At 40.6% G+C, this 69,597-nt stretch overlaps 2 protein-coding genes across 4 annotated transcripts; one reads left to right on the top strand and one right to left on the bottom strand.

Annotated features, from left to right (window-relative positions):
* Positions 1 to 9,049: 9,049 nt before the first annotated feature.
* Positions 9,050 to 19,039, top strand: LOC121865511 (probable glutamate receptor). Its single transcript, XM_042365027.1, has 5 exons — positions 9,050 to 10,704; positions 12,662 to 12,873; positions 13,272 to 13,489; positions 14,599 to 14,849; positions 15,670 to 19,039. The coding sequence occupies exons 1-5, from the start codon at positions 10,379 to 10,381 to the stop codon at positions 15,941 to 15,943; spliced, it is 1,281 nt and encodes a 426-aa protein (XP_042220961.1). The 5' UTR covers positions 9,050 to 10,378; the 3' UTR covers positions 15,944 to 19,039.
* A 3,733-nt stretch (positions 19,040 to 22,772) lies between these two features.
* On the bottom strand, positions 22,773 to 36,661 carry LOC121865510 (protein odr-4 homolog). Of its 3 annotated transcripts, XM_042365025.1 has the most exons (9): positions 36,539 to 36,640; positions 36,230 to 36,333; positions 31,649 to 31,825; positions 31,116 to 31,318; positions 30,692 to 30,869; positions 28,749 to 29,030; positions 28,193 to 28,349; positions 27,270 to 27,407; positions 22,773 to 26,833 (listed from the first exon to the last, which is right to left on the bottom strand). In XM_042365025.1, exons 2-9 carry the CDS (start codon positions 36,323 to 36,325, stop codon positions 26,652 to 26,654), a joined length of 1,413 nt encoding a protein of 470 aa, XP_042220959.1. In that variant the 5' UTR covers positions 36,326 to 36,333; positions 36,539 to 36,640; the 3' UTR covers positions 22,773 to 26,651. The 3 variants fall into 3 exon arrangements, with proteins under 3 accessions (XP_042220959.1, XP_042220958.1, XP_042220960.1); XM_042365024.1 differs by having other exon boundaries at positions 36,230 to 36,661; XM_042365026.1 differs by having other exon boundaries at positions 31,649 to 31,773; positions 36,230 to 36,653.
* Positions 36,662 to 69,597: the final 32,936 nt, after the last annotated feature.

Below are 69,597 nucleotides of genomic sequence, written 5' to 3'. Positions count from 1 at the left end.
GGTATTTACTGTGTTGGTTATTTGTGTTACTGTGTTGGTGTTACTGTGTTAGTGTTACTGTGTTGGTGTTTTGTTGGTGTTACTGTGTTGTGTGTTTACTGTGTGTGTTACTGTGTTGTGTTACTGTGTTGGTGTTACTGTGTTGGTGTTACTGTGTTGGTGTTACTGTGTTGTGTTACTGTGTTGGTGTTACTGTGTTGTGTTACTGTGTTGGTGTTACTGTGTTGGTGTTACTGTGTGTTGTGTTACTGTGTTGGTGTTACTGTGTTGTGTTACTGTGTTGGTGTTACTGTGTTGTGTTACTGTGTTGGTGTTACTGTGTTGTGTTACTGTGTTAGTGTTACTGTGTTGTGTTTACCGTGTTAGTGTTACTGTTGTGTGTTACTGTGTTGGGTGTTACTGCGTTGTGTTCATGTGTTGGTATTACTGTGCTGTGTTCGTGTTGGTGTTACTGTGTTTGTGTTACTGTGTTAGTGTTACTGTTGTGTTACTGTGTTGGTGTTACTGTTGTGTTACAGTGTTGGTGTTACTGCGTTGTGTGTTCATGTGTTGGTGTTTCTTAGTGCTGTGTTAGTGTGTTGGTGTTACTGTGTTAGTGTTACTGTGTTAGTGTTACTGTGTTGTGTTACTGTGTTAGTGTTGCAGTGTTGTGTTACTGTGTTAGTGTTACTGTTATGTTACTGTGTTAGTGTTACTGTGTGTTACTGTGTTTGTGTTACTGTGTTAGTGTTACTGTTAGTGTTGTGTGTTGGTGTTACTGTGTTGGTGTTACTGTGTTGGTGTTACTGTGTTAGTGTTACTGTTATTTACAGTGTTGGTGTTACTGTGTTGGTGTTACTGTGTTGAGTGTTACTGTGTTGTGTTACTGTGTTGGTGTTACTGTGTTGGTGTTACTGTGTTTGTGTTACTGTGTTAGTGTTACTGTGTTGGTGTTTTACTGTGTTGGTGTTACTGTGTTGTGTTACTGTGTTGGTGTTACAGTGTTAGTGTTACTGTGTTGGTGTTACTGTTGTGTTACAGTGTTGGTGTTACAGTGTTGGTGTTACTGTGTTAGTGTTACTGTGTTGTGTTACTGTGTTAGTTAGCATGTTAGTGTTACTGTTTGGTGTTACAGTGTTGGTGTTACTGTGTTGTTATTTACAGTGTTGGTATTTAGTGTTGGTGTTACTGTGTTAGTACTGTGTTAGTGTTACTGTGTTAGTGTTACTGTGTTAGTGTTACTGTGTTGGTGTTACAGTGTTGATCACTGTGTTAGTGTTACTGTGTTAGTGTTACTGTGTTAGGTGTTACAGTGGTGTTACTGTGTGGTGTTACTGTGTTAGTGTTACAGTGTTGGTGTTACTGTGTGTTAGTGTTGACTGTGTTGTGTTACTGTGTTAGTGTTACTGTGTTAGTGTTACTGTGTTAGTGTTACAGTGTTTGGTGTTACTGTGTTAGTGTTACTGTGTTAGTGTTACTGTGTTGAGTGTTACAGTGTTGGTGTTAGTCAGTACTTCTTTACTAGTTAGTGCTGTGTTGGTGTTACTGTGTTGTTAGTGTTACAGTGTTGGTGTTGTTACTGTGTTGGTGTTACTGTAGTGTTACAGTGTTGGTGTTACTGTGTTAGTGTTACTGTGTTAGTGTGTTACTGTGTTAGTGTTACTGTGTTAGTGTTACAGTGTTGGTATTTACTGTGTTGGTGTTACAGTGTTGGTGTTACTGTGTTGAGTGTTTACTGTGTTAGTGTTACAGTGTTGGTGTTACTGTGTTGGTGTTACTGTGTTAGTGTTACTGTGTTAGTGTTACTGTGTGTGTTGGTGTTACAGTGTTAGTGTTTACTGTGTTAGTGTTACTGTGTTAGTGTTACAGTGTTGATTATTGGTGTTAGTGTTACAGTGTTAGTGTTTCAGTGTTGGTGTTACTGTGTTGGTGTTACTGTGTTGGTGTTTACTGTTAGTGTTACTGTGTTGGTGTTACAGTGTTGATCTTACTGTGTTGAGTGTTACTGTGTTTGGTGTTACAGTGTTGGTGTTACAGTGTTAGTGTTACTGTGTTGAGTATTTTGTTGTTTTACAGTGTTGTGTTAGTGTTGATTATTTACTGTGTTGGTGTTACAGTGTTAGTGTTACTGTGTTGGTGTACAGTGTTGGTGTTACTGTGTTGGTGTTACAGTGTTAGTGTTACTGTGTTATTGTTACGTGTTTGTTTTACGTGTTGGTGTTACTGTGTTAGTGTTACTGTGTTGTTTTGTGTTGGTGTTACAGTGTTAGTGTTACAGTGTTGGTGTTACAGTGTTGAGTGTTACTGTGTTAGTGTTACAGTGTTGGTGTTACTGTGTTGGTGTTACAGTGTTGAGTGTTACAGTGTTGGTGTTACAGTGTGATGTTACTGTGTTAGTGTTACAGTGTTGGTGTTACTGTGTTGGTGTTACAGTGTTAGTGTTACTGTGTTGGTGTTACAGTGTTGGTGTTACAGTGTTGGTGTTACAGTGTTAGTGTTTGTGTTATTGTTACAGTGTTGGTGTTACTGTGTTGGTATTTACTGTGTTGGTGTTTACTGTGTTGGTGTTACAGTGTTGGTGTTACTGTGTTAGTGTTGAGTGTTAGTGTTACAGTGTTGGTGTACTGTTGAGTGTTACTGTGTTGCTTATTTACAGTGTTGGTGTTACTGTGTTAGTGTTACGTTGTTGAGTGTTACGGTAGTGTTAAGTGTTAGTGTTACTGTGTTGGTGTTACTGTGTTGGTGTTACAGTGTTAGTGTTTGCTGTGTTGGTGTTACAGTGTTGGTGTTACAGTGTTGGTGTTACTGTGTTAGTGTTACTGTGTTAGTGTTACTGTGTTGGTGTTACAGTGTTAGTGTTACAGTGTTAGTGTTACAGTGTTGGTGTTACTGTGTTGGTGTTGCAGTGTTAGTGTTACTTGTTGGTGTTACAGTGTTGGTGTTACAGTGTTGGTGTTGTGTTGGTGTTACTGTGTTAGTGTTTACTGTGTTGGTGTTACAGTGTTGGTGTTACTGTGTTAGTGTTACTGTGTTGGTGTTACAGTGTTGGTGTTGCAGTGTTAGTGTTACAGTGTTGGGTGTTACTGTGTTGGTGTTACAGTGTTAGTGTTACAGTGTTGGTGTTACTGTGTTGGTGTTACAGTGTTAGTGTTACTGTGTTAGTGTTACTGTGTTGGTGTTGCAGTGTTGGTGTTACAGTGTTAGTGTTACTAGTGTTGGTGTTACAGTGTTGGTGTTACTGTGTTGGTGTTACAGTGTTGAGTGTTACTGTGTTGGTGTTAGTGTTGGTGTTACAGTGTTAGTGTTACAGTAGTGTTACTGTGTTAGTGTTACTGTGTTGGTGTTACAGTGTTGGTCTTACTGTGTTGAGTGTTACTGTGTTGGTGTACAGTGTTGGTGTTACAGTGTTAGTGTTGCAGTGTTGGTGTTACAGTGTTATTGTTACAGTGTTGGTGTTACAGTGTTAGTGTTACAGTGTTAGTGTTACAGTGTTGGTGTTACTGTGTTGGTGTTACAGTGTTAGTGTTACTGTGTTGGTGTTACAGTGTTGGTGTTACAGTGTTAGTGTTACAGTGTTAGTGTTACTGTGTTAGTGTTACTGTGTTGGTGTTACAGTGTTGGTGTTACAGTGTTGGTCTTACTGTGTTAGTGTTACTGTGTTAGTGTTACTGTGTTAGTGTTACTGTGTTAGTGTTACAGTGTTAGTGTTACTGTGTTGGTGTTACTGTGTTGGTGTTACAGTGTTAGTGTTACTGTGTTAGTGTTACTGCGTTGTGTTACTGTGTTGGTGTTACAGTGTTAGTGTTACTGTGTTAGTGTTACTGTGTTGTTTTACTGTGTTAGTGTTACTGTGTTAGTGTTACTGTGTTGTGTTACTATATCCGATCACAAATACAAATCATTTACTTACTACACCCGTCATTGAGTAAGATACTGCACACTGTATTATTATAGCAGTCACTGTTTTAGGTAACTGTGGTATCTTCCGACGGAGTTCCAATAATATTCTGTTATGGGTTTGACTCATACCGAATGACAAACTAAACAAGAAATTATTTTTTTCTTATATTCATTTATTAACTTATTATTCTATTCGTTTATCTGGTCTTCCACCACATCAGGCGTCTCCTCACACCATCCTTGAGACCAAGATGGACGGGACGACCTCTATTGGCGGGGTCTTTGGCGGTGTTCTCTCCCACCTCCAAGAGATCACCAACTTCACGTACGTTCTTAATGTTGGTTCCTAACCTAACCTATTCCCTAACTTATGTATGTTAATGTATCTTTCCTATTTCACGTACTTTAATGCATCTTCACTGTTTCACGAACGCTAATGCCGCTTTTCTAGGCCATTTCATATTAATCTTTTTTTTCATCTCCAGGCATAAAAACATCAGAATGGAGGATTACTGTACCTGTTTTTTTTCTGGGATTAGCCCACCGGGGCACAGGTCACTGACCCACATCGGGGCCTGGAGGGCTTTTTTTTCAGTTTAACAAATTTATTGACAAAGCTTGGAGTACAGTTTGCCTATTAAGAACATAAGAAATAAGGAGTCTGCAATAGGCCGGTTGGCCTGTGCACGGCAGCTCCTGTCGAGAGTTACTACCACTCTCTCTCATCCATGAATCTATCTAGCCTCCTTTTAAAACTTTCCAGAGTTCCCGCACTTACTACAAAGTTGCTAAGCTTGTTCTACTCATCTACCACCCTATTTGTGAACCAGTTCCTTCCTATCTCCCTCCTAAACCTAAACTTATCCAACTTAAATCCGTTGCTACGAGTCCTATCCTGCTCGGATATTACAAGAACTTTATCTATATCTCCTTTATTGATTCCTTTCACCCACTTAAATACTTCTATTATATCTCCCCGCACTCTTCGTCTTTCTAGGGAATGCAAGTTTAGTTTCTTGAACCTATCTTGATATGGAAGGTTTCTAAGTCCCGGAATCAATTTCGTCATTCTTCGCTGCACCGACTCCAGTGAATTGATATCCATTCTATAATAAGGGCACCAGAACTGAACCGCATAATCGAGGTGCGGCCTGACTAGCGCAAGATATATTTGCAATAAGACCTCTGCACTCGTATTACTTACACTTCTCAATATAAAGCCTAATACTCTGTTTGCCTTATTTCGAACATTAACGCACTGTTTTCTAGGCCGTAGGTCCAGGCTTACAAGTACCCCTAAGTCTCTTTCACAAGCCGACTTCTCTAGGTTGATGTTGTTAAGGCTGTATACAGTGACAGTATTTGTTCTTCCAATATTAAGTACGCAGGACAGAGGTTCGTACACAAAGAAATACATCATATTCATTCATTAGCAGTAGAAAAAGGTCAGTCATGCGAGTGATGTTGTTTACTGCCATGCGGGACAGTGGTCCATTATACACATCGAGGCCTGGAGGGCGAAAATGTAATAATAATAATAATAATTCATAATAATAATAATAATTCATAATAAATAAAAATTTTAAAAATAAAATAATAATAAAAAATAATAATAATACTGTAAAGACAAAAAAAAAGATCAAGAGTGAGAAACAATATATGTATGTTGCGTTGTCAATAGTAAGAGGAACAATTGAGACCCTGCAATTGTGTGTAAATGAAGCAGAAAGTCATGTCAACAACCTGGGACTTGGTCACAATTTTTGTGATGCCATGTGTTTAATTTAATATGATTTTGAGACTCCTGCCAGATGCTTCTGGTAACAATGTACAGGGGTATCTAGTGACAGCACTAGGATCTCGTTTCCTATAATATGGAATAACTGTTGAAATTGAAATAGGTTGGAGTAAACTGCAGCGGGCCTATTGGCCCACACTCGGCAGCCCCGTTTACACCCAACTCATATCGTTCATATATCTGTCCAACTTTATGCACACTCCATTTCTTCATTTATTCACAATTCCTTTATTTCCCTATTTTATGTTCTATTCCTGAGGTTTCGATTTATTTATTGTGTTTTAAGTGAGTTGTACGATTGCGTGTGTTGAGTGCGTGGCGTGGAGTGTAGTATTGTAGGGGTAGGTGATATTGGTTCACTCTCAGGATGGGATGGAGAAAGGAAACTCACAATGTGCTCTCTGTATACATGTTGTATTGGATGTACAATGCAGCTTGGTGCTGGGAAGTGGCAGCGTGGTTACAAGCGTGATGTAGAGAGAGCTGGTTGGTGAGGATGCTCAGAGGAGGTCGCCATGCTCGCCGGCGGGAGCGAGGACCGCCAGGCAGCAGCGGAGGAGGTGGTGTTGCTGGCTGGTTGGTGTAGGTAGAAAGAGAGGTCACCACGAGGTCAGGTCTTAAATAGCGGAGGTAGGCGTGGCTTAGTAGTTGACCTCGGTCATGTAAGGCGGCGCTGGTTGACCTAGGCCACGAGGCATACACTGGGGAATTCGCGGGATCGGCTACTCAGCGACAAACAGCGTTTGTAGGGGAGAAATCCACTACAGTATGTTGTGTGACTTCCAGCCAGGGTAGATTATGTTGAATTTATTAATTAATAAATTGACATTCTTCTTTACTTTAATAGAATATTCATCCATGTACATTAACTTACTGTAAATAATAAGTAAATTGCGGTTTGTTTATGACTTTTACAATGTAGTGGTAGGGTAGTGTAATTCGACAATGATTCTCCCTCATAGCCCGTATTGACGGCCGTCTCTGACGTAGCTCGTGAACTATCATGTATTTTGACCATGCATAATATAGCCATCGATGTCGTCACGAAAACGGTGGTCCGTTCAGACGAGTTAAAATGTAAACAATCAAGGGTAAAGATTCGGAAAGGTCTTGCGACTAGCCAAGCAAAATTCAACTCTGAGCATGCGCAGGAGTATCACATAACGCGGGACATATAGTTACGGAGTGTAAACATCGTCTCCCACCAAAATGTAAACTCTCCCAAAAGAGTACCGGACCCCTTTCTTGTCGATACAATGTCACAAAGGACGAATATTTCCGATCACTAATTGTGAATCCTGCATTATGTTGGTAAGCCTGCCTTCCTAGTAGCTGTGAGATTGGCAGTTATTATTTCTGGCATTTGTTTTAATTATGGTGAATCACCGTGTTCCATCATTAGTCGAATAATATAATAATATTAATGTAGTGAAAATAAATCAACGGCAGTCAAATAGTGGATGCTTTCTGCTGGAAATCTATGACCAATACTAGTTCCCGAGACTCATTGGAAAACACAGCTTGCAACGACAGACTGGGAGAAATGTCATTTTCCGAATAACAATATAACTATAAATCAATGTTTGTTATCTATCTCCTTGTTGCTTATGCCTATGCCGTGAAGGGCGATGATACTGCCTCGTGTTGTCTGTGACGTCTCCATAGTGACTATCAATCCCATGGGACTCGCAGTGGCGGCTCGTGAAAAATAAAATGGAGGGACTGCAAGCCTCACACAACAGTAGGATACACAAATTTGACTTACCTCAGGTATGAGTTGTAGTTGATGTCCACGAATTCCCAGGGCATGGTAGTAGTGTTGGTGGTGATGGACCAGTATTAATTGAAAATTAAGTCGGCGTGTCTGCTCTTCGATGTAGCAAAATTGTTTATTACTATTTCATTAAAATCCTTTATTTCTGTTATCATTTTATTTTCAATGGATATCACTGCTAAAGCAGACAGTCTGTCATTCTGATAAACACTGATGTTAAACTGGCGTGTATATTCTTTGTTCCTGCTTGTACTGTTCTGTTGAATGGATAAAACTGGTGTAGGTCTTCCTCTTGCTTTGATTTCATTCTTTTCATTTAATGTCAGCTGGGAAAAGTTGATGTTTTGCAAATACTTCACTCGATTTTCCATCGTCAAAGGGTAATTAAAGAAAGCACGATTTAACCACACCGTCCACACGTTGTACGAGACTGAGCTGCTTCAAGTGCGGCGGCGGCGCCAATTAATAACAGACATGAATCGTACAGCATTGACAGCAACTATGAAAGTAACTTAAATGTTGGTCTGATTTTAATGAAAATTCACTTAGCAACGTATTGAAAATAATTAAATAACATATAAAATGATATATTTGTTGGTAGTGTATTATTCAGCTGTCTCTCTAGAGGAATCATACGCCTGGCAGTGAGTGTCTGGGAGGACTGCAGCTGCAGCCCTATGCACGAGCTGCCACTGCATGGGAGGACTTAACGACATCCTCTCGTAGTGTGTATCAGATAATGTTACCAGCATGAATCATGAGATGATATGTTATATTCATAATAATTGTTAATTCATCACTTGAGGTAGAAATAATGTCGAAATGCAGTAAATCAATGGATATGTAATCACAATACACCTATAATTACTATATTTGCAAATTAATGTAATATCGGATCATAGTGTTTCATATTTCGTTCGAAGAGACTCCATTGTAACCTCAGTTCAAGAAAACATATTAACCTTATATTCCTATTTGGCAACCTATCCCCTGGGACTGAAATAGTATCAAAGGTACATAAATCAGCGAGGTTATTCGTAACGTTATTGGTTTTCATGTGGTATCACAATTCACCATCCTATTTCATTACATTATGTTGAAAATACTGCAGATATCTTGGTGATTATCAGGTGAAAGAAGAAAGAACGAAAGGTGCAACTCACAATCAGAAACACCAAATACATCAGGCCCAGGGGGGGGGGTGGATACTTTTTGGGGAGTGTACTTAAGTACTTGTTTAAGTCAAATAAAAAACTCAAAATAAATCGAGAAAAATATAAATCTGCGACGAAAAGTAATAGAATTGCCAGCCACTAGAGGTGGTTACACCGAGGGAAGGAAAGAGTTCAGTGTCCTGTGTAGGACCCTCCATTGTTCATAGAAATGTCTAGGGTTATTACCCCAGTAGTGTTCTTGAGCTGGTAGATACAGACGCTTTATGACGTGGGAGAAACAGACTGAGCTGCTTCATCTTATTTATTTATATAGTTATTACCTTTTATTAACTTATTATTCATTAGGGTTAGGTTGGGTTGAAGCTCATTTCACATAAAATTAAATTTATCTTTGGAAAGGAGTAAAACAAACTCCAGAAAACATACCTTCTATACAGTTTGCCGTACCTTCAAAATATGTATAATATCAATGTATTGAATCTTTTCCTTTCCAATATGAATATTTATTATGCATACTTTAGTTAAGCTGAAATTCATTGTTATTTTACAAAATTTTTAACACTCACGATCCTGCAGTACGGCGGGAATAAGGATATTAATACTCAGTCACTCACCACTGGATACTGCAGCGAATATTGAGTTGCTTTGGAGGGGGAGGGGAGGAATTACACCCAATACTGTTGTGTTGAATGGTCTTGAGACGTTACCGCTTGTGGCCTCACTCATCTCACATAACAACCCTCACTATCACTATTACTGTGAGCTAAAGTAAACTCAGTTCCTCTCTTGTTTCTCAGCACTCGATAGGGACGATGAGGCATGATGGGTCAATGATAACGGGTTTATTAAAACATGTATTCACAATATTCACTACACAAGAAAATATCACCAAATATTCCCAACAATTATCCACAATAAGCAGTCAACAGTATTCACACACACACACGTAAGCCAGTGGATTTAAACGTCCGCGAGTTTATACCTTCACTCCGTCAAGGTCACAGAGACTGAATTTGAAAATGAAAAAATATCGCGCGGGAAAAATCCTCGAGGTGCCAGAGGTACGACACATTTATTATAGATCTTCATCCTATAACTTGTATTATATCCACATTTCATGCGTTCACAGTCGATATCTTTTTTAATACAAATCTGTATCTTGAGGACGTAATTGGGTGTAATAAAAGTATTTGAACTGTCAATTGGGTCCAAGACCATGAATGTTAATGTGAATCTTTAACTAACTTCAACAATATACAGACGGGCACCAGCGCTTCCCGTCTGGACGGGCAAAATAAATTTCTTTCCCGTGTCAACGAGCAGCCGACGTCCACCAAATGGGCCGGTATGACATCATCGATTGCTATATGACATCGGGCTAGTATGTACCTAGGATAAAATACTAGTATTTTAGTCCTTGAGTGTGAACTGGCTTTATTCTCTCCATTAATCTATCTATCTGTTTACCTGTACATATCCATTATTTATTTTGGTTTTGAGTGAAACTATATATAGTAGACTTACACCATTATTGAGTGCAGTTACTGACTCACATTCAAACTTTGTTTAACCTTTACGCTTGTAGGTAGGCCCTATTGTACTCACAATTATATCAAGATTGCAGTTACTCAAACCTAGACACAGGGGCGGATCTAGGAATATCAAAATGAGGGGGGAGGTGAAGTTGTGGGTGGGGTAACATGGCGAGCAGTGCGAGCTAATCCAGCTTTTTTTTTTAATCTTGCTAATATCATGGGCCTTTTGAAGCCATGTACACTTGATATTAGTATATGTTCTGAGGTCAATAGTAATTTTCTGATGAAAATGGTACCCCTGGATCCGACCCTGAGACTTTGTTTTGAGCAGAGCTTTAATTTATTAAATCTACTTGGTTTTGAGTTTAGATACTCATGTCGACCCTCGCGAGACGGACAGTGGGGCTCTGTGGAGGATGGAAGGTGGACGGGGATGATAAAAGATCTGGTGGATGACGTCGCTGACTTCGCTGTAGCGTCTCTCGATATTACACACGAGAGAAGCACCGCTATAGATTTTCTCCTGCCAGTCTCTCGTACACAGTGAGTTATCTTTTTTATTACTTGAATATTGTATCTGGTGTCTCAATTGTACTATCGTATCTCATATACAGTATATAGAGTACAGCACTGTACTGTACTGTACTCCCCTCTCTGGCAGTGAGCTATATCGAATGTACTGAATACATCGTATTTTATATATATATATATATATATATATATATATATATATATATATATATATATATATATATATATATATATATATATATATATATATATATATATATATATATATATATATATATAATTTATTTATTTATATATTTTTTTTATGGGGATTAGCCCACCCGGACACAGGTCACTGACCCACATCGGGGCCTGGGGGGCGAAATAATAATAATAATAATAATAATAATCATCATCATCATCATCATCATCATCATAATAATAATAATAATAATAAGTCATAATAATTCATAATAAATAAAATTTATGATAAAACAAAATAAAATAATAAAATAATGATGATAATAATACAGTAACTGTAATAATAATAATAATATTAATAATAAAGAACTATAAATAAAAAAATAAAAAAAAAGATCAAAAGTGAGAAGCGATATATGTATGTTGTGTTGTCAATGGTAAGAGAAACAATTGAGACCCTGCAATTGTGTGTAAGTGAAGCAGAAAGTCAGATCAGCAACCTGGGACTTGGTCACAATTTTCGTGATGCCATATGGCAGCAGGGTCTACCATTAGACAACACATTATGCTTCCAATATCTTCCCAGGCAGTAGTACCTCCCTGTTTGGTAGCTGCCTACTACCTACTACCTTCAATTATTCATATTTAGTGTCAATATATATATATATATATATATATATATATATATATATATATATATATATATATATATATATATATATATATATATATATATATATATATACGTATATATATATATATTGACACTAAATATGAACAATTGCCGATTACTGATAATTTCTATGTACGTATTTCATTTTCTTTAAACATCTGACTGTTTATAAACAATCAAGCAGATCATAAAATACATATAAATGATCACCTTCACACTAAACCTAACCTAACCCAGAAGAATCAAACAAAAACAAGGAACACAACAGCTAACGTTGTACAATGTTGGTGTACATGACAGCTGATGATGCACGTGTTGGGGTACACAACAGCTGATGATGTATAGTGTTAGTGTACATGCCAGCTGATGGTGTACACTACTGAAGGTGTACAATGTTGGTGTAGTATACAACTAATGGTGTACAATGTTGGTTTTGCACAACAGCTGACTGTGTAAAATTTTGGTGTACATGACAGCTGGCAGTGTACAATGTTGGTGTATACAACAGCTGATGGTGTACAGTGTTGGTGTACACAACAGCTGATGGTGTACAGTGTTGATCTTCATGACAGCTGATGGTTTAGTCTCGTTCAAGATTCTTCGAAACTGCAGCTAGCACAAAATGAAAATACGAAACAACAAAGCCCAACTATTAATTAACCAACGGGGAACTAAGTAATCAATCACGGATAAATTTTGAATTCATTCATAATTTTTACTACATACTATAGTAAACATACGGCCTTGAGTTGCCAGCTGTCATTAGCAGTGTTCGAAGAATCTTGAAAGAGTCTGTACATGTTAGGTGAAAAGTTAATATGGACTGGAGAGAAAGAAGGAAGAAAGAGGGGGAGAGAAACAAGAAAGAGAATATGATGGTAGGTTGGGGTTGGAGGTAAGGAGAAGAGAGCATTAAAAAATGTGATGGTATAAATAAAAAACATGTTAGATACAGCAAGAAATACAGTATGCAAATATTAGTCAGGGGATAGTACGGGTACCACTACACACTCCAGAGTGCAACACGTGAGAGTTGCAAGAGTTTTCATAGTCAGTCTTGTGCAGTACAGTATGTTTATGAGGAACAGAGGACGACTCCAGGCATTTCCTCAACAGGTACAGGATGGTGATGAAGAAACCCTCTACCAATGACCAGACATGGACGACCTTCACACAGGAGTTCCATTTACACGTGTGGGCGGTGCTGGTGGCTTCCATTGTAGTCTTCGCTATCATTTTGTACCTCATCTCCATCACTGAGAAGGGAAAAGAGAAATTCCGCATTTCCGACTCGGTCACTATTGTCCTCGGAGCATTGTGTGGTCAAGGTGAGGAAGATTTATATCCTGTACTCCCTCATTATAACCATGAGGATCGTCTGCATCCAAGGCAAGGAGTTCCTCTGCCATCTTTCTTTGGGTTGCCACAGTGGAGGTGTTGCATGTAAACTTTTCATGTGGTGTATTTATTTATTTCTGTGTTTGTTGTCATTGTTTTATTATATAAATTTCACAACATGCTTAGCAAGTCAACACGTTAATTAGGGTCTGAGTTTGTTATTCACTATGGAAAAAGTGCTGTGGTACACAACCTACACCACCTCCAACCCCTTCTCCTCGTTGGAGACTCAAGCTCACAACTGAGCCATCACCAGAAAAAGCCAGGGTTCCTTTAGTCAACCAGATGCTTCTGATTACAGTCAAAATAAAGATTTTTTCCTGTATAGGAACTGAAGTCGAGTACCGAAGATTGTCGTCCCGCCTGGTGCTGCTGATATTGATGCTGCTGCATGTGGTGCTGCTGGCTCACTACACCAGTAATTTAGTCTCTGCCCTGGCTGTGGGACCTGCCCTCCCTGCTATATCCTCTATCAGCGACGTCGTTAGAAGCTCCTCACTCTCCCTGGGCACTGTCAGGGACACTGCACCTCTAGAATATCTTAAGGTGCTTCATTATTCATATAGTTAGGTTTGTTAAGTTTGTCTTAAAAGAATTACAGTATTGACATTCATGTGAGAAGTACAGTATACACGTATGTATGTACAGTAATGCAGTACTGTACCAGGGGCGGATCCAGGGGGGGTTCAGGGGGTCCGGACCATCCTCCTTTTCATCAGAAAATTCCAATACTTTTTATTTGGTGCAGTACAACATACATAATATACATACAGTACTCAGGCATTTTTGTAGAGTAAAAATTAATTACTATTGACCTCAGAATATCTCCTAGTATCAAGTGCACATGGCTTCAAAATGGCCTAAATGTTGTGCTTGCCATGTTCTTCTACCCACAAAGTTCTTCATGGAACACCCCCCCCCCTTTGATATTCCTGGATCCGCCACTGTGTACTATATAAGATATCGTGTTTTGTTAAACTTTACCGTATTCTTTACAAAGTTATTATTCATTCCTTAATTTGCACAGCACCCGTGAGTTTAAATCAGTAAGCTTAACATTTTTGGTATTCTTATAAAGTACAGTAACAGTAATATGCTTTCCTACTGAAGATCTCAAAAAGTATACAAAATATATTTCATTTTAAGCTCAGTCATATCTAAGGTTGATACAGTTTTATGAAATTTTCTACATTAAATAAATAATTATATATATTTTTTATCTTGGCATTGTCAACTACAGTAAATATAGTATGTTATTTTCATACATATATTATATCAGTTTTGACACCTGACAGTTCACATGCTATTCAAAAGTAACTAACTCACATGAAATAATGTATATAATGAAAATAAAATAAATACAGTAGGTAGTACTGTACTATACAGTCCCCTTCACTAGTGAGTTTACAGGGGATAGTCAGGTTTTGTGCACTGTGGCAGTCCTGTGTTTATGGTACATCCGACAGAAGGAAGCTAGTACAGGTGTAATAGTAAACATACTATGGAATCAAATTAAACAATATTAAAATAAGTATCTCAAAGATAATGATTTGTGTAATACTGTATTTATATAACGAGCCCCCTGTAAACACACTAGTGAAGAGGACTATACCTGTGCCCTTGTATTCTTATGTTACAAATCTTGCCCATAACAGGTTTCCCCTAACCCAGACTACCAGTTGGCATATAAGAACATGATGGCAAAAAAAGATCATGTCCTTGTTGGGGACACACTGGAGGGAATGCAGAAGACACTGAAGGAGAATTACATCTATTTTGATACAGGAATTTATGTGCTGAATGCAGCCGATTGTCGCCACTTAATCCTGCCCAACGCTGTCTTTACCGCCATCACCTCCTTCGCCCTCCAGAAAGGATCCCCTCTTGTTCCTGTATTTAATCAAATGTATGAATAATTGGTGTACTGGTGTCACGTGCTGAGATTATATTGTGCTGAAAATATTCTAGGCATGTGAAGTTCGATCAGAACCTAACCTAACTTGGCTTAACTCAATTAACCTGACATTTTATTCCAAGGGGTAATCTCAGCACACCTCAAGCCTTCAATGATATTTTGATTGAAATGTGCAAGCCTAGAATATTTTCAGCATGGTATAATTTCGGCACACCACATCCGGTAGAATGGTCTGTTTATTGAAATGTGTTTGTGTCAGAGCAATGGGTGATTAGCTTGTGTGTGTGTATGTGTGTGTGTGTGTGTGTGTAAATGTGTGTGATTCTTTAAAACAAGTTTACTTTCACTTACTCAACCATTTTGGTGTGTGTGATCATAGTTACTCCTAATCCTTCTTTTTTCTGAAACATGAAAAGTACACAAAACTTGTATTATTTTAATGAATGCCATTGTTTCCTCTTCCCATATACTGTGCCATGCATGATGCTCATGTGCTAACTTAAACATAATTTTTAGACTTTTAGAAGCATAATGGTCAGATTGCATTGGCTCTTAAAGTTACTATAGTCAGCTGTATAATGGCAAACAAAATATTCCAAGCTCGATTTTATGTGCTATAACTTGTCTAGATGAGTTTGTGGTAATATCAAAGGGGTGTAAAATTCTTCCCCAGACGCTACTCAGTAATCTAATACCGTATTGTGATATCTTAATAGTTTTGAGTTTCTGGTCAATGTACTGTATAAATATAAGCACTGACAAAATGTAAATGTGCAATACAAATTAGAATTAAATCCTTCTCTGCAAACAGAATCCTGAAGATGAAGATGACAGGGATACTGCATAAGTTGGAGCAGCATTTTGGTCCACCTTACCACAACTGTGATCAGACCCAATCTGAGGCCACGGAGCTGGCTGCCGTTTTAACACCCTTCCTTCTCCTGATTTTCGTGATCGGACTGTCAATTTGTTGTTGTCTTGCTGAGCATCTGCATCAAGAGGTAACCTCAACTTTATCCCTCAAAAAACCAGGGATATCTCCCAAATACCCCAAAAATGCCTGTCACACAACCAAAGGCACTTAAAAAAGATCAAGTGTTTTATATCAAGCACAGGTAGTCACAGGATCATCAGCTCAATGATTGAGTGACGGTAAACACCCTGGGCTATGGATGTGGTGTCTTTAGGAACCTACTGTAGACCTAGCAGCATTTGAGACAACTGATAAATACACATCACAAATTGTTTAGTTTTACCCTGTTATCAAGAAAGTTTTTGGAATATTAAATAAAGCATATACTGTACAGTACAGTATAGCAGACACAATAAGATGTATAATGTACTGTTACAGAGCTCTGTGTATTTGTGGTACAAGTACAATTTCTGTAGCCATTTGCTTTTTATAGAGGAATAATGAAGATTTGGACACACATGCACATAACCTTTGTCTACATGAATATAATCAAATATAGTAATCTCCCCATTAGCTGGATTAATTGGTTTCCAGATTTGAGAGATTTCTAAGTACGGCATTGAGAAAAATTTTCTTATCCCGAAAATAATGCACATCTATGGAATTTTTTCCGGGCACTGGTGAATGATTCCATGTCTAAACTACGCTGCTATGAAGGCTTAACTTCAGTCAGACAGACACAGAGCTGTATTTATTTATGCAAACACTGCTGTACACATAAAATAAATTTTAATTAAACAAAATATACTGTACTACTGTACTGTACTATACACTAAACTGTACTCACCAGCAGATGCTGTTGCCTTGAGCTTGTGATGCAGGCAGGCCATATGGTGATATGATGATACAGGATTGCTTGCCGTTCTCCTGTAGCAGGTGTTGCTAACTACCACTCTTCTCTCCCTCCATGAAGGAGGGGATGTACAGACACTGTAAACTGTCCTTTCACCCTCTACACAATAGCCTAGAGTATGCATACACTGTCCACTGCTACATACAGTACTGTACATATGGTACTGTCACACTTACTGAATATAGAGCACAGCAAACATAACTGTAGTCACTTTTTACATCTTGACACTGAATTAACAATATTCTTGGCTGATTATATCCTGGTACAGTAATGTACAATACTGCACAACACAGATCGTATGCGCCAACAGCAGCGAGGGAGCAAACAAGCTTGTACAATGGCAGCAGACAATAAACTAAGAGTGTCATGACACTAGAATTTGAAAAGATAAGCTGTGAGATACATCAATCAATCATAGGCATCCCATGCAGTCACATGATAGTACAGTAGTAGTCAATTGTACCTCATAGCCTCGGTATTTGTAACCCTGTTTATCCGCAATCAATTTATTGTTACCCATTTCCACTATTCGCAATGGTTGCCCCGTTTATTCGCAAATTCTTACGAGCAAAAATTTTGAACCGAGCGCCTCAACCATAGAGTAGGACAGCACGTGTACGTATTCCTCCGCCATACACTCCTTCTCTCAAGCCCGCCATAAGCTCCCGCTCGTCTCAGTCTCACACGTGCTGGCTTGTGTTTTGTGTGATCTCGCAATGCCTAAGCGACCAGCTATTAAATCTCCCAGCAATGTTGCTAAGAGATCACGTGTGGCAGTTACGTTGGACGTGAAATTGGATATCTTAAAAAGACATGAACACGGAGAAGGAAAGACTGTGATTGGAAGAAAATGCCTTCACGGACCTACATATCTAAGGAGGAAAAGACCACACTGGGATTCAAAGTTGCCAAGGACTGCCTCACTCTATTGATTGGTGGAAATGCTGAGGGTGACCTGAAGTTAAAACCTCTCCTTGTGGACCGGTCTGAAACACCCTATGTTTTGAGGGGGGTTGTGAAGAGACAACTTCCTGTCATCTGGCGCGGTGTGACAGGGTCTGTGATGCACGATTGCATGTTCAACTATGTGTCCGGTCGCATTAGTCGCTATAATAAGGGAATTAATTTTGATGATAAAGCTCTGATGGTGATCCACAATGCACCAGGTCATCCACCAGCTAGGTTGACTGGTGTAAGAACATTAAAGTTGTGTTTTTGCCTCCCATCACCATGGCTTTGCTGCAACCCATGGAACAGGGCGTCATATCTACAGTGTATCATGGAGCAGCTGATTGAGAGGATCGATGGAAAAGGAAACCTACAATCTGGGAGTTGTGGAAAAAACACTACAATATCAGGAAAGCCATAAAAAAATATCAGTGATTCATGGGAGGCAATAACACAACAGAACATGAACGGTGTGTGGCGTAAGCTGTGGCCCGAGTGTGTGCACAACTTCGTTGGTTTCCCTTCAGTGCCTGCAATAAGGAAGACTATTGTGACTTGCAAAGAAGGCTGAATTCAATGAAGTGGATGACGCTGATGTAGAAGACCTCCTCGACTCTCACAATGCAGTACTTACCAATGAAGACCTGACAAAACCGGAGAGGCTTCAGCAGGAAGAAATGCCACTTGCAATGGGAGAAGATGCAGATGAAACTCCAACATAACTCCTCACTGTACAAAACCTAAGGAAGCTTATTTCTTGATTTGAGATGGCGACGGATATGGCATTAGAAATGAACCCTAATGTTGACCGAAGTTGCACTATCATCCGCAATGTCAAGAAAGACATACGAGCATACTATGAGGTGCTTGAGGAGAAGGGTGAAGAATGTGCAACAAATGACTCATGATGCATTTATTGCGGCCAAACCTTCAACCCCAAGTGCACCAACCACCCCACCTAAATCCGAACAGAACACAGCTTTTAAGCAGCTGTTCAAGACCAGTGTAAAACCACAGCCTTCAACCAGTGGAGGACAACAGTTTTCAGTGCAAATTGACAGCTATAATGAGAGTGAGGTGGTTGACGACCCTGGCAGTGATAATGAGAGTGAGGTGGCTGACGACCCTGGCAGTCAGGAGAGTGAGTTGGCTGACTATGCTGGCAGTAAGAAGGAGAGTGAGGTGGCTGACAACCCCAGCCTCCTTTTACCCCCAGTAAACCTTCACCCTCTCCCCTAATGCCAACTTCAGCATGCAAGCAACACAGCACATCAGAGGTAAATTAACAGTACTGTATGTTTAAAACTTACCTCACACACCTACGCACATAAACATTCAAACACTCAAATATGTAAAGTATACTGTACTTGTAAACGTATATGCCTAATAAACTCAAAGTGTTTGTTATTGATGTTTATTTGATATTATGCCCTTATTTCTTTATTTATTTTATGTTCTATATGTATTGAGTAAAACAAGTGTTAAAATCTGACGGCCGTGACCACCGCGAGGTGAAACATGGCGGAGATGCCTGTATCCCCCCTATTTACATTATTTTCTTATGGTAGAAATTGCTCCACTATTCGCAATTTCGATATTTGCAACAAGTTTCATGCCCGTAACCATTGCGATAAGTGAGGCAGCCCTGTAATCTGAGCCTACCCTCCTATACCTTCGGCCTGTGCTGGCACATGCTGCAATCTCTCAGAAATTTTTTGAATGCCCGGAACAGAGATTTTTCTCAAAATGCTACAATTTTTTTTTTACGGGTATTGGAAAGTTCTGGGGATTGAAGATTCCGGCTAATGGGGAGATTAATAAATAAATTAATGTATTCCTCTCACTAGGTAATTCAAACAGCTTAAAATATCATGTTATCAGAAGAAAAAGAAAACTAACATTTTAACAAGTCACCTTTATATCATTCCTTTATACATAAATATTTTAGTAAAAAACTAAATATAAAATTTCTCAGCTTCATGAATTCTAAATCAGAAACGGATACATTCCAGATCCACCGTCATAATAACTTGTGTGTTTTTATATTTTACGGAGCTCCTGTTTACCATAAGCACCAATCCTCAAAGATGTTTCCTGTTGTTAAGTATAGAATGATAAAATAAATGATGTCTACGGTAATTCTTCTAGTGGTATACTGTACAGTCGCCCGTTCTCTCTCCTGCTGTTCTACAGACTCCGAGATTCAGACTCATGAACCTGAAGCAGTAGGCACTGATACGTTATTCTGTCCAAATATGCTTCAGATTCACGAGTCTGAATCTCGAGATTCGTGGTTCAGGAGAAGAGGCAGCAGGATTTTTGCGGGTGACTGTACAGTAAACTTAAGGAATATTCCATCTGGTTTCTTTTAAGAAAATTCTAAAGACAATGTGGGAAGTGAACCATTCAAGAGGCAATTCTTTTCTATTTAGCTACATCATATTATAATTTATTCAGTTCTATATACAGTCAACCCTCACTTTACGTGGTCCCACATTCCGCGTTTCCACGGTACCCTGCCGGAACCCAGGATGCTCACATTCCGCGGTGCGTGTACCCCTTTACGCGGAGAGTGTCCGGCTCGACGCTATTTTTAGATTCGCCCCACCTGCCTCCGCAAGCCGCGCGGTAAGGTTGCGCAGTGCATGTCTCTGTTGCATTATCAGTGACGTCATATGACATATCGGACTATGATTGGCCATGCATCCCTACCTCCCTCCGCTGCTAGCTGTAATTGGTTTAAAGTAATATGACGTGTCCACCCAGGGGAGGGAGGAAAGACGACGCATGACCTAGCCACGGCAGTTTCACCCCTCCAGGCCACACAGTGTAATCGTGCATCCATTGTTCTGTAAAATGGCTTCCGCCGCACCACCGCCCCCAGAGAGAAACCTTTCCTTACCTGGACCCAACCGCCCTAAGCCCAAGAAGACACGACGTTCCTTAAGCTACGAGGTGAAGTACAAGATCATCCAAGAGTTAGAGAAAGGAACAAGACAGGTTGGTTTGGCGCGCGAGCATGGTGTGAACGAATCTACGATCCGGACGATAAAGAAGGATGCAGCCAAGATGAAGGAGCACATGAAGATGACAAAGTCTACAGGTGCTTCTATGATCAAGTATTTCCACAACCAGGTGCTTCTCAAGACGGAAAAATTACTTGTGAGCTACTTGGTGCGTCAGGCACGACGGAACATGGCGGTCGACATGCGCTCTGTTAAGGAGTACGCACGTGAACTGTATGCTGCAGTGTCACGAAAGATGGGAATTACAGAGCCCAAACCCTTTAATGCTTCCTCTGGGTGATTACAGAGGTTTAAGATCCAGAACAAGATCACCAATATAAACATTGGTGGTGAAGAAGCGAGTGCTGATCGTGCTGCGGCTAGGGAATTTCCTCCGTTTTTACGTGAGATTATGGAGGAAGGACAGTACACCGACGACCAGGTGTTTAACATGGACGAATCTGGTCTTTTTTGGAAAAAGCTACCTTCCAAGACCTTCGTTGTGAAGAATGCCAGCAAGATTCGGGGCAGGAAGATGCAGAAGGAGCGCATCACCGTCCTGTTTACCACCAATGCCTCCGGTACCTGTAAGCTCAAGTTATCGGTGATCCACACAGCACGCAAGCCGCACGCCTACAAGAGCATGGACATGACCAAGCTAAATGTCCACTGGCTGACCGCACGTAAGGCGTGGATGTTCTCTACACTGTCCCTCTCCTGGTTTGATGACTGTTTCGTTCCCGATGTAAAGAAATTCTGTGAGCAACAGAATGTGCCACTCAAGATTTTGTTGCTGCTGGACAACGCACCAGGACACTCGACCCTACTGTTAGATCGTCACCCCAACGTAAAAGTGGTCTTCCTTCCTCCCAACACTACGTCTATATTACAGCCCATGGACCAAGAGTTAATCTGTAATGTAAAAGCTGCATTCTCAACAAAAAAATTCAAGCTCCTGAACAACTACACCAACACCAGGGAAGAGTTGCGTAACCTGAGTGACACCACCACCGATAGCAAGAGCGAAGACGACGAGGATCAACAGTTGGCAGAGCAAAAAATACTTTTCAAACAATTCAGGAGAATATTCAACATCAAGAAAGCTGTGGACTTCTTGGTGAAGGCATGGGATCAGCTGTCTGTAGCAACTGTTTGTCACGCATGGAGACATGTGTTGCAAGGCATTCCGGGCGTAAGGCAGAGTCAATCTGTGACTGGTGAGGTTCAGACTGTTGCAGTAGCAGTGGACCTTGCCAGAGAAGCTGCGCAGAGTGTTACAGCTGCAGGCTTCTCCGAGACCACCAACGACGACATCTTGGAGGTGATAAGGGATCCTGATGTGACTACCGACGAGATGGTAGATGATGATGACGTCAGTGAAGAGGCAGGTGGTGCGTCATCCCAAGAAGAACACCGCTTATCCCATAGTAATGTTAGGGGTGCCATCGAGTGTTGAGAAAATCAAGCTCCTCCTTTCCGACGACCCTGACGCAAACAGGTATGAAATCTTCACTACCCAGCTGTTGCAGACTATGGAGCCCTACTTCAAGGTTTATCACGACAACATAAACACCAGCCGTCAGCAAAGCATAACAGAGTTCTTCGCCCGCAACCCACCACAGCCAGCCCAAGCCAGTGATAGTGACAGAGGTAGAGACAGTGATGATGACTTTGAGGGATTTGTCAGGGAGGCCCTGACAAGTGTGGATGACAGTGATGATGATTCACCTGAGGGCCAGTAGCCTGCCCTCTGCCTCAGAACCAGCCTCCATCCCCGTATGCCGACCCATCTCTTCTACTAACATAAGTGTTCAACCTAACTTTTAGTTTTCCTAACCTAACCTTTATTTTTCCTAACTTAACCTCTTCTATATTAATTGTTTGTGCATACCATCATAAAGTTAAGATAAAATTTTTGCTACAACATAGTTGTGTGTCGTCAAAAAGTGGAGTTTGGGGGTCGGCCCGGTCTCTATTTCAATTAATCCCATATGTTATGTTGTTCACTTTACGCGTTTCTCACTTTCCGCGGTACCCTGTGGGTTATATTAACCGCGTAAAGTGAGGGTTGACTGTACTGTATACTAATTCTTTTCTATGTAGTTTTAGGCAATAACCATCAGACACTGGTTTTGAAATATTCTCAATTGTCACTGAATCGACTTTAAAGCACAATTTATATTAATGTACAGTCATTTGCACTTATACCTGGTACAATGGCTGGCACGTTTTGAGAGGTGTGGCAACTTTGTTTTTGTTAACATCGTATTAAAACTCTCAGACATGGCTATAAGGAGACTCACAACAGAAGACAGACTAAGGATGCTAGATAACCATTCGATAGAGTTGCCATATCTCACAAAATACACCACACAATTTAGCAGGCACAGTATAAGTGTAGGCAAATAAACAATACACACACACAAAAAAAAAGCTCAATTCACATGACTTTTAATAAATATGTGCCACATACTGCCAAGAACTTCTCTGCAAACTAAGTAATTTTCTGTATACTGTAGTAGTTCTGTCAGCACCAACAATATTTAATAAATACTGTACATACCATTTACAGAAACTCCCACTTACATTCCTGGATACGCCATAAATTTTTTCTACAGAGTAATTTTTTATTTAAGAACCCTATTTAAGGTTCTCGAAAAAAAAATATCCTGTATAAATTCCTTTCTCAAACTGTACAAAAAACATAATATTGACCATCATTCACTCATCCTGCTGTCAAAAATCTTCAAACATAAAACATTAAATTGAGCACCTTTTCACATGCATCAAATTTCTATACTTTAAGACAGTACAGAACCCTCACAGAATGGAATCTTGATTAGTGTGTGTAATTCTCCGTACAGTAAGACTTCACTTTATCAGACTTATTAGGACTGACCATATTCAAGCATAAACTGTACACTACAAGGGCATTTTTTAATTCAAGAACCCTAAGTGATTACAGTAGTACTATATTTTAGGACATGCAATAAACAGGAACCTAAAAACCAGTAGGAAAAAAGTCTGATCATATCATCACAATAATCTATTTTTAGGTTCCTGTTTATGGCATGTCCTAAAATATAGTACTGTAATCACTTAGGGTTCTCAAATAAATCAATGATCATTTATTAATTATGGATACTTACTGTTACCTACTTAAATTTTTTTTTACTAACATACACTTGAACTTGAGCGATATATTATTGGAGTTTTTAATTCCATTATCTTCAATATCCAGTTAATTATTTTTTTAACAAGTACACTACTGTATACAATATCTATCATCATTATTATTATTATTTTATGGCCATTTTCTATGTTTGTGTGTTAGTCATATAAAGGTTTATACATGTACTGTACACTATGTAAACTGAGTCAGACTTGGTATTATTGTTCAAGGTAAGGGGAGGAAAATACAGCACTGTACAAACAACTGAAGAGAATTAGACTTATCTAACCTCAATACAGTATTCATGTTCAGGTTGATTTTTTTTACCGGTAATTGCAATTTTAGGTTTTATATGAAAATAAAAAATTCTCCCATGGCAGAAATAAAAAGACAAAAATAATATTCACTACATAAATTACAACTCTTGTTTGGTTTAGTTTGTTCTCACATTTGAAAATAAATGCTGAGCCATACATTCCTGCATACCCTTTGTCCACAACTTATATTAGTAGAATGGCAAATTAAATGTTATTCTTTTTAATCCCTTGCGTATGGGACCCCTCTGGCTTGAATAAAATCGTCTAGGATTAGCCAAATTAAAACAGTAGTAGTGTCTCTGCAGTGAAGGGGTTAAGTGTGCAATAACCTTGAGTTCCAGTACTTCAAAATCTGATAATGTGAAAGCTTACTGTATCATGAATTATTACTGAAACACGTGTACAGGATACATCGACATTGCATTTCTAAAGTTCCTAATAACAACAGACTGGTAAAACTCCGAATCTAATTTGAATGTCTCTTTTAACAGGTAAACTTTCAGTACCATACATTTGAGAGACTTAAATCTATCTGCATTATCGTTCCTCCTCTTCTACTTATATGTGGGATGAATCAAGAGGCAGAGACATCTTAAAGAGGGAAAATTATACAAAAGTAGCACTAGGCAAGTATAGAAAGTGACAGGAAAGAGGTAAGGTATTAAGCAGAAGTACTGTACCCACCGACTGCAAAAATTGCTAAAACAAAAATATCTTCAATTTTCCCTACACTCTCCTTTTTTATATAATATTGTTCATTGAATTTATATCCTGGTTACATTAGTATTATTTGTTTATTTTCATGTTTCTCATGTAAAAAAGTATATTCTATTCTTGCCTCTTTAAAAGGAAATTAATTGATAAATCAATCAGACACAGTAAGTCATAATAAAATAAGCGTATTTAGGAAAGAGCCAAAAGAAGCAAGCAACAGCCCCTAATCTGGCAACCAAATAAATCATAAAGCAAAAATGTGTACAAAATTCAATAAGTCAGACTCTTTAACACGTATTATACCACATTCATCAGAACAAACTGTTTCAACTTACAAAAAGTATTCTGTATATCAATCTATGTTATCATTAAAAATTTAACACAAAACACATGTGCAAATTGGAAAAAAATACCAATATACAATTGGTCAACAAATGCATTACGTCACCCTTGAAAAAATTCCCTATGCATGAAAAACATCCATGGTTCAAGCCAGGAAAGGTTAAGCACAGCCAAAAATCATTGAAGTTATGGAGAAATTTAACAACCCTCTTTAGGGAAGAAACAAAACAAAAACAACCAAGCTGCCTCGGAACATAAAGGAAGAGTCACTGAAGTTTACATGTGACAGTCCAATACATTATACCAGAGATTATCTGTGGCAGGACAAAATGATAAGCCATTAAGTTGTCGTGGGTGGTAATCTACTGAAAATAAAAGCCAAGGATTTATTACACAGTTTCCCTAACACAGATACCGTACCTACATCAACTAATGCACATTACATATCACAATTTGGTGAACTCTATCTGTCTCTTTCTGTACCTATCAAAGTTTGGTGAAACATGTCTATCATAATTTGACAAAGTCAGACACTTTCTTCTCTCTTCCAAAACTTGACACTGGGTGGGCCAAAAGCAAACTTTCTCCATCAAACAAAACTTGAGCTACCCATCTACAGTACTGTATTTGACAATGTTTCTCTATCAGGTAAGGAGGCTGGACTAAGAACATCCAGCCACACCAGAAATGACATGCATTAATGAGGATTGTGTATAGGAAGAGGCTTTACAGTTAAGCCTGACTCATACAAGACATAAATGAACAGACAGATAGATATTAGATTCCTTGGCTTTATCCAAATAGTAACAACAGTATACAATAAGAAGTTATTATATAGTTGAGCAAAATTCTTCTCGTTGAATAAATTAAGCTTGTGCCATCACACTTACAGTACCTCACCATTACAAGAATAGATGTTAAATCACACACACACTCTTTTCTTTTGAATAACACATTTCTCCTCATCTGTATAGCTCCAGTTCCTGAAATATAACTGTCATCTACACCTTCGAATCAATAAAGAATCACAAAACTACAGAAGTACTTTAATTTTTTCAAGTCCTTATTCAGCTGAGAAATGAAAATGCAGACCTTCAAGTGAGTAAACTGTTAGGAAAAACTGTTTAATATTAGAATCCCGATCTGGCATACATTCAGTGCAGGAATAGATGTAAGGAATAATGACCCTGAGCAGGAAAAGAAAGTAAGGAAGAGCATAAAACCACAACACAGCCCAACAATCCTGAACACTATCAACAATGAACAGGTGTGAAAACCATTACTGGTACACAAAATTATCCATTGGCTTGAATAACATGGTTTGCCACAGTATATATATTATTTTCTTCTAAAGTACAAAAATTCCATCTCAAATGTTCTTTGGGTGTCTAGGAACACATATCTGCTCTGATGGATAACTTACCTATAGTGTCTCAATGATTAACAACCTACAAAAATTATGTATGACATTATGTTAAAGCCTTTGTCCCTAGCAATGCGATATACGATACTCCAATACCTAGTACGCCAATAATGACAGCTAATAGTATATAACTGATGGAACAGGTTTCCTCCCGGCTGGAACCGTCACCTTCCAGCTGTTGTGCTCCGTCGGCATCCACATCACCTCCATCCATTACCTCTGCAGCATCTGACAAATTGGAAAAAATCAAGTTGACGTTCTTGACTGAATTTTGCTTTTAATTGTTTCACTGGCCTGGGTTTTCAAGCACACAATTTACTTCTTAAAATTCAGAACTGGTGGCACAAACCATTTGTGCCACCAGTTCTGAATTTTAAGAAGTGACAAACCAAAGGTTGTTTGAATACAGTGAAACCTCCATATAACGGATTTCATCTTGATATAGTTCATTAGATGGAAGTTTCATACCTAATGGACCCTCGATATAACAGACTTTCCTCTCTCTATATAGTCCATTAAATAGAGGTTTCACTGTGTCTATAAAAGAAATCTGAAGTTGTCACAGCAAAAGCGAGACTTGTAAGTTAAGATAAACATTGAAATTTAAGGTAATGGGTTTATATAAGTATAGTACTGCACTGTGTAATTATGTTAATCTCCTGACCTGCATGAGTTTCGAGGGTATCATCTACATGCTCTTTACGAACTCTGACACTGAGCAGCTCCTTGGCAGACTGGCAGGCATCAGAACAGGTGTCACCAGGGAAGAGATAATCACACAAACTCACAGGTAACCCACCACCTGCACAAATATATAGGTGATAGAAGTCCAGGTTATTTTTTTGTCATTATCACACAAATATGGCTTATTAACATGAGACTTGTAGAGAGAATGTACGGTACTCTTCAGACTGATACCCACAGGGTTCTAGTCTGATAGTACTGAAACATTTTCATAACCTAAATATTCCTGAAACACACAAAAAAGTGTCCATGATTTGCCTGGGTGGCTGATGGCATCTTCCAATAGAGGGAGAGAAAATGCAAATGAACTAGCTGTTAGATGCTTATCATCCTCAAAATAAAGCCTCTTCATAATTTCAAGCTCTACCTGTTGCAATTAATCATAATAAATTGCTTACATTAAAAACAACAACAACATTATTCAAATGGTTATTAAATCATAGTACAGTATCTGGTTCAGTAATTTTTTTAACACTACATAATATAAATACACAAAGAGAACTCAGTCAGCCAGTAAATGAGTGTCATCACATATATGATCACTTAAGGTTCAGCTTTCATATCAACACCATATTGATTAATTTGTTTATCATTCTCATATTGTGCAGTTAGTACGGAGGACACAGCTAAATCTTTTTGCTGTCCAAGTGGAAATATTGTACAGCTTTTAGCTTGTTTAGACTTAATAAGGTCTATATTGTATCCTAACCCTATTAACACAGAGAAATTAAATACATATTGTACAGTATATTCAAAACCTAAGAGAAACCACAACACTAAATACATCAATACTACTTAAAGTCAATTAATACAGCATTGATTAACACATAACATGTAACTTACCTTCTAAAAATACTCGACGTGGAGGCTCGTGGATGATGGGGCCAACGAGGTGTGATGGTGGTTCATCCACAAGGGAATCACAGTGCATCTCCCATCTAGCCACAACAGAGCGAACTAGATCAATCAACACGGCAGAACGGGCCTCTCCCACAGTTGCCTGAGCCAGAGATTCACACAATAAAGTCCCTTTTCTCATGCCAAAATCACACAACACTTGGCTGTATGTTCTTGAACTCTGTCTCCTACTCACTTCCAACAATACCTTATGTGAATATTTCCATCTGTTTTTACACCTTAAATACACTATTCTTTATCATACTACTGTACCTGTAATCAATACAAATGATAATTTCATAATTATATTTGCAGATGTATCATTGTACAAATTCTGTATGGTAAACAAAGAAAAATTAGCTTAAAAACTAACTAACTAAAAATAACTAACTACTGTACTTAACTAAAAACCAACCAACCAACTAAAAATAAACAAACTGACCAACTAACTTTCTAAATACTTGTCAAACGCATACAGACTATGTGGACAATATTAACTAACCTTTGAATGCACAAACGCCAATCCTGCCAGAGTTCCAGTGAGACGTATACAACCAGAGCTTTCATTTAACCCATTACTAGATGTTAAAGGAGCACAAGAGTCAAGAATTTCTGCAAAGAAGACTTTTGGGGGGACTAACTCCATGATGCCTCGACTGCCCCCTTTTTTCTTGGACGGTTTTTCATCTACGCTCGAATTCAATGGCTCGTCATCATCCGGGAGTTCCGAGTCAATGAGGATGAGACTCTCTGTCACGTTCTTCGCCCAGGGTTTTATCAAGGTCTGAGGAAGTATTCAAGGAGCTGGTTTTGACATGAATTACCTAGTAAAATACACAACAAATTGACAGAAATCAAGCTCTTGGTTAGAAACATTATTTCAGTAAAGGTCTGAAATGATAAGCAGTACAGTTTACCATTAATTTGCCTTAGTGATAATTTTTTTTATACCCTTTCTCACTTAATGTTACATCAAAATTCAGTTTAGTGATGTTTGACTCACTAGGATGGGGGGGGAACTGTGGATGAGGTGGCCAGCGAGATGGATACGTGGTCTGTGAGAGGTTATGCATATTGCCATTGTTACATATACAGTAATGAAACTATAAATATTTTGGAAAAATCATTACATTACTTTATTGTGACTTAGAAATAAAGACAGTATCATATAAAATACTATAAAATAAGAAATATAAAGATACATGGGTATGTATGTGTAGGAAGTGAACACACATGTGGAAGCAGTGAACTGTATCTGTGTTGCCAGCCTGGCCGTGCTCCCTCCCCTGATGTGATGTCACGGCATACACTCAGCACACCGCGGCAGAAGCCACATGACTCTGAGTCAACCGGGTGACTGCCTGCCTGAATTGTCATGTCACCCAGAGGATGGTTTGAGTGTGGAATGAGCTACTTTTTGTATATAAAAAACATCAATTTAAGGTTTATCAGCTTTTTTTCATTTTTGACATATGTAATTTGAAATTTGTTCAAAACTGCATCATTTACATAGAAATTTGGTTGCTGTTAAATCCATCGTTTAACTTGGAAACTGCTTATAACAAACTCATTTATTCTTATTAGGGAATACCGTACTCGGTGTTTACCGCCCTGCCATTTAATCCTGTTATTCGCCCTCTGTGCTTCGCTGTTATCCCTCATTTAGTGATAATCTCGTTTAACATTAGGTTTTTGAGGAACAAAACTCCGTCATTTAATGTAATGTTTTTGTACACAAACTGAAAGCAATAAAACTCTCAATTACCTTTACAGTACTTGTACTCTTATATTATTTAAATATACATTATCCACACACACACCTCCTTTACGCACCCTGAGAAAACAGTTGGTAATTGTTCGGATAATGATTGTCCGCTGTTCTTCATTGAAAATTGGTTTACTAGCTTTATTACGGGATGCTGTATTATGTTGTGAAAAATATAAAAATGGCTGAAATCATTGTGCTAACTAAACCAAATCTAACAAAACTTTACCTAACCTACATCTTAACTCGTCTATATCTAGAAAACTAAGCATTTTTACAAAAAAAATTAATTGAACTGAAAGTAATCAGCATAAAAAGTGTGTCTAAAAACACTCATAATTACTGAGCTACTGACAGCCATGTCCCTCATAATTACCGAACCACTAACAGCCATAATACATCTGCCACGTCACAGCTGATGATGCGACTAAAGGAATGCTATCTCAATTTGCCTATATCTAGAAAACTAAGCATTTGCACAAGAAAATGAACAGAACTGAAAGTAATCAGCATACAAAACTGTGTCTAAAAACACCCACCAGAAATTACAGAACCGCTAATGGTCACCAGTCATATATTAGCTGAACAGTAGATTATTTACCCACAAAATACTCACACAGGAACAGTTCCCTACACCTACACAATTACAGGAGAAACCACTTAGCTATGAGAGGTCTTACGAGAATTGTCTTATAGAGAGACTGTGTCGACCTGTCCTTTGGAAGCCAGAAGTTAAGGTTGATATTGTATGAGTAACTCAGCTGCTGCCATTTGATTCCTCCTCGCTGAAACTTGAGTTCAGCATTTGCTGGAAGACTGGGTGCTGTGGGGGATACATCCACACTCTTGCAGAAAATCCTAGAATGAATAAATAACAAAATAAAACTGGTTTATTATCACACAATTTTCTGATTACCTAATTATATAAATTAGTGATCCGATTCTTAAACTGTTTAGGTATTTACACTGATAATGAAATCATATGCGATACAGTATACACAACAAATCCCTCTCACTCTGAGGAATATCTATCTGCATTTTACCATACCTATTTTGTACTGTACAGTACTATATAATTATTTACACAATTCAACAGCATCTTACTTGAATGTCTGTGAACAAACGTGTAAGATAGTCTTCTCAGTTCTAACTTCTGCCGTGTCTAACAGAATCCTGGATGCTGTCCTGTGAGCCAATGCCAGAAGAGAGCGCAGCTTAGACTGACTGAGAGAAGAGTTAAACTCTGCTTGAGGTGTCACCACGTAGATGCCAATAATATCCAGCCCACCTGGCAGCATGCGCACAACCTGAGGGCCATTCTTGTGTTAGTAATTTTTGATCGAGTACAATACAAGTACAATATTATTTTCTCCTCAATAAAAATATAAAGGGACTAACCAGTATTAGACAAGAATATAAAGAAATAAACAAAGTTATGTCCATAAATTAATTAAAGTTTAATTCAAATTTCAAATAATATTTTTAACAGGAAATATCACTGAAGTCATGATACAGTAGTCAGTTTTCTACCACGTGTTCATGAATAAAAAAGGAAAAATCCTGAAAAAAAGAAATAAAAAAATTTCTTCTTCTGAGCACTTTCAATAGATTGTTAAAATAACTGCTACAAATCTTACCTGTCTTGTGTGCTGAGATATGGTACTGTCGACTACCTTAGCAATTGAGTCAGGAAATTTTGGTTTGGCCTCTGTCTTGGGACTTGGCAGAGCCTCTTCTTCTTCTGAACTCAAATCTCCTTCATCTGGGATAGGCGTCGGGGCCAAATGAACAATGAAGTCACGGTCATTAGTGCTCTGAAATGTTAACCCTCCTCTCAGTGCAAATCAACCCTTTTTATTCACCAGTGACTATCTCTTCATCTTTCTCACCTAACCTACTTAAACTACCCGTTATCTTAATAGAAACATTGGTAAGTAACATTTACTGATGTGGTTAAGGTTAATGAGGGTCACACCATTATTTCTCAAAATTTTTAATGGGATCATGACTGTTAAATTTATTTCAGTGCACATAATGCAAATCATGCATAATATTGCACACTGAGCTTTAAACTTCCTACAACACATTAAGATGTGTGCGCGCATCTCTGGGATTTTCTGTGTGTCTGGCAAGCGAGCCAATCAGGTACCAATGAAAGTAACTTTCTTGAGGCGGCATTGTGTGATTTTACATTTGTCAGTTGTTGCACTGTAACACGCATTTTTTTTCAGTGTCAATATTCTGTCTCATTTTGAAAACTTGCACGTCCTGCTAGCTTTATTTTTTTTTACGGGGAATAGCTCACCCAGGCACAGGTCATGGACCCACAATGGGGCCTAAGGAGCGAAAAAATAGAGTAAAAATAAAATAAAAATAGAAGAGAAAAAGACTATTAATCTACACCACGAAGATGCCGGAAAACCAGCTTTTTGAAGTGAGACAGATTATAAGAGTATGGAAACACAGAAGAAGGCAGAGCATTCCACAGTTTGGCTGTGTGAGGAAAGAAGGATGTACTGTACTATAACCGGTTATTCTAGTCTTGCCAACATCCACACAGAAACGGTGGGCACCGCGGGCAAGACGAGTGTTGCGAGCCCATGGCCTTGCCGGCGGTAAACAGGATGCCAAATCCACTGAACATTGCCCATTAATGTCCCTATAAAAGAGAGAGAGTGAAGCAACGTTGCAGTGAAGAGAAAGGGAAGAGAGATTATCAACTAAAGGAGGAGAGTTAATAAGACGAAATGCCTTTGATTCCACCCTATCTAACAGTTGGACAGAAGAAGAGCCACTGGCAGAATATTTATAGTACCGGTATATAATTAATTTCACTGAATACAAAGCACATAACGATATGATATGACAGGTCATGTGATCATTCTTTCATTGTGTTTTACCCCGTAATTTCCTTCATCTTTCATACCCTGCCCACTACAGGTGATTTATGATCATGGAGAAAAATAAAAATAAAATAAAAGGAAGATGATGTGGTATCATTTTTATTAGTTACTTCTATCATCCAAAAAACAACTGTGGAAAATTTAAGTAAATTCTATAAAGGCCTTTGGGTGCTAACCATCTGTTCCACTATTATGGCAATACTGTACAGGGTAGTGTAGCAGGCAGTTAGCACCAAAATATGTTTATATATTTCATTCATATTTTCCACTTATACAGGCAGTACCCAGTTTACGAACGTCCGACTTACAAACATCTGCTGATACATACGAGGTTAAACTTTAAATTTACAGTACTGTACTGGTATTTTATTTACCTGATGAAGTATTTTATATTTTCATTTACTGTATTTTGTCATTCTATTTCTTCTTTTCTCTTAAATAAAGCGATTTTAGATATATATAAGGACTTAAGCTATGATATAGTGTAGTGGGATTTTAGACATTGTTCCGTAAGTACGATATGCACATAGCATGCGTTTCGACTTACAGTAAGTCCTCGCTTAACGTCGGGGCTACGTTCTTAAAAACGAGACGTTTTACGAAACAACGTTAAGCGGATCAATTTTCCCCATAAGAAATAGATAAAATACGGGAGTTACGTTTTTGAGCCTCCCTTTGCCCCATGACATACATTACATATATAAAAAATCATTGCCATTTCTATTGAAAATAGTGCATACATATACGTACAACTATAGTACTGTACTAAGTTTGTATTGGTACTCACCGATGGGCTGAGGTGGTATAGCGAGTGTGTGGTGGGTAGTGAAGCGGAGGAGGCAGATGGCGGGAGGGGAGGAGTATGGCGGGAGCGGAGGAGGAGGGTGGCGAGTCACTGAGACTCTGCGGCTGCCTCCTCTTCCTGCTCTGACTGGGGTTCCTCCACCGCTGCTTGCTCCTCCTCGCTTGCAGACTGTGGTGAAGATGCTGCTTCTGCCGTCCCGCGACAAAAAAATAAATTCAGCGTTGACTGCTTGGTGCTACTCTTCTTTTTATCCTTGTAGATCTCAGTGTAACAGCCTAGACTGTCATCAATGCTGCATTGAATCTTTGAGCTACGTTCTCTGTTTGGGTCGTCATCAATAAGGATTTGCATACCTTGCTGGATCATGTTGAATGCTTCTGCCATCCTCTTGGCAGTTAGCGTTCGTTGTGCAATTTCTTCGTCGTCATCGTCTTCAATGGGACTGTGTTCTGTTAGCAGTTGCAGATCTTCATTAGTTAGCTCTTCTGTATGGGATGCCAGGACTTCCTCAATATCCTCTGATTCCAGCTCATCAAAGCCGTAAAGGTCTCTTCCTTCGATCCTTCACCCTCTGTTTCCTTCATGTCGTCAAACAAGGATCTGGCCTTATGCTGGATAACCATAAGGCTCACAGACGTATTGCATTGATTTGGGTCCTCCATCCACATAGCCAGCATCTTTTCCACATTTTCTATCACAGTGCTTCTAGTGCGAGTTGTCTTAGTTGCACTGAGAGTAGTACCACTTCCAGCACTAACCTTAATCTTGTCCACGTTGGTCAGGACAGCATGCACCATTGCAGGGGTTAGACCTAGCACAGCGGCTATGTCCACAGCACGTTCCCCTTTTTTCAAATCGGGTTAATACATCCATTTTCGTATCAAGGGTAATGGTCTTACGTTGCCTCTTCACTACACTAGCATCAATAGCAATTGATGGGCACTTGGAAGCCATTTCGAATGGTTAGAGTACAGTTTTTAGAGCAAAAGCACTTAAACACACATGAATGATGTGAAGTCGTAACAGAGACTGACTCGGCGTTGCTTGGGGACGCTGTGATGTTCCGCGAGTGAGAGGTATGTAGCAAGCTGAGCCGAGAGAGGGACATGCGCCGTAAAAAGTAGTCCGTGTCGATGGAAAATGACGTTGTACTGAGTCATCGGGACGTTAAACGAATCTTGGGTATCTAAAGATTAGTGGCGTAGTACTGAAACAACATTAAGCGGGCCGATATTATACAAGGACTTTAGTTACATTTTCGACTTGAGAGCGTCCCCAGGAACGGAACTCGTTCATAACCTGGGGACTGCCTGTACTTCGAATGATATTAACAAACAAATCAATAAAACAATTCTTTATTTTCATTATAAATGTATATTTTGAAATTTCTTCCATTTTCTCTATCTACAAGCATAAATCACCTGTAGTGGGCAGGGCATGAAGGATAAGGGAAATTGCGGGGTAAAAACACGACAAAATACTGATCGTACGACATTTAAATTAAGTCTGTATGTGCTTAGTATGTAAATAAAAATAATTTTTACTGTAAAATCTGGCCTCTTGGCGTGTGTTATCCTCCAATCGTAAGCAAATAAATTTTGAATCCAGTCAAGCTTAAAGTGTCAATAAACAACAGAGCGTCATATCGGGAATTTTACTACCAGTATAGGTTCATAAACCTATTCGTTTAACAAATGACGAGAATCATATTGTAGGAATCGAAACCCATATTATAAGTTTTGATTCATTTCCAATACCGTACCGTACGAGTTAATTGGTTAATAAGTGAGCTGAATGTTTGTCTACTTATTGTTCTTCCTCAAGGAGGACTGAGGGAGAAGCAATATTTTTTTTTAACGGTGTCTTTATCATGTCGTGTTCAGTATCATATCACAATTTATCTGTGCTTGTGGAGGATGATGACAATCTCCAAGAGTTCATCTGTCAACATTGACTAATTGGCAAGGTGTGCAAGTGTTCAAGATGCAGCAGAGAACTGAGAGTGGAGAAGAAATATGTTTCAATGCAAGAACTGACCGTACTCTCAAGTCCATAAAAAACATAAAATTGCACCATGCATCTTCAAGATAGTTGCTTTCATTGGTACTGGATATCAAAGGAAATTCTTTGTGCCTCCTATACTGGGGTATCCGGGGGTGGAACCCCTAAGATAGACAGTTAGGTAGGTTCTTTTTGGTGGTATTATTATCATGTCAGTCATTTGGGGAATTCTAGGAATTTAGGTTAGGTTAAATATAGTTTTTGGGTTCTGTATCTAGGTTAAGTTAGATCAAAATCATTCAAAAGCCTCCAAAAAGCGTTGGAAAAACATAGGGATGACTGAAAGTATAATTTCACCTCTTTTGGTTCGGTTGATTAGGTCAGGCTCTGCTAGGTTATGTGCATTCTTGTGTTTAGCATCATTAAAATAGTATCTAACCCAAAAAATTGGTTCAATTCCATAAGCTATATCTACTGCTAACCGTGTTCTCCAACATTACCATACGTACCTGACCAATGAGTATGCCAATCTGGAAGGTACCAGCTTTAGCCAATGCAGTGAGCTTGTCCTGCAGGCTGTCCTCTGCCACCACCGTCCTGCCCATGACTCTGGCTGTAATAACTCTATCAATCTATGGGTTATCTGGGACTGAGACAGCTGTCACTGGTACAACTGGTTGTGGAAGGTCAGTCACGTCATGGCCAGGTGGATACACTATGTTAAACTGATGGAGAGTATTTGTTCATACAGCCACTTATTTAAAAGCTGTGCAGACTAAGTGACTGGGAGAACTGACAAAGTGTATTTTTCACATCACCTGTCAATTGCAGATGGGAAACATTAACAGGTTAGTTCAGGCGAAGAGATTGACTAAAGTTTTCTCCGCACAATACCTCAAGCTGACTAATGCTAGAATAATACCACGACCCTAACCGTTAAGTCACTATGATTATTTTCATTTGATTCGAAGATTTACAAACGTGATGTAACGTGGCAAAAAAATTCTATCATAAGTTAAAAGAAGCTCTGTTTGTTCGTATCGCTTTAAAACTGATAATTTTTGTGGTCGTGAAGTATCGTTAACATCAGTTGTCAACAAAACAATCTGCATTCAATTGTACCCGAATAATCTGATTTTTTCTCACTTTCACCACAAAGTCTTCATTTGATAATTTTAAAAATAATATTTTATAATTAAGTCTGGTATTTATTCACATAACTAAACTCTTTTTTTCACCTTTAAGAGAAAACTATAATATACTACCCGGACCTCATAAGCATCAAACTCTACCACACACTCGTATATAATTGTCTGAAGTTCGTGTCAATTTCTTTAACTATTCCGTTTAAACTCACATATTTATTAATATTGAGGTAATCATCTACAAAATCAAACTTCTTAATTTAAAGCCCGCCAAAATCACTTCATCCTCTTGCCACTGGGTAGACAAGTCCTGGGGAAGCACTGTATCTGTACCTGCCCCAGTGTGTGTTGGTCAAGTCTGGTCTTGAATGATCTCACACTCGGTGCCATCACAACAGTGGCATATTGTTCCAAGAATTCCCAACTCTCCGAAAAAGTTTGCCCTGACAATTTTCTGAACTTGTGGCTTCTTCAACTTTAAACTGTGACCTGTAGTGAGACGTTCACCCGTCAGATCCAGGTATGTACACTCAACTGAATAATGCCCTCTGAAATGTTTATAAATTTATATTAGGCAACCCTTGCCCGCTTATAGTATAAGCTGGGCAATGCAAAGCGTTCTAATCTCTCAGGGTACCCGAGGCACCAGTCTGGTGACCCTCCGTTGGACGTTTTCAATCAACTGGCGGTCATTATTATATCTCGAAGACCACTGTTACTGTAGAGTCTACAGTGTAGACTGTACTGTACTCTAAACGGGGAAGCAACTCACCCTTGAAGAGTATTAGGAGGGACTGATCATAGGCAGAACGCTCTTGAGCCCTACTAGCTTAGTTTGATTCACTTCCTCACAATAGTTTATATATTTTAAGGAATAATATGAATTTATTAGCCATATAACTTTATATGAAGCATTATACTGTAGAGTGTAAGTAATCTTTCAGACTCGTCATTATTATAGTTTATTATTTATAATTATAAACTTGACAATATTAACTAATCTCTTTAAGTGATTCTAATTAAACAGAAACCTTTGATTATTGCCCACGAAGTAAGTATTTTTAATAAATCCTGCATTTTGATAATAAACTTAGTGTTTTCAATATTTAAAAAGAAAATGGTTAAATGTGTAGGATAAACTTGTTTATTGTGGCTGACGGCTGATATTTACATAGATACATCGATTGATATTCTTTACAATCACCATATAAGTTCACATTTATTTTGTATGTGCACACACAATTCTAGGAATACAGATTTCATACAAACAATGGTAAACAGGAAGTATTCACACAAGGACAGCCCAGCAAAGCCATCATGAACTTAATTCCATTCGGGTCTTTTGCCTCTGCTGGGGGGCGGGAAAATTGTGCGTAATAAATCTACAAAAATGTAACTTTGCACTTTGACTATCCGAAATTGATCAATCGTATTTTCAACATTCACACATTCACAGGCCGTTATATATATATATATATATATATATATATATATATATATATATATATATATATATATATATATATATATATATATATATATATATATATATATATAATTCCTCATACAAATTCATCTTGATTCAGTATGTGAATGAACAAGGCATTTCTTCTTTAAATTGACTTTTGTTTACCATTGTTTATATATTATATGGTTTTTGTATTTATAGGTGTGGATTTGTATGAACGATGAGCCTATCTATTTTTCTATTTAATTATATCCGAGAAACTCTACATTGTCAGTAATATTTTAGGAATTATAGTAGATTACAGTTTGTGTATTTCTATACATATGTATTTCCTCCATAAGTGTGGCACTTAGTATGGTGCTGTTTACTTTCCCAAGATGGAAGGTACAGTACATCTTTACATTGCCAACTGGTACAGGCAATATTGTCCAATGTAGTTTGTATTTTTGATTCACTGTCACATGCTGAATCAATATAAATTTCTAAGGCGATTTTACTGAATATCTATCTATCTATTAATCATCCTTTAGTGGACTTATTTTCTCCAAAATATCCCAAAGTTTCTTCTGGTATTCAGGATCGAGTGACTTATTCCAACGCTGTGGGTGTGTTACGCAAGGCTGAAAGATCTTCTTCAGCGTTGTCGGTGCTATCTTCTGCAGCGTCTCAGCCACGTCACTTCTGAACTGTTTGCTGCGTAGGTTGTAGAGCCAAGGGTTCCAGGCTGACCCGGCCACGAACAACCACCAGGCAAAGTAAGAGTACAAGGCCGCATAGGGGAAAAATACATAATCCAAGGACTGAAAGATGATGTTGATGGTCAGTGGCACAGAAGACAAGAGAAAGAATCCCAGCATGAGGCTCATTGTTGTCAGTATGTAGCGGTTTTCCCTGTGGAATTCGCTGGTGACTCTCATATCCAAAGATTTCCACTCTGCTGCTACCTTGGCCTGCTCGTGTACGAAATTCCAGATGGCTAGTAGAGAAAATACAAGAACAGACATTCCTATCAGTAACAGGAGTGCCATCTGACAGTGGTAAATTAATACAGAAATTATTCCTTCTGGTATTTCACCCGAAACACCGGTTGGGAGCTTTTCGAAAGTTAGTTGCTGTGAAGCGAGATGGCCATCATGGTGGGCAGCGAGGGCCAGGGAGTTGATGAGGCTAACCACCCAAGTGAGAACAATGGCAATGATGGTCCGCTGCACCGTGAAGTAATCTTGATAATGTAATGCTCTTCCCGTTATCACGTACCTCTCTACGCTCAGTAGGAAGAGTGTCAGTAAGGAAACGTAGGAACAAAACCTGAATACTATTGAATGAAACAGAAGAAAGCCACTTTTACTTGAGAAGAATTGACTTATTTCAAAAGCATGAATAGCATTTGTAGGATTACTGGTCAACATCTCGTCTGGTGGCACTATTATGTATTCGGGTGAGGTGAGGAAGGGAGAGAGGTGATGATACAGGGAAGGAACCACAACAAAGACAGCAGTGAGTAAATCGGCGACGGCTAGAGAGGTGCGAAGCATGCTTGATTCCTGGCCTCTGTGACCCCCGCCCACCATCACCACGATCACCAGTGTGTTCCCTATCACCCCGCTCACCGCCACGCCCGCCACCATCACTATCAGCAACACCTCACCTACCTGACAAGATGCTGACAGGTAACTCCAGTCACCGTTTAGCCCGTGGGCCTCGGGGTTACCAAACCAGATAACGAGATACATGTTATAACAGCAGGGCCATTGAACATTGGTAGTGACGTATAATGTTGTGTTGCTGCCGCTGACGGGATCATGACCGTACTCCTGGTAGCCACACGAGGGATTACGGCTGCTGTTGATTAAAGTGTTAGTTAAACGAAAAGGCAGTCCATTGACTTCTGAATCAATAATCTTTTGATTACCTTCGCATAATTCTTTAAAACATTCAAGGTTGTCGTCCAAGAGGAAGAAGGCAAGATATTCTACTCTTGACGGCTGTTTACAGTCGAGGGAGTGAATAAATGCCACATTTGCCTTCCAGCATATTGTGAGAAATTCCTTTTCCTCACAAATATCAAATCTTCTGAAAAATGGGAGGCACATTCTCATAAAATTTTCGTCATAATATATCTCCAGTACTGAATCTCTCAAGTTGAGTACTCCAATGTTGAATGGTTCCACGTCGCTGAAGAGTAAATTGTAGGTAAAGCGACACAGATCCAACGTGTCTTGGAATTCTAAGATCTTGAGTTTCTCATATCCTTTACAAGCTCCCCCTGGCTGCCCGAGGAACTCCGATGAGTGTTTATATGGGGGATGGTCGCACAGGTACATATTATTAACACTGGACGAGGAATTTAATATTTCCTCAGGGCTCACTGTCGTTGTGGATGGAGAAGAGGCTTTGAACCCAACAACAGATCCTGGAGTTGTCATATAGTTCATCATCGCCGACGAGGACAAGGGACTGAGAATATCTACAGAGTGTTGTGTCGCCGTGGCATTCCCAATCGTCGATGGATTCATGTGGGTGCGCGAGGGCTTGGTGGTCGTGGTGGGCTGAGGAGACGATGTTTCTGTATCGTCTCGTGATGAGCCACCGCCATGTCCTTCACCATAGTGTCCAGAAGGGCTGATTACTCCCAAAGGTTGCCTTGTGTGGCTATTGGCAGAACCCTCAATTGACCTGTCAGATATAGTTGACCCTTGGCTATTCGTAGCAGTTAGACCTAGACCCTCAAAGGAAGTAGAGGCGAGATGCCTTGCTACATATGTGGTGTCTTTAGTCCGTGATGACTGAAGCCGCGTTTGGTCGATAAAGGAGTTTAAAAAATGTGCTTGAGATGTAAAATATCGCCTGGGGGATATTTGGGATATTTCATCTTGTTGGTTGACTATATTAGGGGCCTCAGGGATGGAACTCGGTGGCCCAGGAAGGTTATCTGGGAAGCTTTGAGGTATCTTGTTATAGTCTATGGGTATTAGCAGCCAATTCTTATTGGGATCAGCGCGGAGATTCCTAACTCTCTCGTTCCTGGTGGTGTTGGAGAAAGACCATGGGAGATTCCTCCCTTTTATGACGCTGTGCCTCTTGTTTAGTGAAGTTCCTCCTTCGTCGTCGTTAAAGAGGCAGAACACTGCCGCCAATGAGAGGGCCAACAGGAGGATGACCCTAAGTCTACCACCATCAGCCATAGTGGGTGGGCAAACTACAAGACACAAACACCAACACAGTGATTACGATTCGATTTTGTTTTCCACGACGTAAGAAAATATTAAACTCTCTTACAAGACACACACGTATATCCATCGTAGATAGAGAATAACATATTAACACATACACTTCACCACAACACAACACAACACAACACAACAACACACGTGCTTCACAGGAGACAAACAAACACACTTTTCTGTTTCAAATACTGCTGATGCTGTGAGTCTTGAAGCTGTGCTGGTGACTGACTGACTGACTGACTGAAAGGACTGGTGCTGTGCTGGTAACTGACTGACTGACTGAGTGGACTGGTGCTGTGCTGGTGACTGACTGACTGAGTCGACTGATGCTGTGCTGGTGACTGACTGACTGACTGAGTGGACTGGTGCTGTGCTGTTGACTGACTGGGTGAACCACAGTGGTGAGAGCGTATTGAGGCAGCGCAGGTGTTGGCTCACAGGATGCTGACACGATACTGAACTAGGGAATGCCACCTGATAATTTTGTGTTCATATTTTTTATCACCCTTTTTCTTCATTTTTTTATAAACTATGTTATTGTTGTTGTAGTTGTAGTAGAATCAGTTGTAGCAGTAGTAGTAGTAGTTGTGCTGTTGGTGTAGTAGTTGTAGTTGTAATAGAATTAGTTGTTGTAGTAGTTGTAGTTGTTGTAGAAGAAACAGTTATTGTTGTAGTAGTATTAGTTGTAGTAATAGTATTAGTAGTTGTTGTTATTGTAAAAAGTTATTGTAGTAGTAGTTGTGGGTAGTAAAGTAATTGTTACTGTTGTAGTAGTTGTTGTAGTTAAGCAGTTGTTGTTGTAGTAAATCAGTTGTTGTTGTTGTTGTTGTTGTAGTAAATCAGTTGTTGTTGTAGTAAATCAGTTGTTGTTGTTGTAGTAAATCAGTTGTTGTTGCTGTTGTTGTAGTAAATCAGTTGTTGTTATTGTAGTAGTAGTTGTTGTTATTGTTTTGGTGTGTTTTATGAAGCTGGATATAAGAGAACAAGCTTGAAACTCAACCTGGTGCCTGACTCGTGTTGCCTGCTGCCCGACCACTGCTTCGCCCTCTTACTCGATCTCCCGACGCGGTATTCCGGACCCTGAGTCATGGATCGTGGATTCATGGGATGGTTCATAGCTTGGGTTCATGGTTACGTATTCCGGAGCCCCGTATCTGTGTTGTTCAGATCTTGAGCGGAGGTGTAACGAAGCAGTACATGAGGGAGGAGATCAGGAGAGCAAGGGGGGACCTAGTTGAGGTGTATAAGCATCTCAGGGGGCACTACTCAGTTGAGTGTCCTTACTTGGAGCTGGCGGACGCTCGCCCCACAAGGGGTCACAGCTCAAGATTGAAGAAGCCGCAAGTCCGGAAAACCGTGAGGGCAAACTTTTTCGGAGTGAGGGTTGTAAACTCTTGGAACAATCTACCAGAGAGTGTTGTGACGGCACCGAGTGTGAGCTCTTTCAAGAGAAGACTTGACCAACACTGGAGCGGGTTCAGGTACATTCAGGAGCCGGTGCATGCCCAGTATTTGCCAACAGTGCGTGACAGAGACGTGACCGATCGCCCGGGCGGCTAGCGAGCCGACCTTTTGGTGAAGAATATAAAGGAAAGAGACGTGACCGATCGCCCAAGCGGCTAACAAGCCGATCAGTGGCGAAGAGGATAAAAAAAAAAAAAAAAAATATGTTTCTGGACGGACGAGGGTGTGGTGATGGTGGTCGCTGGTCGGCGGAGTCGGTTGTGGTTGATAGCAAATTGTGTTACTCTGGCTTAGAATGTAATGTAAGTTTGTAATATTTATATTCCATTGTATGTGTTAGGATTGTGGTTATTGTTACTGTATCGTTGGGTATTTATATACAGTCAACCAAAGTTCCATCGACCACACCCTGGCTCTCGTACTCGCAATTTTACCTGGCAACACTTGAAGGAAGGAAGGAAGGCTGTATGTAAAGGTGATTGTGATTGGTGGATTTATTTTAGGCTGTATCGCTGTCAGGATAAATATTAAACAATCCAAAAGTAAAATGTTTACAATAAATTATTCATCGTTATTTAAGATCATGACAAGTTTCCAAATATTCGTATATTTGCTTAAATAATGAAGAAATTATATCAATGAATTGGCAACGCAGCTACAACCAGGGCTGCCACGAGATTCTCACATCAAATTTCAAGAATATACAGTATGTTCCACGTTTTATCTTGAGTGTTTCACGAAGGAATTAGTTGTATTTACCATGTGAGCATTACATAATATATTGTGACGTAAGTTAGAGAGCAGACACTGTAATACACTCATTTGTCAGTCACGACATTGTATCTTCGTATATTATAGTTCTCAGTCAGTGTGTGTGTGTGTGTAAATAAATTACATTCGTAATTATGGCAATTATAACACGAATTATATGTGAAATGTGTGCTATTGGGAAAATGAAGTATCCAAGTGGCAGCTGATGTATGGAGTTTAATATTTGGTTCCCCTTTGTCGAACTAAAAATCGACAATTGTTCGGCAAAAGACTCTGTACTCATCGTTAGGTAACATCATTTTCAACAGTTACCTATCTTATTTATGACGTCAGCATCAGGCTTTACGCCCACCAATCACATATTACTTGGCATGGTCTAATCAACCAATAAGAGCTTGACTGAAGTGTTGTTGTGATAACTCTCCGACTAACAGACACCAACAGTAGATATGTCTGGTTATTGACTCACTGACACACTGATGGAAGAGCGTCTGCTAGTGGTGTCTGTGATAATGTTTATCTGTCTGTCTGTAGATACTCTTCTACTCCAGACGGTCACTCCTTTTTAACTATGCATATGTCTTTATGGCTGTAAGTGTATAATTGTTGATGGTTATATCAGGTACTTGTATTTTGTGTGTGTGTGTGTGTGTGCGTGTGTGTGTGTAAAACAATGATAGACGTTATTTGTGTATTTTTTTGTGGTCTCTCAACTACCAGTGTTATCAAGCCTCGTTCACTGTGTTTATTTAACTATTTACAATTTCTGAAAAACCCCCCATCATTTTAGTCTATATCACAGTTTACAGTTAAAGGTTGTACCAAGTAATTTCACATTTTCATTAAACATTCCAGTAAGGTGGATTTTATGTATATTGTTCTTTATGAGATTATTATTATTATTATTATTATTATTACAGAAAGTAAACGAATTTCATTTGCGTTATCAACGTCAATATTAAATGCCAACATGTTAGGTAGCTTGACCAACAAGTACGTTAACTTAATCAGATTAATGTAAATTTACCCTTTTAAGTACAATCATTACCGCCAGTGCTTCAAAAGGCCCAGAGCTGGCGGAAACCAGGTTCAGTATTTATACTAATCATGAACCGGATTCTTCAAAAGGTTCCCACGATAAATTTTTACTCGTAACTGATGACATGAATCCTAGTGAATCCGGCCGACTAAAGCCACCCAAAGCAGAAAGAATATGTCGGATCACATGAAGATTCACCTAACCTAACCTAACCTCACATTCGAGGTAGCGTTTAGGTGGTTCATCTTCAGGTGAAATAAGCTGAGGCGCGACAAATCTTCACCTGATTTAATACCTGTACATCATCTGAAATGCATCAACATTATACTAAGACTACCTAAATAAACCATTCACGTAGGGCCGTATAAGAGATGGATTTTAGGAAGACTGTGAATGACTGCTTTGGAGATTTACAGAATATTACTGGAACCGTAGTTGATTACATAGAGAGGCCGCCAGCCACACTCGTCCAATATAAACCTCAGTTGTTCCTGGTCCCCCACCCTTGTGTGATGTCGATATTCACCTTAAAAGAGGACCCTGTCAACACACACCCGACCCCACCCCCCACACACATGCATTACAATCCGCCAAATAGACTTTCTGCCTCACAGGTGTTACGAAAACTGCGAAACAGTTGCGTAATATCTGTTCTATTTGGGGGATATTGAATTCGTTCTGCCATAATATAGTCCCCCCGCCCTCTCCCCCCCCCTCCCCCCGTCCTCTCGCCATCTCTCTACACCATTACTGTTATTATACCAGTTTCAAATGTATGTGTTTGAAGACATGGGTGAGCGGCCGTCACCAATGAGAAATAATAAAAAAGAATTAATAGTAAAAATTAAATAAAAAAGTACTGTTCAGTGTTAAGCTAAAAAAATGGTCGGTATTGTTGAAAGTAAGATTTTATTTTTATTTTTGGTACTGGGAATATTTAGCTAATGAGGCGGTTTTGAAAAAAAATTAAAGAACTTCTCTTTGTGTTGTAAGTAATGTGTTATAGACGCCTTCTCACTTTTGTAGGTTGTATTTAACAGTCAGTTGTAGTGTTGTAATGACTATAAACTAAAGTCACTCAATCTACACAGTGTTATGGTAAAGGAACTTACGAGAGGACGGTAAAGGCCTAGCAAATGTATACCTATTGATTCCCTGATATTTTTTAATGAATCTCGGGCATCTTAACTATTTACTATTATGTACCTTATTCTAATGATACATACGAACAAAGTCTAGAGAATACAGGTTACAATCTAGCGTTTTTTTGCGAGATTTTAGATTTCTCGATGGCAACACTGACTTCCGCCCATTATTTACTCGTGATCGTCTCTTGTTTCAGTGATCGTTGTGGATTACAATGTTTTGACAAAATAACGGGAGTTTGAAGCAGTTACGACTAGAAACTGTGGTGTGTGTGTGTGTGTGTGTGTGTGTGTGTGTGTGTGTGTGTGTGTGTGACTCCAATACAAGACAAATACTGTAATGAGATATTTTTTCCTTCATGCTCGGGAATTTTACACACACTAAGCGCAGTATACTGAGTTTAGTATGTTATAGCAAACTATAACTGAACTCAATTATATACTTACTATATTTAATTATATCAGTTAAAATACATAGAAACTCAGGAAAAAGTATCGTATGGCCTAGGGACTAGGGATTAAAATGATGTTTTTAATCAGGTTTAATGTATTTTCTTAATGAATTAGATTCTCATTCCTTCATTCATTCATTCTGTTAATGATACTAAAAAAAATATATAAACTTTTATCCTCAGTGAAATAATTAAGGAAAAACAAATACATACATGACAACTATCAGTAATGGAATACGGAACTAATATATATGTAATGTAATGTAAATAAACGCACTGCAGTATTCAGCACGTTCCTCATACACAGACAACACCCATGATTAATTAAATACCCGTTGAGCGGTGTATCAATAGTAACTTCAGTGTTAATATCTGTACTGTTTCAATAACCGGTTAGTGTAGTTATATATTCATTAAGCATTATATTGTACAAAGTATTTGGGTCTGTTATGTTTTTTTTCTAGATCGGAATTCGAGTGAGTATAATTATGTCTTGTTGATATGGTTAGAGATAGTCTAGTCCAGTGTTTTACCATCTGAGTCACTGTTTCCTGATTCGCTGTGATTTGAGGCGCTGTGACTTTCATCTGCCTTGTCAGTTTACAACATCATAAGTAGTGTAGTGTTTATGTCTTCCCTTTTTGCCACCGAGATAACTGTACCTCTCAGAAACGGCAACAAAAATATGACTTTAATACTAGAAAATTCGGATCACCTGAAGAATAGACCTCCCTTCCCTAGCTTAATTTCGTCTGATGATTCAACTGTCTAACACAACCTAGGGATGGGGGTGGATTAGGTTAAGTTAAGTGTTAGGGTGTTTAATCCTCAGGTGAAATAAACTGGGGTGCCTAATTTTCAGGTGATCTGAAAAGTGTATCGGTGCTGTTAGTAAGTCGATTCCATTACAGAGGGCAGCACCGACGTTGGCTTCTGCAGTGTTCCGTACTCGGCTGTTGTGTGGGGTTATTGCAGTGTTAGTGTGGTTCTTGTGGTGATGTGTCTGTGTCTAGTGGTGCACGAATGTCTAATGACAGTCTGCATAAAGTTTGGTGCCAATATGTAGTGTCAGTGACCATTAACGAATGAATTTCCAGTGAGGTGACCTCGGTTGGAGCCGGTTACGCATGTCCTTCTGGCTCGGACACTCGTGACTCTTATGGGCAAAGCTTGCTGAGGTGAAAATGATTCCCCTTCACTCGGCCAGGTGTCTCCTTCACTCACCGCGCTCAAGTAACCACCGTTGATGGCCTCACTCGCTCGTTACCTGTGGACCAGACCCTTGTGGGGCGGCGGTAAGTGACAATAATACTGTGAGTGTGTCTGTATGTTGTAGTTGTGTCTGTTGTAGGTATAGACATTGTACAGACGACGAAAGTTATCTTACAGTTGGTCACGACAGATTTCAGAATGATCACTATGGCTGTGTCATCTCCGAATGGTTGGTATGTCAGGTTGTGAAGCGACTCAAAATGTCGTAATATGTTGCTCGTCTTTATAGTATTTACGGGCGAAAATATGTAATCTAATTAATTTGCAATCAAACTTCCTCAGAGACCAACATTCAGATTTCTCGTTCATATGCTTCCCACCTCTCGGCCACATGACCCAACCTCTCCAGATTCCTTCCCAAGTCTGTCTCATCTGCCCTAGATCACATATGCCCAGTCAGTTATTTCCCAGGCCAGGATGCTCTCCTTACACCTCCACCTGACGAGCGTTCTCTTATCTCCGTCCCACAGTAAAAGTTTTGTCCTTCCGGAATGAAAACTCCCAAAAGCCGACTCTACTCTTAACAAATTGGTGAATGACTCCCTGCAATTGAAACACGGGGAAACATTTCATCCTGAACTAGAACACTAAGTGGTGCTCATATTGAACCGAATCCCACCACGAGGAAGTTGTCTCTGTCTGTCTGTCTCCCTCCAACAATAGTGTCTCTATCTTTAAGACAGACAAGTTCTTCATTCTCTCTGGGGAAGTTGTTCAACACGTGTCTCCTCCCACTTACTGTAAGTGAGTTAGAGGCAGAACTTATGCTCTCCCCGCCAAGTTGGCGCTTCAAGTTTCTGATCTGATTCACGAGTTGTATAACCAATTTATCATTTTATGTTATTTCACTTCTCCTTATTCTTTCTTGTCTTGCAAAATACGTTCAATAAATATCTGTGTTAACTTCATGATTAGCGGACCCTCGTAAATTTATTTACAAAATCATTAGACACCGGAGTTGTGCCAGACTTGTGGAAACAGGCAAATGTAGTACCCATATTCAAAAAGGGAGACAGAGCATCAGCGTCAAATTACCGGCCGATCAGTTTGACGTCAGTAGTGGGGAAATTTCTTGAATCAATTATAGCAGATAGCATCCGATCGCATCTAGAGAAAATCAAATTAATCTACGACTCTCAACATGGGTTTACAAAGGGAAAATCTTGTCTAACAAATCTACTGACGTTTTTTAGGAAAGTCTTCGAGGTAGTAGATAATGACGAAAATTACGATGTTATTTACTTTGACTTTAGCAAAGCATTTGACAGAGTACCGCATCAGAGGCTTCTGAGAAAATTTAAGGCTCACGGCATCGAGGGGAAGTTTTAAATTGGATAAAATCATGGCTCACCGATATAACGCAGAGGGTCAAGGCAGATGGTGTTAAATCTGAGTGGGGTCGTGTAACCAGTGGGGTTCCCCAGGGGTCAGTACTAGGCCCACTCTTGTTCATAATCTACATAAACGATCTAGATACTGGGATCAGCAGTGACATAAGCAAGTTTGCGGATGACACCAAAATAGGGCGGCAGATTAATTCAGGGCAGGATGCAAATGCATTACAGGAGGATCTAAATAAACTGCAGGGGTGGTCTGAAATATAAATGAATTAACACCAGCAAGTGTATGTACTTATATTGGGGCGAAATTGTAAATACCTGTCAATGGGTATGTAGCCTTTAACAACATCAACCCAGAGAAGTCGACTTGTGAAAGAGATCTAGGGTACTTGTAAGCCCGGACCTACGGCCTAGAAAAACAGTGCGTTGTTCGAAATAAGGCAAACAGAGTATTGGGTTTTTATATCTAGAAGTGTAAGTAATAAGAGTGCAGAGGTCTTATTGCAACTATCTTGCGCTAGTCAGGCCGCACCTCGATTATGCGGTTCAGTTCTGGTGCCCTTATTATAGAATGGATATCAATTCACTGGAGTCGGTGCAGCGAAGAATGACGAAAATGATTCCGGGACTTAGAAACCTTCCATATGAGGATAGCTTAAAGAAACTAAACTTGCATTCCCTAGAAAGACGAAGAGTGCGGGGAGATATGATAGAAGTATTTAAGTGGGTGAAAGGAATCAATAAAGGTGATATAGATAAAGTTCTTATAATATCCGAGCAGGATAGGACTCGGAGCAACGGATTTAAGTTGGATAAGTTTAGGTTTAGGAGGGAGATAGGAAGGAACTGTTTTACTTTGTAGTAAGTGCTGGAACGCTGGAAAGTTTCAAAAGGAGGCTGGATAGATTCATGGATGATAGAGAGTGGTAGTAACTCTCGACAGGAGCTGCCATGCACAGGCCAACCGGCCTATTGCAGACTCCTTATTTTCTTATGTTCTTCTTATGTTCTTATGTCTGAACGCTCGCAGATACAAGTTGAGTCCCCCACAAGTTGACCCCACCATGTTGAATTCATTTACAGTTTAACCCCACTGTACTAACTCAATTACAGTTTGACCCCATTGATATCATTACAAGTCCAGGTTGACCTCACCTCATGTTGATCACCCTACACAACAGCATAACCTCTACGCCCTGTACTGGCCCTGTCTGGCGGGTTCTAGTCTTAAACAGTAAATTGCAATATTATTTTTGTTGTTGAAGAAATTAATCCTCCCCATAGTTATCGTTTTTATATATCTATCAAATAATTACTTTTCCCGTAGAGTTTGTTTGTCTCAGGACTAATGACTTACTTCACAGTGTCTCATATTGTACACGAGAAGGAGAAAATGTGTACATTATGTGACGGTCATTAAAGAAATATGAGAAAAATGAGTAAAACAGATTTTGTTTTATTCGGTTCCAGACTCGTGTGTATAAAACCTAAAGATAAAAGGAATTATAATTAGAAAAAGCACAATTTATGTTATTAGTCAACTGTAGATCACAAACTATGTACTGAATACATAATATTCACCTAACTAAAGTATACAAACCATAAGAAGACCTTGATGATCAGCTGATAGAAGTAAATAAACCACATAAGGAACACAGTCGTCAATCAGCTGACTGAAGTAAACAGACCATAAGAGAAACGCACGTGACTCACAGTTGGTCTCAGAAAAACGTCAAAATTTTACCAACATCCCAGAGCTCCAGACAGTATCCTGAAGGACCCTTTGAAAACCTAATGGTGTCTCTCGTTATGTTGAAGCTGTCACTCCCTGGGCATTATTTTCACTGGAGATTCAACCCGGAGACTCACCCCCCTCCTCTCTCTATCTCACTGACCCTAACCCCCTCCTCTCCTCTCCCCGCTGACCCCACCCCATCCTCCCCTCCTTCCCCTGACCCCACCCCATCCTTCCCCTGACCCCACCCTCTCCTCCCCTGACCCCTCCCCTTTCTGACCCCTCCCCTGACCCCTCCCCCCCATTGTATAGTTCCCTCCACAGCGCCAATCTCACCCACCTTCTTCACTCTATAACTTATTCTCCCAAGAATTTTTTTTTTACTTGTTTTTATGTCTTCATTTTTAAACACGTTTCCCTTTCTTCAAATTATTTTTAATGTTTTGTTAATCAGGTTTTTGCCTACCTGGTATTTTTCTGCTATGCTCTCTCTCTCTCTCTCTCTCTCTCTCTCTCTCTCTTTATGCCTCTGTCTGTCTCTCGCAACAGCTCATATTTTGAAGTCTCTAAATCTACAGTGACAGTTCACCAATCACAGAGCTTCAAACACAACACTAATCACAGAGTATGAAACGGTCCACCAATCACAGTACTATACATGAAATAGTCTAATACTCCACCAATCACAGTGATAGCGTGTATAACAGTCTACCAAATCACCGAGTATGAAACAATCCACCAATCAACGCGTATGTAACACCCCACCAATCAGCGAGCCACAAACATTCAGGGTCACGTCCCCCCAAAATACATTACTACAGGTGTACTTGTAACTGCAAACTTGACTGAGACGAGCCTAACATAAGTTCTTGATGACTATTTAATTAAAACATTTTATAATACGTAATTGGCTTAGCAAGGTGACACGAGGAAAGAAGCCTCTATGTATCACTGTCTCAAAGGCCGCACCTCGATTATGCGGTTCAGTTCTGGTGCCCTTATTATAGAATGGATATCAATTCCCTGGAGTCGGTGCAGCGAAGAATGACGAAAATGATTCCGGGACTTGGAAACCTTCCATATCAAGATAGGTTAAAGAAACTAAACTTGCATTCCCTAGAAAGACGAAGAGTGCGGGGAGATATGATAGAAGTATTTAAGTGGGTGAAAGGAATCAATAAAGGAGATATAGATAGGACTTGTAGCAACGGATTTAAGTTGGATAAGTTTAGGTTTAGGAGGGAGATAGGAAGGAACTGGTTCACAAATAGGGTGGTGGATGAGTGGAACAAGCTTAGCAACTTTGTAGTAAGTGCGGGAACTCTGGAAAGTTTTAAAAGGAGACTGGATAGATTCATGGACGATAGAGAGTGGTTGTAACTCCCTACAGGAGCTGCCATGCACAGGCCAACCGGCCTATTGCAGACTCCTTATTTTCTTATGTTCTTATGTTATTATACTGTACTGTACTTGTAAGGATAGTTTCTTATTCAGTGCCGGATTAACCATGACGCACTTGAGGCACTGGCCTCAGGCCTCCCGGCTCTAAGGGGCCCCCAAATCCAAACATTCTCGAAGTTGAAGCGTATAAAACATGAACTTCTTTCAACGATGTCCTAGCAAAGTCTCAATTTTCTGTCTCTTATGAACATTGAATGTGTTATTTTGCAGAAACTTAATATTGATGAAATCATTGATAAATTTGGGTATATTTTGTTCTTGTTATTTATATATACCTTGAGGGTAGGGGGCCCCAAGTTGATCTGTGCCTCAGGCCCCTATTAAGCTTAATCCGGCCCTGCTCTTATTGTTAAGTAGCTAAAGGTAACTAATTAAGTTCACCCGTGTAAACTTATTTTTTTACTTTCTAGACGAGGCTAACCTATTATATAATGTCTATCTCTATTCAGTATATCTATCCTCAATTCAATTTATATATCCTTGATCGGTATACAGTTAATAATAGTTTTTTTTATAGCGTGTGAATTGTAAGACACAGCTGGAGTCTTTTGTGATCAGTATACGGCAGGTGTGATCCACATTCTCTCGAGGCTTTGTTGGATGGGCGTTCACTTATATTCTATTATTCCTCGACTTAGTAAAGGTATTGGAGAGGGAGACAAATAGATAGATAGATAAGAAGAAAAGGAATGGAAAGGACTAAGAGAAAGAAAGATAAAGAAAGTGCCCACACGATCATACACAAAGGCACCATGATCATATATCTCGTTTACTTGAGAGAAAACGAGTGTTACGCCCCCAGGGTGTCTGCCACGTACACTATGGGTTACTGTGTTATAAATAGCGCGTTGCAGTGTTGGTGCTGAAGTCTTACTATTGGAACCAAGGCGGCAGACACCACTATCGCTCACTGCACGCAATAACTCCTGCTGCTGGGGGGGGGAAAAAGTGTTTGTGACAGAGATTATGAGATTTTTCCTTTCAACGACCACCTGACTCTATCGGCTACCTTCTTCAGTAGACCATCTTACATAACATAACAACATAACAACATATAACATAACATATCAACACATCATAACAACACATAACATAACGTATAACATAACAAATAAAGAACTGAATGGCATTATTAGTTGTTGAACCGCAGTAATGCATAATAACATCACCAGTCTTATACAACACAAAATATTACACCTCTAAACCCAACGAATGTTAAAATGTACAAAGGAAAAAAAATAACCATGTTACTTCCTGTTAATTTTACCGTGAACGACATAAATGGAAAATAACATCACCATTTTTCTTTGTTATTTTTTACAGTGAACGATAAAAGGAAAGAAATTACTTCACTATTTTTTTTTCTTTGTTATTTTTTACAGTGAACGACAACTGTAAGAAAAAAAATTATATTGTCACAGTTAGTTTGTTTACGTTGGCCACCTCACCCACACAACTTTGGGCAACTGGCTACATGTGTCGACAATTTGTGTCCCATTTTTCACACAAGTAACAACGGGTGTGTTAACTTGTGCGTATACGTGTTATGTTTTATACTATAGGTGAAAATTGTAACCCTGTGTTCTCTACTCCCTCTCTCTCTCTCTCTCTCTCTCTCTCTCTCTCTCGTTTGTCTTTTTTATTTTTCTCTCTTTTTCTTTTTCCTTCTCTCGTTTTCTCTCTCTTTCTCTTCGCTCTTGTCTTTCTTTTTCTTTCTTTCACACACACACACACACACACACACACACACACACACACTCAGGCCTCTTTATAACGTGACATTGTATAGTGGTATTGTATTGTTCTGTGTATAGCGGGTCATTCATACACAAACTTGTATTTCTGACTTTTTTTAATAGGACACGGCTGCTGTATGATTATAGTATGTATGCTGGGAGTACTTTTCCCGTAATATTGTATCAGTGACTTGAATTTGTATAGTGTTGTATTATTGTATGTGTATAGGGAGAGTATTCTTTATTCTAATGTTGTATATTGTATTTTTGTCTAAATTTGAATGTAATACTACAGTATAGTAGATGTTTATTAGCTGTAGTATATTTATAAATTTATTGGTTGAAATATACAAGACTTGAGAAATTTATTGGTTGAAATATACACTACTTAGAAATTTATCGGTTGAGATATACTATACCTAGAAGCTGATTGGTTGAAATATAGAATACTTAGAAATGTATTGGTTGAAATATAGAATACTTAGAAATGTATTGGTTGAAATATAGAATACTTAGAAATGTATTGGTTGAAATACACAATACTTAGAAATGTATTGGTTGATATTTATTAGCTGCAGTACACTTAGTATATATTGATTGTAATATAGCTACAATACTTAGAAATTTATTGGCTGAAGTATACTTAGAAATTTATGAGCTGTAGTACACTTAGAATTTAACCTTCAGAGGCTGGAAAAACAAAGCGAGTGAGGGCAAAGGTCCTGATACTCTGAACAACTTAATTAACCTGTGTTTTTGTGGGCGTCTCACCTGTCTTCCTTCATCATATCTCTCTCTCTCTCTCTCTCTTCCCTTCCCTTCCCTTCCCTTCCCTTCCCTTCCCTTCCCTTCCCGCCGTCCACACGACCTGCAGTTTCGACGACTAAGAGAGAGAGAGAGAGATACATAAATAGATAGATATTTATTCAGTAAAATTCGCCGTAGAAATATACAATAAATTAGAATGTATAATCAGCACAGCTAATATACACAGTTCACCATGTATAGAGACAATGCAGGTATACATTGTAGACATAGACCGTTTTCATTAACTATACACACACACACCTGGTTCTAAAGTATATATAGAGAGAGATAGAGAGAGACTGAGGTAACAAAGGTGTAATGTGTTTACTGAATCATCGCAGGTAGGTGGAGGGGCCGACTGGGCTGAAGTGGATCGTTGAACTTGTTGTTGAAAGGATTTGGTGGCGTTTGATTTTAGCAGGTTTTCGGTATTAATTTATTCACACACGGGCCCAGACGTAGGGATACAGACACAGAAACACACACACACACACACACACGCGTAGACACACACACACACACACACACGTAGACACACACACATACACCTGTGAGTAATATTTTCTTTGTTTTGCATCCTACTTTACCTTGTTCTGTCAAATAACAATCAAGAATATGAAAAGAACTTAAAGGAGAAGAAGAAGGAAGGAGAAGAAGGAGGAAGAAGGAGAAGGAGGAAGAGAAAAAGAAAATAAACTAATGCGAGTAATCCCACAAAGAAAATCTATCCTCACTTTCCATTAACATCAAACAAACAAACAAAAACATATATAAATACAATATCTAACTCAAACGACTACAGTAATTAGGGTAAAAATAAGACCCTCGCCTTTAAAAGCTTCCACCAGTAACTGATACATCGACAGAAAAAAATATCATTGCAAATATTTTATGACTTTCTCGGAGCAATAAAAATTATTTAATATTTATTTTTTCATCTGATATAAAATGTGGCGGAAGTTGAGGTATTTTTTGTGTGATTTGTTTGAGTATATTTGAGTATATTTGGGTATATACAGTATGTTGGGTATAACAGAGTACCTGAATATATGGAGAGTCTTTGGGTAAATATTCTGGGTATATTCGAGTACCTGAATATAAAATCTGGGTATACCTGTATAGTGTAACTCTCTCATGTGGGTATATCATCAAGCTATATCTCTTGCTATATTAACTGGACTCATCTATATTACATGGTCATATGACTCCGCTATATTACCTGGCTATATTATATGACTTTGCTACTTTGCTATATCAAGTAGCTAATCATTTTGCTACACCACCTGTCTTAATTTCTTGGCTACATACACTAACGATATTATTTGGCTATATTTCTTGGCTATATATAATTTGGCTATATAATTCGGCTATATTTCTTGTATATATAAGTTGGCTATATTGCATGACTGCTTGGCTTCATTACCTGTGTGTGTTGTGGACATAAAATACATCGTTCAACACTACCAAGAGAAGATTTGCCTGGTAAATTACTCTTCCCTGACTCAAATTTATTCAGAACATAACGAAACAAGAAGCAAACATCACAGAGGCTAACTATATTTATTTTAATTTTTTTTATATCTTCGTCAGGTTGGTCTTTGTAATGTTGTATTTTAATTTTAATTTTGTGTTTATTCTTTGTTACGTTGAAATGTCTTGGATGTTTGTGTTAAAGTGTGTAGCAATACTTTTTACTTTTATCCTCTTCACCACTGATCGGCTCGTTAGCCGCTTGGGCGATCTGTCACATCTCTGTTACGCACTGTTGGCAAGTACTGGGCATGCACCGGCTCCTGAATGTACCTGAACCTGCTGCAGTGTTGGTCAAGTCTGGTCTTGAAAGAGCTCACACTCGGTGCCGTCACAACACTCTCTGGTAGATTGTTCCAAGAGTTCACAACTCTCACTCCGAAAATGTTTGCCCTCACAGTTTTTTGAACTTGCGGCTGCTTCGATCTTGAGCTGAGACCCCTTGTGGGTCGAGCGTCCGCCAGCTCCAAGTAAGGACACTCGACTGAGTAGTGTCCCCTGAGATGCTTATACACCTCAATTAGGTCGCCCCTTGCCCGTCTGTAGTGTAAGCTAGGCAAGTTCAATGGCAGTGGCTCTCTCTCTCTCTCTCTCTCTCTCTCTCTCTCTCTCTCTCTCTTTATGTTTCTATGTGTCTTTCTCTTTTCTCTGTTTTTCGTCTCTATTTTGTTTTTCTCCCTCCCTCTCTTTTCTTCATCTCTCTCTCTTTCTTTCTTATTATCTCTTTCTCTTATTCTCTGTCTTTTTTCTATTATTTTCTATGTTCTCTCTCTCTCTCACACACACAACAGGATCATAGGTGAATTCTGAGAAAAAATAATAAATAAAAACAAACGGAAACTTAATTTGTTCTGAAAGTTAATTGAGTTGATGGTGAAAAAAAAAATTATTTTCTTTGACCAAACGTTGGGGGGTAAACATAGCTAATTTATGTTGACTTTTTCCATGATGTGTTAAGCGCCTTCGTTTGTATCTCTCTCTGTTTTTGTCCTTGTCTATGTCTCTAACTGTATATGCTTCAGTGTATCTGTCTGTCTGTGTCTCATTCTGTCTCTTTGGCTCTATCGGTCTTTCTTATTTTCTCTCTGTCTGCCTGTCTCTTTCGTTCTCATTCTGTTTGTCTGTCTCTCTGTCTCACTTATTCTGTCTGTTTGTCCTCCCATCTCTCTCTCATTCTGTTTTTCTCTCATTCATTCTCTCTGTGTTTGTTTCTCTCTCTATTATTGTCTTTTCTCTCTCTCTCTCTCTCCTTTATCATATTCTCTCAGTGATATAAACCTCATTTCCTCTTACTTTGAGTCTTCTTATTTTTTTCTACAATAAGAACATAAATATATATTGTGTATGAGAAAGACAGACAGAAAGACAGACAGACAGAATGAGTGAGAGAGATAGAGAGAGTTAGTCAGAACGAGAAAGAGAGACAAACAGACTAACAAATTGACAGGAAGACAGAATGACCGAGAGATAGATAGATAGATAGATAGATAGATTGATTAGAAAGAAAATTATTTATACGAACCATCCGTAAAAAAAAAAAAATATTCCATCTTACAAGAAAAAAAAAACACGAAAAAACAAACAAAACAATTTGCATCATTTCCAAACACACGTCAAGTTACCAACACTGATTTCGTCAGCCAGTCGACGAATTTCATTTCCTTACAGCAACATCTGAATTGCATCTTGTCTTTATTACTGTATACTTCACCTTAATTTTCTCCTTCTAATTTCCCATCATATTATGTGTGTGTGTGTGTGTGTGTGTGTGTGTGTGTGTGTGTGTGTGTGTGTGTGTGTGTGATCGCGGTAACAGCTTAGTGGTTTATGCATCTTAAGTCAGGAGGTAGTGGAGGAGAAGGAGGAGGAGGAGGGAGAGAGAAGAGGAGAGGATAGGAGGAGGAGAGGGAAAAAGGGGAGGAGAGGAGAGGAGAAGGGAGGAGGAAGAAGGAGAATTTGGAGGAAGAGAGAAGGGGGAGGAGAGGGAAAAGGGGAGGAGTAGGGCAGAGGAGGAGAGGAAGAAGAGGAAGGAGGTAGGCAGTAAAGAAGAATAAATAAAGGATAGAAAGAAGGGAATGACAGATGAGGGATAATAAAGTGAATGGGGTAACGAAGAGGTGGACGAAAGGAGAGGAAAGAAGATAAGAAAGCGAAGAGGGGAAACAAAGATACAAAGGAGATGAGGGAAGGGGAAACGAAGGAAGGGAAGGAAAACATGGAAAATGAAGAAAGGAGAAGAGAGGAAAGGAGGAAGGAAGGAAGAGAGAGAACGGAGGAGGAAAAATACCCACAGGGAAATTCAATAATGACATAATAATGGCATAAGTAGGAAGCAACTCCACAGAAAATGAGTTTTATTTTATTAAGGAACGATGACACAGAGGAAAGTGAGAGGCAAGGGAAGGGATGAAGCGAGAAGTGAGGGAAATGAGAGAGAGAGAGAGAGAGAGAGAGAGAGAGAGAGAGACATTATATAAAGTTGTCCAAACCTTGAAAGTTATGTTATGTTATAGTCCGTAATATGATTCTCGTACTCGAAAAAAATATATATATATATAAAATAATCGCAGTTATCTTTATTTAGCACAACATCATAACATATACATACATATACATACACACATACATATACACATACATATAAATCACATTAACACATCTATAGAAAACAAGAAATAAAACAGAATAAAGAAAAAAAATATAACATTCCTTTAATATTACGGTGGAAATAACATGAGAGGAAACTGTAAATTATACTTTATATAAATTCATGTAAAAATGTTGGTTTGTTTACGTAAAAAAAAATTAATCCGTTGTGTACTTTCGCTCTGTGTTTATTCATTATTAATTGTGTTTATTCATTATTAATTTGTTTTACCCATCTTGACATTCGTTATTTAATTTGGGGTGTGGGAGGGTGGGAGGGGCGTGGGAGTGGGGGTGTGGAGGGTGGGGGTGGCGGTGAGGCCTATATAGTTTGTTTACCTTCTTTTGTGGTCGTGTTTGTTTACTGATCGTGTTGGCTTTGGCCGTTGTTTTGTATGTTAATTGTTTCTGGCTTCGCGCCTCTGTCTATCCGCATCTTCTTCCTTGTCCATCCCCATCTCTTTCATCTCTGTCACCACCTCTGAACACTTAATCCTTAGAGTTGCCGCAGGGAGTCGCTGTCAGCCGCGTGCGACAGTCACCATCGGGGGATCTGCGGAAAGCTGGAGGGGCTCCCTTGTGTGGCGGGGTGCGTAATCCTCGCTGGCACGTCTCACCCATGCCTCACCTGTCTGCCGTGGGCCAGCCTAGCGGTGTAACATGGTGGCGGTGGTGGTGAGGGAGGTATTGGAGGGGTGATATTGCTGGTGTTGATGGTGGTGGTGGGGAGGGTGGTGGTGAAGGTGGGTGATGAGGTGGTGGTGAAGGTGGTGATGAGGGTGGTGGTGAAGGTGGCTGGTGATGAGGTTGAGAGATAAGGTGAGGTGTGATAGAGGGTAATGATGGTAATGATTGTGGTGTGGATGGATGGTGGTGGATGGTGATGGTAGTGGTGGTGATGGATGGTGGTGGTAGTGGTGGTGATGGATGGTGGTGGTGGCAGTGATGGTGGTAGTGGTGTAGTGGTAGTGATGGATGGTGGTGGTAGTGGTGGTGATGGATGGTGGTGGCTGAAGTGGTGGTGATGGATGGTGGTGGTGGTGGTGGTAGTGAGGTGGTGGTGGTGGTGAGGTGGTAGTGGTGGTGGATGGATGGTGGTGGTAGTGGATTATGGTGGTGGGATGACGGTGGTGGTGGTGGTGGCGGTGTGGTGGTGGTGACGGCATGGTGGTGGTGGTGGTGGTGGGATGGATGGTGGTGTGGTGGTGGTGGTGTGGTGGTGGGTGGGTGGTGGTGGTGGTGGTGGTGATGGTGGTGGTGGTAGTGGTGGTGATGGATGGTGTGGTGGTGGTGGTTGGTGGTGGTGGGTGGTGGTGGTGTGGATGGTGGTGGTAGTGGTGGTGATGAATGGTGTGGTGGTATGGTGGTGGAGTGGTGGTGAGTGGAAACGGTGATAGTAGTGGTGGCGACAGTGCGGTGATAGTGGTGGTAGTGGTAGCGGATGGATGGTGGTGATAGATGGTGGTGGTGATGGATGGTGGTAGTGGCAGTGATGGATGGTGGTGGTAGTGGTGGTGGTGATGGATGGTGGTGGTAAGTGGTGGTGATGGATGGTGGCAGTGCGGCAATGGTGGTGGTGACAGTGGTGGTGATAGACGGGTGGTGGGCAGTGGTGGTGACGGATGGGTGGGTGGTGGTGGTAGTGGTGGTACGGTGGATGGATGGTTAGTGGTGGTGGTGAATGGTGGTGGTGAGTAGATAGATGGTGGTGGTATGGTGGTGATAGATGGGTGGTGGGCAGTGGTGGAGGTGGTGGTGGTAGTGGTAGTGGTGGTGGTGTGGTGGATGGTGGTGATGGATGGTGGTGGTGTGGTGGTGTGATGGATGGTGGTGGTAGTGGTGGTGATGGATGGTGGTGGTAGTGGTGGTGGTGATGGTAATTTGGTGGTAGTGGTGGTGATGGATGGGTGGTGGTGGTGGTGAGTAGATGGTGGTGGTGGTGGTGGCGTGGATGGTGGTGATGGATGGTGGTGGTGATGGATGGTGGGTGGTGATGGATGGTGGTGATAGATGGTGGTGGTGATGGATGGTGGTGGTGATGGATGGTGGTGGTAGTGGTGGTGATGGATGGTGGTGGTAGTTGTGGTGAGTATTTGGAAACACACAACACATAAAGAGAAACGTACACACATGCTCTAGAGATCTGCTGATTGAGGAGCAGGAATGTGTTGATTATGTTGACTGTTGAAATCACATTCATACAATAACACCAAAATAACATAACAAGATACTGACATAACATAAAATAACATCAAATAACATTAAAATAACATCAAATAACATCAGATAAAAATACTAAAATAACATCAAATTTACAGTAAAATAACAGAATAACACCAAAATAACACAAAAAACATAAAATAACACGAAAGAACACTAAAATAACATAGCTATTCCTGATAAACACACAATCACATCCAGGAATTTATATCCCATTACAGAGGACCAATTTACAAACACCTCCATTACCTTACCACCTATTCACTAGTACTCTGACGTCATTGCTACTATTACTATTTACAAATGTCCTTATCTATCTGCCTATCCATCATCTATTATTATTAACTATCTGTGTATTATCCATTTATTTAACTATTTCTCTATTTCATCTTATTTTTCTTTGTTATGTCTTTCTTATTTTCTATTTAGTCTCTTTGTTTCGTTTGGTTTTGCTGTTTATTCATTCTTTTGTGTATTTATGTATCGTATTTTCCTTATTTCTTATTCGCTATTTATTCTTCTATTCATCTTTCATTTTTTATTTTCTCCATTATTCATTATTTTTCATCTATTCACTATCTATTCTTCATTAATTACTATCCGCTATCTATTCTTTGTTATCCATCATCTGTCTATTATCTATCCGCTGTTGTCTATTCACTTATCTATCTATCATTATCTATCGACTTCACGCACCTGGAGCTGATCGATGTTAATTAAGGTAACTCGATTCTCAAAATGTCGTAGGGTGATTTTTTTTCTCTTGTCTGGGGGTGAATGGGTGAGGCCAGGTAGGTGGGTGAAGCCAGGTAGGTGGGTGAGGCCAGGTAGGTGGGTGAGGCCAGGTAGGTGGGTGAAGCCAGGTAGGTGGGTGAAGCCAGGTAGGTGGGTGAAGCCAGGTAGGTGGGTGAAGCCAGGTAGGTGGGTGAGGCCAGGTAGGTGGGTGAGGCCAGGTGGTGGGGTGAAGCTGTAGGTGGGTGGGCTGTAGGTGGGTGAGCTGGAGGCAGGTGGGTGATGCCAGCAGGTGGGTGAGGCTGTAGGTGGGTGATGCCAGGTTAGGTGGGTGAAGCAGGTGGGTGGAGGTCAGGTAGGGTAAGGGGTGCTCAGGCAGGTGGGTGAACAGGTAGTAGTAAGTGAGCCCAGGTAGGTGGGTGAACAGGCAGGTGGGTGAACAGGCAGGTGGGTGAACAGGTAGGTGGGTGAGCCCAGGCAGGTGGGCAGGAAGCCAGGCAGGTGGGGTGAGGCCAGGTAGGTGGACAGCCAGGTAGGTAAGGTGAGGCCAGGTAGGTGGGTGAGGCCAGGCAGGTGGACGATGCCAGGTAGGTGGGTGGAGGCCAGGCAGGTGGGTGAGGCCAGGTAGGTGGGGTGGGGCTTCAGGCAGGTGGGTGGGCTTCTGGTGGTGAGGTGGGTGAGCCTGGGGTGAGGTGGGGTGATGCTGGTGGGTGGGAGGGTGGGTGAGCCAGGTAGGTGGGTGATGCCAGGTAGGTGTAAGGAGCCCAGGTAGGTGGGTGGGAGGCCAGGCAGGTGGGTGATGCCAGGTAGGTGGGTGAAGTCAGGCAGGTGGGTGAGGCCAGGTAGGTGATGATGCCAGGTAGGTGGGTACAGGTAGGTGGATGAAGTCAGGTAGGTGGGTGAGGCCAGGTAGCTGGGGGTGAGATCAGGTAGGTGGGTGAGGCCAGGTAGGTGGAATGATGCCAGGTAGGTGTGGGTGGTGGGCAGTTTTGTGGTAGGTAGATGAGGTCAGGTAGGGGGTGAAGCCAGGTAGGTGGGTGAGGCCAGGTAGGTGGGTGAAGCCAGGTAGGTGGGTGAGGCCAGGTAGGTGGGTGAGGCCAGGTAGGTGGGTGAAGCCAGGTAGGTAGATGAGGTCAGGTAGGTGGGTGAGCCCAGGTAGGTGGGTGATGCCAGGTAGGTGGATGAGCCCATGTAGGTGGATGAGGTCACGTAGGTGAATGAGGTGTGGTAGGTGGGTGGGGCCTGGTAGGTAGATGAGCCCAGGTAGGTGGATGAGGTCAGGTAGGTGGATGGGCCCAGGTTGGTGGATGAGGTCAGGTAGGTGGATGGGCCCAGGTTGGTGGATGAGGTTAGGTAGGTGGATGGGCCCAGGTTGGTGGATGAGGTCAGGTAGGTGTATGGGCCCAGGTTGGTGGATGAGGTTAGGTAGGTGGATGATACCAGGTAGGTGGATTAGGCCAGGTAGGTGGATGAGCCTAGGTTGGTGGATGAAGCCAATTTACGTGGGAGAGATTAATAAACGTCACACAGGGAGCATTAGTGTGTCGATGACGTCAAAAGGTCAATCATTAGGTTATGGTGATTGAGTCCTGCTAATTGTTGTTTCCAGGCCCATCCAGTACCTTCCAGAACCCATTCAAGCCTTTCCATACCCATTCCAGGACCCCCGTCCCCCCCCCCCACACACACTGCCCTCTGATCTCTTGACCTCATATAATATACAGGAAGGTTACGGATCATCCTAGTTAATATATTATCGATATATTGAATGTTCTGATTATTACCAATGTGACCGACCGACACACACACACACACACACACACACACACACACACACAGAGGTAACAACTAATTAGCCAATAGTTTCAGCTAACAATATGGTAATCACTTTCACAGTCCACCAACTGAAAACAAAAGCAGAGATTTAATGATTTTAATTCAACATATTTTTGTTACCAGTTTATGATATATTTAAAACAGGTCATTATTCTACATTTCTGGAGATTATATATATAAATATTTTTTTTTACACTGTCTATTCACCTGTATTATGATATGAGCTGCGTTTCCTGCTGTAAGTTGATTCAAAGTAGCGTTATTAATTATCTTGAAATGCCGGAATTTTTAAGCAGGTGTGAAGGAAGGTGGGTGAGACAGGTGTGACAGGCAGGTGTGAGAAGCAGGTATGTGAGGCAGGTATGAGAGACAGGCTTTAGGGACAGGTGTGAAAGACAGGCATGAGAGACAGGTGTGAGGGACAGGTGTGAAAGACAGGTATGAGAGACAGGTGTGAGGGACAGGTGTGAAAGACAGGTATGAGACAGGTGTGAGGGACAGGTGTGAAAGACAGGTATGAGAGACAGGTGTGAGGGATAGTTATGAGAGACAGTTATGAGAAGCATGTGTGAGAGATGGGTTTGGAAGACAGGTGTGAGGGATAGGTGTGAAAGACAGGTATGGGGGACAGGTGTGAAAGCCAGGTGTGAGGGACAGGTGTCACGGCGAGGCGGACACTAAAGAGTGATTTATGACGCAATTCTAACGCGTAAAATTTAGTTTTGGGAAGAAACCATTAATTACTATCAATTAAGAAAAGGTAATTAAAAAAGCGATGATAATAATAATGGTCATAGATAGTACTAACAACAACAACGTTAACAGAGGTAATAATAATAATAATAATAATAATAATAATAAAAAAAATAACTAAAACATCAACAACACTCGTTACAATAACAAACTCTTTCATCACAGACATACATACAAACACACTCAGTAATTACAGTTGTCCATTACAGTAAAAGTGGAAAGTTTGTCGAGAGAATAACACCTAAGTAATTACAGCTGTCATTGTGTAAGAGTGAAGTCAGTGTCAATGGTATTAAATATTTCCTATCTGAAGTATTACAAATATTAACTCTTCTTTACCTGTGATTAATTTCGGTAAGTGTGTTAATTAATCTCTATCTCAATATTATTTCATTACAGGTATTTTTTCGTAGCTGCGTATTTGTGGTGTGTGTGTGTGTGTGTGTGTGTGTGTGTGTGCGTGCGTGTGTGCGTGTGTGTGTGTGTGTGTGTGCACCTTCATAACTTTCCACCTTTCACCTGTTCACCTAAATTGCTTCCTACACCTTCTTAATCTTTTCTTACCTCAGGGATTCAACCTGATCCCCAATCAAGAAGGGAGGAGGGGTTAAGGGGTGGGGAGGGGGAGGGTTAAGGGGTGGGGAGGGGAGGAGGTGGGAGGGGGAGGAGGGGCAGGGGTGTGGGAGCGGGGAGGAGGCTGTGGGAGGGGAGGAGGGTTAAGGGGAGGGGTGGGAGCGGGAGGGGGTTAGGAGGGTTAAGGGGTGGGAGGGAGGGAGGAGGGGGTAAGGGGAGGAGGAGGGTTAAGGGGTTGGGGCGGGAGGAGGGTTAAGGGGTGTGGGAGGGTGGGGTGGGGAAGGGGTGGGAGGGAGGAGCAAGAGGGTTAAGGGTGGGAGGGGGAGGGTTAGGGGGAGGGGGGAGGGAGGGCTAAGGGGTGGGGAGGGGGAGGAGGGTTAAGGGGTGGGGAGGGGAGGAGGGTTAAGGGGTGTGTGGGAGGGGGGAGGGGTGTAGGGGAGGAGGGTTAAGGGGTGGGGGAGGGGAGGAGGGTTAAGGGGGTGTGGGAGGGGAGGAGGGTGGGAGGGAAGGAGGGGTTAAGGGGTGTGGGAGGGGAGGAGGGTTAAGGGGTGTGGGAGGGGAGGAGGGTTAAGGGGTGGGGAGGGGGAGGAGGGTTAGGGGTGTGGGAGCGGGAGGAGGGTTAAGGGGTGGGGAGGGGAGGAGGGTTAAGGGGGTGGGGAGGGGAGGAGGGTTAAGGGGGGAGGGGAGGAGGTTAAGTGGGAGGGGAGGAGGGTTAAGGGGTGGGGTGGGGAGCGAGGAGGAGGTTAAGGGGTGAGGGAGGGGAGGAGGGTTAGGGGGTGGGAGGGGGAGGAGGGGTTAAGGGGTGTGGAGGGGAGGGAGGGTTAAGGGGTGTGGGGAGGGTGGGGAGGGGGGGAGGAGGTTAAGGGGTGGGAGGGGGGTTTAAGGGGTGGGAGGGGAGGAGGGTTAAGGGGTGTGGGGAGGGGAGGAGGAGGGGAGGAGGGGTTAAGGGGTGGGGGAGGAAGGAGGGGGGTGGGGGGAGGAGGGTTAAGGGGTGTGGGGAGGGAGGAGGGTTAAGGGGTGTGGGAGGGGAGGAGGGTTAAGGGGTGTGGGAGGGAGGAGGGGTTAAGGGTGTGGGAGGGGAGGAGGGTTAAGGGGTGTGGGGGGAGGAGGGTTAAGGGTGGGGGAGGAGGGGTTAAGGGGTGTGGGAGGGGAGGAGGGTTAAGGGGTGGGGGAGGGAGGAGGGCAAGGGGTGTGGGAGGGGGAGGAGGGTTAAGGGGTGAGGGGAAGGGTTAGGGTTAAGGGGTGGGGAGGGAGGGAGGGTTAAGGGGGTGGGGAGAGGAGGAGGGGGGGGGTGGGGGGGAGGAGGGTTAAGGGGTGTGGGAGAGGGAGGAGGGTTAAGGGGTGGGGAGGGGAGGAGGGCAGGGTTGGGGTGGGGAGGGAGGAGGGGGTTAAGGGGTGTGGGAGGGGAAGGAGGGTTAAGGGGTGGGGGGGAGGAGGGGTTAAGGGGTGTGAGGGGAGGAGGGTTAAGGGGTGTGGAGGGGGAGGAGGGGTTAGGGGGGCAGGGGAGGGTTAGGGTGGGGGGAGGGAGGTTATGGGGAGCGGGAGGAAGGGGTGGGAGCGGGAGGAGGGTGGGGGGAGGGGAGGAGGGTTAAGGGTGTGGGAGGGGAGGAGGGTTAAGGGGTGTGGAGCGGGAGGAGGTGGGGGGGGTGGCCTGATAAACCTCCCTCCCCCGAATCGGTCTCAGGTGTCTCGGGTTCCGGAGTTTGAATGAATATCTGGAGAGGAAAAGACACATGATGTATTGTTTTGAATCAGGAGGAAGACGTATGAGGAAAAGTGTGAGACAGGGATGAATAATACTGAGGTTTAGGGAAAGGAACTCTCTCTGCCTCTTTCTCTCTCTTTGCCTCTTCTCTGTCTGCCATCTCTCTCTCTGCCTCTTTTTGGTTTTGCCATCTCTCTCTCTCTGTTTCTTTTCTCTGTTTTGCCATCTCTCTCTCTCTGACTCACGCATCAGATACAATTATCCCAGCGCTTCACCAGAGCCAAACACGATCTCCAGGTGAACACCATCTACCACAGTATCTTCAGTTCATTGATTGTTTTTTGCTACGCCGAATCTATTCCCTGAGTTTAATGTTACTTCCTTAGACTTACATTACGCTGAACATCTACTACAGTTTCTTCAGTTTAATGTTACTTCCTTAGACTTACATTACGCGGAACATCTACCACAGTTTCTTCAGTTTAATGTTACTTTCTTAGACTTACATTACGCGGAACATCTACTACAGTTTCTTCAGTTTAATGTTACTTCCTTAGACTTACATTACGCTGAACATCTACTACAGTTTCTTCAGTTTAATGTTACTTCCTTAGACTTACATTACGCGGAACATCTACCACAGTTTCTTCAGTTTAATGTTACTTCCTTAGACTTACATTACGCTGAACATCTACCACAGTTTCTTCAGTTTAATGTTACTTTCTTAGACTTACATTACGCGGAACATCTACCACAGTTTCTTGAGTTTCCTGATCCTTTCATTACGCTTATACTAAAATAAATATCCACTACAGTTCAGCGAGTTTGTTGAGACATACCCAGAGTTACATTAGAAGTTAAATCCACGAAGTCTTTTTTAATAGAGAAATTCAATTACCCTGACTCGCTGCCTCCGCTCCAACAGGTATATATAACCCAACTAACGTATTAAACTGAACCTTGAACTCTTTGAAAGCTTGAAATATGTAAATAAATATTCTCTCTCAACACAATATACACAGATGTGTGAATATATGTTGTATATCTGTATGTAAAGATGTATTTTTATGATCTACTGCACACACACACACACACACACACACACACACACACACACACACACACAGGGTCCATATCTATACACCAATTACTGTCCTAATATGAAGACAGTCAGACAGGCACTAGTGGCGTTTATGAATATGGGAATAGTTAGAAGATAATAAATAGGATTAGTAAAGGAAAATAAATAAAATTGGAATAGTTTGTTTATATATAAAGTCAACAAAAAAAATATATATTAAAAATGTCGCCATTAAATATATTAACAACGAGTGTCAGATAAAATGATAAAACAGCACTGTACAAAATTGAAATAAAAATGTGTAAAAAAAAATAAAAGCTGAAAATAAAAGCAGTGTTTTATGAGTGATAACAGACAAGTACCATTATTAACACTTTTATTATCCAGCATATTTACCATTACCTGTGATAATTATAGTCCTATTGATGGTGAGTGTGAGGTGCGGGGAAGAATACAGGTCCCCCCCTCCCCCCTCCCAGTTAACCCAGCAGGGAATGGGTACCTCACTTTACAGTTGGGGAATTTAAGGTGGTAGTATGCAGTGCCGGCCATACTGCCCCTTAGTGTATCGAAGGCTTTTTATACACACACACACACACACACACACACACACACACACACAATCCAGCTGGCCATAAACACTTTATTTACGGTCCGTGTTTTGATGGCCATGTTATCCCAGCGACCGAGAGTTCTGAGGTGAGGGTGTTGCAGCAATTCTGTCTCTGTCTGTCTGTCTGTCTGTCTGTCTCTCCGTACGCGTAATAATCTTTTTTTTTATCGTTATATGTTAACTATCTATTCAGTACTTTAATTTTCTCTCTTGTTTATTTTGAAGTCGCTATCTTTATTTATTTTCCTGAAGAGGCCGACTTAGTTATACGGTACATTACTTCTCCCCGCGCTCGAGGAAACTCTTACAGTGTGTTTGAGGAATGTGTTTGTCGTCTAAAAGAAAAAATGTTATTGTCAGTATCGATATACGTGAAATATTTTGTTAAAAAATATGACAACCATGAAATATATATTTACAGAATGTATGTAAGCAAACACGCACACACACACACACACACACCACAACACCCCCCCACACACACACACACACACTCACTACAACACCTCCCCACACACGCACACACACACACACTCACCACAACACCCCCCACACACACACACACACACCACAACACCTCCCCCACACACACACACCTCACTACACACCTCCACCCACACACACACACACACACACACACTCACAACACCTCCCCACACACACTCACCCACAACACCCCCACACACACACACACACACACACACCTCCCCACACACACACACACACACACAACACCTCCCCACACACACACACACACACACACACACACACACACACACACACACACACCTCCCCCACACACACACACTCACTACAACACCTCCCCACACACACACACACACACACACACACACACACACACACACACACACAACACCTCCCCACACACACACACACACCACACACACACCCACACACACACACACACACCACACACCTCCCACACACACACACACACACAACACCTCCCCACACACGCACACACACCCACCACAACACTTCCCCACACACGCACACACACACACACCACAACACCTCCCCACACACGCACCACACACACACACCCACCACAACACCTCCCCACACACGCACACACACACACTCACCACAACACCTCCCCCCCACA

Source organism: Homarus americanus, unplaced genomic scaffold, assembly GCF_018991925.1.
Source record: "Homarus americanus isolate GMGI-L3 unplaced genomic scaffold, GMGI_Hamer_2.0 scaffold25483, whole genome shotgun sequence".
NCBI lineage: Eukaryota > Metazoa > Arthropoda > Malacostraca > Decapoda > Nephropidae > Homarus > Homarus americanus.
Note: the sequence above shows the minus strand (reverse complement) of the source record. Positions and strands in the feature narration are given on the sequence as shown.

Coding starts and splice junctions, on each gene's coding strand:
- LOC121865511 (XM_042365027.1), top strand. CDS start 10,379: ATGGGCCTTTTGAAGCCATGTACACTTGATATTAGTATATGTTCTGAG. Junction 10,705..12,661: donor CTGCCAGTCTCTCGTACACA/GTGAGTTATCTT, acceptor TTTCCTCAACAG/GTACAGGATGGTGATGAAGA. Junction 14,850..15,669: donor GTTCCTGTATTTAATCAAAT/GTATGAATAATT, acceptor CTCTGCAAACAG/AATCCTGAAGATGAAGATGA.
- LOC121865510 (XM_042365024.1), bottom strand. CDS start 36,325: ATGGGCAGGACGGTGGTGGCAGAGGACAGCCTGCAGGACAAGCTCACT. Junction 31,826..36,229: donor TTGGCATACTCATTGGTCAG/GTACGTATGGTA, acceptor TTAACATTTCAG/AGCACTAATGACCGTGACTT. Junction 28,350..28,748: donor TGGCGTTTGTGCATTCAAAG/GTTAGTTAATAT, acceptor TCTCTGGCTCAG/GCAACTGTGGGAGAGGCCCG.